The sequence below is a fragment of the Capricornis sumatraensis genome, chromosome 13 (assembly GCF_032405125.1).
Source record: "Capricornis sumatraensis isolate serow.1 chromosome 13, serow.2, whole genome shotgun sequence".
Classification (NCBI taxonomy): Eukaryota; Metazoa; Chordata; class Mammalia; order Artiodactyla; family Bovidae; genus Capricornis; species Capricornis sumatraensis.
The window spans coordinates 24187495-24259583 of NC_091081.1; the positions used below are offsets into that span (position 1 = coordinate 24187495).

The following is a 72089-nucleotide window of genomic DNA, read 5'->3' on the forward strand; positions in this document are numbered from 1 at the left end:
TTTTTTTCTTCAAAGCTCTAAACTGAATCATCACTAAATTAACACATCATTGAGAGGTTTAAGCAAACTGGAGCCTTATACCCTGGTTATGTAAGCATTAACAAGCCGACCACAGGGTCTCTTCGAGCCTTCTGTCTTTCTGGTAGGCATTTCAACTCTGTAGCTTTATGTTGCACCTCCCTCTGCTGCCCACACCCTCAGTAGCAACGGCAGAGCTAGACAATCGGTGGATAGGGAGAGAAGCAGTGAGTCTAATATGAGGAATCAGACTGGGAGGAAACTAGTGTGTTCCTCTTGGTAATCAGAGGATTTGATGTGCACATATCTTCATATATTTCCTATGGTTGCCATAGACACTGACCCGGGGCTGATATTCTCTTTTATCTTCAAATTCTCTCCCTAAGCACAGGCAGACTATTTAACAGTGACAATAGTAACCCTGTGTACTGAGCACTGGCCAGGTAAAGTTGAACGGCATCGATTCCAAAGGTAAAGTGGTCTGAAAGATACAACGAGGAGTTTAAGCCCCCTGTTTCTGGACTGTGGGAGAAATAGCAACCTCTTCCAGAGGTTGAAAAACAGACCTGGAGGAAATAGCAGGAGACGGAATTTAAGGCAAGAAGGTTGTTGAGAGTGTAAAAAAGGTAATTATGTACCGATTATGGTAACGAGACAAATGCTTAGACAAAAAAGCCCCAAGTTTTCCGTGGCTAGTTTTCTCAATCCAGGTTAACAGTCTAATGCAGACATTCTGTGATGGCTACAACTTTCCCTATGGAGTAGCTCAGAGACTTAAGCTCCTTCCATCCTGTGACTCTGCCAACCCCTACAGCTGCAGAATCTTTCCTATTTAAGCAGGAGTAAGAGAGCAGCGAAACCACAGATTCTTTTTAAAAGCCCATCTGGGAGGTGCCATAAAACGCTTCCTCATTCCATTGGTGAGCACTAGTCAAGTGGCCACCTCTGGGTGTAGGAAGGACTAGCGGAGGCCGTTCCTGCCAGCAGGGGCCTCCCAGTGACTTCTCTGCCCTAAAGTTGGGGAGCAGCTGTCCTCTTGTTTCTCCCACCGCTGCTGCAGGAGCCTCTTCATCTCTTCTTACAAATATGGGTGCTTCTCACAGTTCTGTTCCAGACCTCGTCTCTTCTCACTTTGCACATTCTTCCCCAGTGATATCATCATGGCTCTGACTGATTTTCAACTACTTGCTGCTAACTCCCAGATCTTCATCTCCAGCTATTTACTCACAGCTCAAAACCCTTCAGGACTCTCATAACCTTGAGATTAACATGCATTGTAACTACAGTTATCTGTTTACCCTTTTGCCTGCAGCTCCCTGCTTTTCCTGAAGAACTGGAGCCATGGATCAAAAATGATTTCTGAGCATCTAAAGTCATCACTATAATCAATTTCATTTTATTACCAGGGTTTTTTAAGCTGTGGGTCATGACCCATTATTGGGACTAGAATTAATTGGGGAAGTTACAACTAGTTTTTCAAGAATGAAACATGGAATAGAATGGAACAGAAATAACCAAAGGCTTCCCTCCTCACCCAAAAATAATAGTAAGTATTGCTTTAAGATTTTTTGTTTTGGGACTTCCCTGGTTGTCCAGTGGTTAAGACTCCATGCTTCCAATACTGTGGGTATGGCTTCAGTCTGGGAACTAAGGTTCTCACACACTGTGTAGTACAGCCAAAAAAAGAAAAAATTAATTAGGAAAAAACCTTTTGTTTCAGTGTTTGTGTATTGGGTCATAAAAAAATTTATATATTTGTTTACCATAAGTCATCGACATAATCAAATACCTACTGGATTAGACCACTGTTTCTTCCAGAGCATCCCCAATCAAACTGTAAGAAGAAGGATCAGGAATTAAGTTATCTGAGTTCAATCACAAGCTTCCACGCTTATTAGCTGTATTTTCTGGGACAATTTCTCTACTTTGAAATTTTCTTGTCTGTAAAATGAGTATAAAAACAATACCTCCTCATGGACCTATTGTGAAGATTAAATGAATTAATATAGTTATTGCTGGACATGGGTGAGTACTTTCCACCTATTAACTATTCTTAAACAATGAAACATCTAAATACTCTATTAAGATACCAAATTGTGGAAGTAAACAAGGATATCCATATACAGGCGTACTATCTACAGTGAGGAAACAGACAAATGTATTAGATTGTTTCACCTTTTTTATGAGGTGATGAGCATGGAAAATGAGAGTGTTGTTTGGAACCACAGACTGAAGGGAACAAGCCACTCCGGCCGGAGATGACTGGCCAGATGTGATGGTGGCTTCTGGACACGGACAAATGAGAATTTTAAGGCCTAAAGGGATCAGTATCTCTACATTTGATCCGTTCTCAACACAAGATGAGAAACTCTAGACTGTAAACCAAGATTCATCTTTCCCAAGGTCAGTTACCAGTTCTGGGTGGGCTTGTAATCAAGGTTGGCCAAGGAGACTGGCAAGAGGGACTTACACCCCAAGGTGCTTTCTATCATTTACTCAATGAGAAAAAGGAAGCCCATTACCCAAGTTGATGCCAGCCACAGGAAGGGGCATCTCTGTGATGACAGAAAAGGTGATCTAAAGAACCTAGTCTCTGCCAAAGTGGCTGAGGTGCTGAATCAACCAGCAGCTGTCCTATTCCAGGCTCTCTGTTAGGCGGATAATGAACGTTTTTACTGTTTAAGCCATTTTGAGTGATGATTTCAATTATACTCAGCCCAAGTATCTAACTGATTCAGTGTCTTCTATTTTATAGGTTTTTCAACACTATAATTTATAGAATGATACTGTACCATGAAATGCAAAGTATTACACACAACTTCAGCAATCAGTGTTATCAGCCACAGAGCACAATCACAAGTGTTAACATTCGGAGTGTCGAGTTCTTTTGAGATTTTCATTAGCCCTTCCGTGGCAAAAGTTGCTACTCACTAACAGATGGTTTAATTCACTGCACCTCATTTAGATTTTTCTGTTTTTTGGTGGACCTGATGCACTTTCAAAAGTCTGGATAATTTCAGAATTTAAACTGCTGGAAGCCGTGTGCCACCCTTCTCTGTAATTGCTTCTTTGGGTGTGGGAAACTCTGTCATGGCAATTCCATATCTGCTGTCGAAAGACTTAAGTTCATAGAACTTAATGCCTGTGAGGACATAAGGGCCTTTTGCCCTCTTGATGGCCCCTGACCATATTCTACTTCCTCTGACTATCTTGAAAGTGTCAAAAGCTTACAGCTACTGGAGAAGGCAATGGCACCCCACTCCAGCACTCTTGCCTGGAAAATCCCATGGATGGAGGAGCCTGGTAGGCTGCAGTCGTGGGGTTACAAAGAGTCAGACATGACTGAGCAGCTTCACTTCACTTCACTTCACTTCACTGCAGATAGTAAAAGGCCAGGGCAGGCACCTGGAGCATCTTCCTAAGCTGTCCATTGCTCTCCCAACTCTTCTTCAGGCTGCTGCCTGACACCATCCTCTAAATGAACTGGCAGAAATGGAAGATGCATCCAAGGAGTGAGCAGCCGGGGAACTCCTGAGAACCCCCTTAACTGCCACATGTCAAAGCCTTTCACAAGTGACAGAGGATGGGAGATGGGTTTCAGCTCCTGCACCTGCCGCTGCAGGTGAGTGTGTACCAGAGGGGAAGAGTGGTTGGAACAGTAATGAAGCAGTTTTTGAAGCAGAGTTCACACTGTCTCTACATTCGTAGGGAACTTTGGGTGACAAGTAGTAGCAAATACCCATCTTCAGCCCTGCAATTCCTCTCCTTGTCTCTGCCACTCGAAGCAGCCCATCTGGAAACAGTCCACCAAAGCACAAGCAGACTCACTAGAATGACGAGCTCCTTCTTACAAATTCCTCCTGTTGCATTTGTTGGTGTGTTTTTGTTTTTACTATTAGAAGGAGCTGAAGAGTTTTGGCTGCTGACCACTGGACTCTACTTACCCATTAATTATTAATCCATTATGCTCCACTCCTGACTCAGTGCTTTGAATTTAGCATCCACAGAGTAACTTCTCTTGGAGAAGAGTGACCAGGACAGGATGGGTTCTGGGATTCCCTCAGGAGCACTTCTGAATTCCCATCACTTCAAGGTCCAGAGGGTCTGATCCCCTACCAGTCCCAAAGGCTAGTTCCAAATCCCTATGTGTGATGCTTCTTTCAGGAAAAACTGTTACTTATGTTATAGCAAACCAATGGCTTTTGGCACAGTTAATAACAAGTTTCAGTCCCTACATATGAAGCCATCATTATATTTGAGTTTGGTGCCTTCATTTTAGGAAACTTAATGGGATTACTTATGCAAAGACAAAGCTTAAAACCATCCATTGTTTTCAGAGTAGTTTGAGGTCACCTAAAATCTGTGACAGATGCTAAACATAGGATTTAAGAATTGTAGAAAATAATAAACACTGTAGAATCACTCAGATCCTTCCCTCAAAACAGAACAAAACAAACAAACAAACAAACAAAAAAAGAGAGAGAGAGAGAGAGTTTTCATTAGAAGGAAAAAGGAAATCTAGGCTGGGTCTCTCTTATGGGATGATGTAATATGGAAGAACCAATTACCAGCAGTGCTTTTTTAGGCCACAGCATTTGTGGCTATTTGTACAGAGCAAATCATCTGTATAGAGTTAAAGGAAATAGACTGTATGCACAGTTGGGAGTAAGCTGTCCTAGGCATTACTTGTTGTTCAGTCATTAAGTCATGTCCAGCTCTTTGCAACCTCATGGACTGCAGCACACCAGGCTTACCTGTCCTTCACTGTCTCCCAGAGTTTGCTCAAACTCATGTCCATTGTGTCAATGATGCCATCCAACCATCTCATCTTGTCTCTCCCTTCCCCTCCTGCCCTCAATCTTTCCCAGCATCACGGAAAAGCATCATTTCCAGTGAGTCAGCTCTTCGCATCAGGTGGCCAAAGTATTGGAGCTTCAGTTTCAGTCCTTCCAATGAATATTCAGGCTTGATTTCCTGTAGGATTAACTGGTTTGATCTCCTTGCAGTCCAAGGGACTCTCGAGAGTCTTCGCCGGCACCACAGGTCAAAAGCATCAATTCTTCGGCACTCGATCATCTTTATGCTCCAACTCTCATATCATTACATGACTACTGGAAAAACCATAGCTTTGACTAAATAGACCGTTATCGGCAAACTAATAGGCTTTTTAATATGCTGTCTAGGTTGGTCGTAGCTTTCTTTCCAAGGAGCAAACATGTTTTAATTGCATGGCTGCAGTCACTGTCCGCAGTGATTTTGGAGCCCAAGAAAATAAAATTTGTCACTGCTTCCATGTTTTCCCCTTCTATTTGCCATGAAGTGATGGGGCTGGATGCCATGATGATCTTCAGTTTTTGAATGTTGAGTTTTAAGCCAGCTTTTCCACTCTCCTCTTTCAATCTCATCAAGAGACTCTTTGGTTCCTCTTCACTTTCTGCCATTAGAGTGGCATATCTGATGTTGTTTATATTTCTGCTGGAAATCTTGACTCCAGCTCGTAAGTCATCTAGTCTGGCACTTTGCATTATGTACTCTGCATATAAGTTAAATAAGCAGGGTGACAATATAAAGCCTTGACAAACTCCTTTCTCAATTTTGAACCAGTCTGTTGTTCCATGTCCGGTTCTAACTGTTGCTTCTTGACATATGTACAGATCTCTCAGGAGACAGGTAAGGTGGTCTGATATTCCCATCCCTTTAAAAATTTTCCACAGTTTGTTGTGATCCACACAGTCAAAAACTTTAGCATAGTCAATGAAGCAGAAGTAGATGTTTTTCTGGAATTCTCTTGCTTTCTCTATGATCCAGTCTATATTGGCAATTTGATCTCTGTTTCTTCTGCCTTGCCTAAATCCAACTTGTACATCTGGAAGTTCTCGATTCATGTACTCTCAAAGCCTAGCTTGAAGGATTTTGAGCATGACCTTGCTAGCAATTGTGAAGTGAGTGCAATTGTGTGGTAGTTTGAACATTATTTGGCATTGCCCTTCTTTGGGATTGGAATGAAAACTTAACTTTTCCAGTCCTGTGGGCACTGCTGAGTTTTCCAAATTTGCTGGTATATTGAGTGCAGCACTTTAACGGCATCATTTTTAGGATTTGAAATAGCTCAGCTGGAATTTCATCACCTCCACTAGCTTTGCTTGTAGTAATACTTCCTAAGGCCCACTTGATTTCACACTCCAGGATGTCTGACTCTAGGTGAGTGACCACACCATCATGGTTATCCAGGTCATTAAGCTCTTTTGTGTATATTCTTCTGTGTACTCTTGCCACCTCTTCTTAATCTCGTCTGTTTCTGTTAGGTCCTTGCCATTTCTCTCCTTTATTGTGCTCATCATTGCATGAAATGTTCCCTTGGTATCTCTGATTTCCTGGAAGAGATCTCTAGTCTTTCCCATTCTACTGTCTGCTCTATTTCTTTGCACTGTTCACATAAGGCTTCTTATCTCTCCTTGCCGTTCTCTGAAACTCTGCATTCAGTTGGGTATATCTTTCCCTTTCTCTCTTGCCCTTCACTTCTCTTCTTTTCTCAGCTATTTGTAAGGCCTCCTCAGACAACCACTTTGCCCTCTTCAATTTTTTTCTTAGGGATGGTTTTGGTCACTGCCTCCTGTACAATGTTACAAACCTTTATAGTTCTTCAGGCACTCTGTCTACCAGATCTAATCCCTTGAATCTATTCACTGGTATAGTGTTCTGGGTGCAGTATGTGGCTGATGCTAGAGCATCTTCTCAGTGGGCACTCAAGGACCTGTTACTGAAAGCTCGGCCTCTACACCGGTGACAGTCAAATCCTGGAGCCAGGAGTTTTCAGTGAAGCAGAAAAGGATGGTTTTATTGGTTTGGAATTAAAGGGAGACACATCAGGCTTCTTCTGCCTTGAAGCACTATATGTCTGAAAACCTAATGAGGGTTTTTATAACGGTGGGCCAAAGGTGGGCTCTCTGACAAGATTAGGGTGTGACCAGGGCTTGCCTGCCCTTAATCTGTACCAAGTAGTCTCCTAATCTTGATGAGCTTCTTTGCTCCATTTAACCTTGTCTCGGGTAGTTCCTTGGCTGCTCCTCCCTTGATCAGCAACTGTTTGAATCCACCTTTTGGAACTCAGGAAGGCCATCAGGCTGGGGTCTTGCCTATAAGAAGTGGGGCCAGAACAGCCTCCATGCCTGGGAACCCACAGAGCCCCACTCAGTTTCAGGACCTGTTATAGGAATAGTAGAAACAGCAGCAAAGGGGCTGCTTCACTGGCTATTAGACTTCTTCATTTCCTGTGGTAGCTTCAGCCCTTCTGGATGAAGCACCTTCAGTATTCTTAAATTCATCACAATTGGGATCCTAGAAAGATCAAAGCATAAGGGGACTAGGAGTCCCTTAAAAGCATCATTCTTATCCCACAGCCCATGAATTGAAACATGTTCCTATTGCAAGCAAGTGTAATAGGTATGTACATTTGAGTACATGATACTGCTTCTTTTCCACTTAGCAGATATAATTGGCGAACAACAAACTGCATATGTTTGAAGTACACAATCTGATGAATTTCAACCTGTGAAAATCATCATAATTAAAATGAAGACCCTACCCATCACTTCCAAAAGTCTCCTTTTGCCCTTTTATAATCCTCTTCTGCTCCTCCCCAATGCTTCTTTCATCTCCAGGCAACCACTGATCTGCTTTCTGTCATTATAGATCAGTTGCATTTTCTAGAATGTTATATACTTGGAATTATACACTATGCATTTATTTTTGTCTGGCTTCTTTCACTCATCGTAATGATTTTGCAATTCATTCATGGTGCTTTGTATATCAATAGTCCATTACTTTTTAAACACTGAATAGTATTCCTTTGCATAGATGCCCTACAATTTGTTTATCCATTTACTTGTTAATGGACACATTGTTTCAAGTTTTGGGCTATTGAAAATGAAGCTGTTATAAACATTCATGTACAAATCTTTGTATGAGCATATTCTTTCTTTTTGATAAATGTGTGCTTAGTTGCTCTTTGCAACCCCACAGACTTTACCTCAGCAGGCTCTTCGGTCCATGGGGTTTCTCCAAGCAAGAATACTGGAGTCGGTTGCCATGCGCTCCTCCAGGGGATCGTCCCAACCCAGGGATGGAACCCAGACCTTCCACATTGCAGGTGGATTCTTTACTGTCTGAGCCACCAGGGAAGCCTGGTCTTTGATAAATATTTAGGTGTGGAATAGCTGGATAATATGATAGATAATATAATAAGTTAAAAAGTTTAATTTTTAAAGAAACTGCCAAATTGTCTTCCAAAGTGACTGTATCACTTTATATTCTCACCACACCTTTGCAACATGGTATAGACAGTCTTCTTCATTTTAGCCATTCTAATGGGTGTGTAGTGGTAGCTCGTGATTTTGATGTAATTTCCTTAATGGTTAATGAGACTGAACATTTTATGTTTTGATATCTGTATATCTTTATAGGTGAAATGTCTGTTTAGATATTTTGCCCATTTGTAATACACATACACATATGATACTCTCTAATTAAAAATAGAAGTTTTGACTAAGTCACTGAGGCAGATTATTACTTCCTTCAGCTCCTCATCTTCACAACTACTAAATACCTTACAAATAGGATATTTTAAAAGTCTTAGTCCATTTGAAGAGTAGAACATAGAGACTAGAGTCTGACTCCAAAAGTTTCCACTGCCTTAGAAATCTTATAGCATGGAACTTCGACAGTCTTGGAGCAGAAGAGTGGAAGTAGTCAATTGTTAGAATGCCTATATCCTAGGCCCAGAGTATAAAAGTGGTATCCAAAGGGAACTGAAGACTAAGGAGATTACAAAGTCAACCACTGCTTCTAAGTGGTTCTGGGATTGAGGACAAGGTGGGGATCTTTTTTGGGGGGCGGGGTGCATTCTCTTCTTTGCTTACCAGGCTTACAGGAATGTACCACCTTTCACCTGGATATCTGTGTTGGATGTCAGCAAGAGTCACGAAAAAAGACTGGGCCACCAACAAACCCACTGGATGTTAAGAACAGAGCTCCCCCGAGAATTCCAATCTTAAGAGCATTTCCAGGGGCTGACAATTAAACAGACAGGGCACACAAAGTGGAAGGGATGTCACAGCTGGGGGGAGAAAAGGGCTTCGGCTGAGTAGGCATGGAGGTGCGGCCCAGTGTGGCAGACAGCATTTTTCGAAACTGGCTGCCAACACTTTCAATCCCTGGTGTCGCCTTTAGTGTGGCCCTGACATTCCACCCATCAAGCAGTGAGCTCTGTATCCCCTCTCCTTGAATTGGGGTACACTTTGGTAACCACTTCATCCAAGAAAGTGCTGTAGAAGTGAAGTTATATGACTTGTGAGGCAAAAATCACCAAAAATGTCATGTCCTTTGATTTTGTTATCCTGGCATGTTTATCATAGAACTCAGCCACTATGCTGTAAGAAATACTAAGCAACCCCATGGGGAGTTTCAAAGTATCTCCCCTCAACTACCTTACTATTTACAAGGGGAAAAATAAAAAACTATACAATGGAGAAACCTGTAGACACCGTCTTAACCTAGTGATCAAAGTTAACATGACCAATGAAGAGGAAAGTGGATATCATGTGTCTCCTAACACAATGTACTAAGAAGGATGCATCACTCCAGTGGCATTTCTGTAAAAAATTCAATCTAATAATGAGAAGTATCAGATAAACACAAGCAGAAAGGCATTCAACAAATTAGTTGGTTGTACGCCTCAAAAAATGCGAAAATCAAGAAACACAATCAAAGGCTGAAGAACTGTTACAGATTAGAGGGGACTCAAGAGACATCACAGCTAAACTCAACACACGATCTGGGATTAGCTCTTAAACTGGGTGGGGAGAGGGAAATAGTTATGAAGATATTATTGGGAAAGTTGTGGAAATGTTAACCTAGGCTCTGGGTTAGGTAATGGTATTATACAAATATTAAATCTGCTAATTCTTATAAGTCTACTCTGATTGTGTAAGGGAATGTCTTAGTTCTCAGGAGATCATACTGAAATGTTTTCAACCTACTTTTAAATGTTTCAGGAAAAAAAAAATGTATGTGAATAATTGGCAAACCTGGCAAGCAGTGTACAGAACTCTCGAGTCCTATCCTTGCAACTTATTCTGAAAGTTAAAAAGTATGTCAAAGTAAATAGCTCTCCCGAAGCCCCTAAAAGAAAAGGAGGTAAGTTTTCATGGGATAGGGCTGGCTTGGGCACCAGCAAGACTTGCTCCTAAAGATCCTCTGAATCTAGCGACACTCATGGGACGGTTGTGCTTTGGCTGATCTTCAGAAAATGGGAATACAGTACAGAGGGATGTCATGGATTCTAGACAGGGGCTTGGACCAGCAAGTGCTGCTTTGTAGCAGAGGGTGGTCAGGCCATGCAAACTCTTCTGTGACACCTTGTGGCAATAAAGAGCTACTGCAGATGTCACTGCTGTCTATTTTCCAGGAATAATCTTTGAATTTGGTCATCTCTCAGAGTTCTTGGACAATCTGGGAGGAAAAACATTAAGAGGGGACACTATGCTTCCTGTTAAATATGATATGTGAATTTTCAAACTACAAAGTGTAAGAATAAGAGATGTAACAGCATTTGTATCCTGAGCTTACAGAATGATGCCAAGCATTCTTCCTTAGCTTGATATGTTCCTGCACAATTGTGTCAAAAATGATGCACGTGCTACGAGAAGATGGTGAAAATACAATCAGATAAGTTTGCACAAAAGGAGAAAGTGCAACTGCCATACAGAGTTATATAACAGTCTTTTACAGAATATGTGTTCTTAAAAGCTATGAGTAACTTATAGTTTTATAATTGAAACCATATTTTCATTGCACAGAAGCATTTAAAAGAATATCATAGAATAATACTTTGAAATGTGAGAACAAGCAAACTTTTTAGTTCAATACAAATTTTCAGTCTTCTAAAATGTTCATCATTCCTTAAAGTGCAGTATTCTGCAAAGTTGGATGCTTAGATAGGCAGATGGAGAAAGAGAGTGAAGTAGCTCAGTTATGTCCGACTCTTTGGAGAACCCATGAACTGTAGTCTACCAGGCTCCTCCACCCATGGGATTTTCCAGGCAACAATACTGGAGTGGGTTGCCATTTCCTTCTCCAGGGGATCTTCCCAACCCAGGTATCAAACCCAGGTCTCCTGCACTGCAGGCAGACTTTTTACCATCTGAGCCACCAGGGCAGAGGCTAGTGACAAATCATGCAAGGTTGAGAGCAGAAATTTTATGTTTTAAAATAATGGGCCAGATGATAGGAAATAAATGTGTATATAGATATTAAAATAATTTTCTTCATGTATTATCAAGGCTGTTATGGTTATATAAGTGGTTATAAGTGACAGAGATCCAAATCAACTTACTTTAAGCAAAAAAAAAAAAAAAAAGAGAGAGAGAGAGAGAGAGAATTTATTCTACATTACTAGGGAGTCCAGAGGTAGTTGTAACTTTTAGGCATGGCTAGATACAGAGGTTCAAATCTTTCCTATCTGTTGATATCTATCCACCCATTGTCCATTCATGCATCTCTCTAGCTATCTACCTATCAATCATCTATCATTTTCTAATTCCCTCTGTATTTCTCTCAGTTGTTCTTTGTACAAACAGCCTTCTCCTTAAGGCCAGGGAAGACAGCCAAGAGTAGATAAAATAAGTCTCTCAATTTGCTTTATCAGCAATGTCTGGGGGAGTGCTCTGGTCCAACTGGGATCACAAGCACATGCCTGGGACAGGAGAAGGGAGGCAACGTGATTAACAACCCTTCCAGGATCGTGATCCAAGGTGGGGGGGTCGAAGGGCAGAGTAGGATGTTATAAGCTGCAGTTGTCCTATAAGAACCAGTAGAGAGAAGCAAAAAGGTGGTAGGCAGACAAAAACCAGAGCTACAGTTTCCCCCTCTGCTTCATAAAGGCATAGTTTTGTAATTTAATTGTAATGACTCTAATCATAGACAACTATATATCAAAAGATTTTTAAGGTAAATGTTGGACAAAAACATAAAAATCCATTATAGATTTGAAGAAAGCTCTGTTTTGTGAGTCAAGGCTTTTTTTAAAAAATCTGAATAGAGGTTTGCTTAAACATATTATTCATGAAACGGTTATTTATACAGAAATTTATTGTATTATTGAAAAAATAAAGACAAATTTAAAACTGTATGTATTATAAAGCAGTGTATAAACACTCAGCTTCTCTTTTGTTTTATAATGTATGTTCTTATGTGCTTACATGGATACATATGCACTTAAAAAGTAGAGGAGTATATATGACAGAATGTTAGCAAGGGACATCTCAACTGGAAAGAGATGGATGATAGGTGATTTTTTAAAAAATTCAGTCTATGTATATTTTTATCCTATAAAACTCAAATTCTATACAAAATTTTATACATAAACTGTTACTTGCAGGTAACCCATTAATTTCATAATGGTTGCAACAGGAAGGTGTCAGCCCCACTAGCTTACCTAGTTAACGTAGCTTAATGATTCGCAATAAGAAAACTTTGGCCAAAAGTCTCAGTGGATTGCAAAGACCTACGGGAAAATAGGGCTTCCCTTGTGGCTCAGTTGGTAAAGAATCCGCCTGCAATGCAGGAGACTTGGGTTCAATCCTTGGGTTGGGAAGATCCCCTGGAGAAGGGAAAGCCTACCCACTCCAGTATTCTGGCCTAAAGAATTCCATGAGCTGTATAGTCCATGCAGGAAAATAGATACCAAGCATTGGTAATGTTTCCCAATGCGTGGATTTTGGGTCACCTATATCAGAATTCTTTTTGAGGAGTTTGCTAAAATGCAGATTCCCTGGTCTTATTCCAGACTTTCTGATTCAGAAATGTAGGCACTGGGCCAAAGAACTGGCATTTCCAGCGATTTTTATGCACACTGGAGCATAAGAACACCTGTTTCAGAGATCATAATAAACAGGGTACAAGGGAAGGCACTGCACTGCCAAGAGGGGACCACTGCACATCCCAAGGCCTGTATGTTCTCACTGTTATCAACAGCACAGTTCTTTCGTCTAATACTTCAGCTAGGAACTATTAATCAGAAAATTGAAAAGCTGTCATCAAACCTTCTTTGATTTGAAAAATAGAATAATTTTACCACATATAAGGCTCAACATCTTCTTCGCAGTAAGATATATTCCAAATTTTTAGGAGTCAAAATTCATAAAATCTACAAAAATTCACATTATAGAAACCATTCTAGCTTCATATCTATGCTGTTAGCAAGGCAGTATTGAGAGTATAGATGGTACTGAAAGAAGCTGAAAAGGAAAGGAAAGAGGGAGGAAGAAGGAAAAGGGAAGGAAGGAAAAATTCATTAGAATTTTGCTAGGCACCAACTAAATACCAACGCAAGCACTTTTATAATCAGAAAACTCCATCAAGATTGTTTTCCAGGGACTTTCCTGGCAGTCCAGTGGTTAAGGCTCCATGTGTGCAGTGCAGGGTTTACAGGTTCCATCCCTTGCTGGGGAACGAAGAACCCACTGTTATGAGGCCAAAAAAAAAAAAAAAAAAAATTATTCTCTAGATGATTTGAAATATAATTTTATTATATCAAAGTTGAATTTTCAGATTAACTTTTAGGGGATCTACAATTTTAGGTGTTTTTTATTGTCTTAAAACTTTAGTAGAATGACAATTAAATGAAGAAATAAAAAGTGAACAATTAACCCTGTTTCAACTCTACATAGCCAATGAGTTTACACAGTAATGGAATGGAAAGCAGTGAATAATAAAGGAAATAATGGAAAAGATTTGTTTAACTAAATAAAATGAGGTAAGCTAAATTCTGATAAATGTTTATTATGAATATACTTAATAATTTTCCACTGGGAGTAGCAGAAATCTTTATTGGCTGCTATAAGTAGTTCTAAAGTTTAGGGATAACACAGAGACGCTGCTGGTTTGATTCTAGACAGCCATGATTAAATAGTATGTAGCCTATTAAATAGGATTATTTCTAAAGAAACAATGTAAATATCTTGACTTAAAAATACTTAATTGCTAAAAGGTGCTAACCATTATCTGAGCCTTCTGCAAGTCATTAGTAGTAATATTAAAGATCACTGATCATAGACCATAATAATAACTATAACAATAATAAATGAGTTTAAAGCAGTGCAAGAAGTACCAAAATGTGTCAAAGAAACATGAAGTAAGCAAATGCTATCTGGAAAAAAAAATAATGACAACAACCTTGCTTCATGCAGGGTTGCCACAAACTTTCAATTTGTAAAAAAAAACAAAAAAACAAAAAAAAAACAAACAGTATCTGCAAAGCACAGTAAAATGAGGTACACTTGTAGCTGGAAATACCATGTAGATATTAATCTTGAGTTAGATATTCATCTTAAAATATCTGTAGGTTCACAGTATAAGAGAAAATTTCTCACTGTTAACAACGTTTTGGTGTTATATGGTTATACATTGTGAAGCATTTGAGATTTTATCCCTTCTTTCAAGCTTACAAATTAACCTGTCACTGTTTCATGGACTCTAACTGAAGTCAAGAGACTGATCCTGGATCAGAGACAAAGTACTTTATTGCTCACAGAACAGCCAGCAGCATGAGCACCAACATTCTCGCGTCCTTCCTCTTGCTCCCAAGCCCCACAGGGGAGTATGTAATGGACCCAGATGACACCTGTACACAGAGCGGGTTGCCACAAAAGAGGAATTCAAGAGTCTAGGCTTCTTGAAGAACCAGTGGCAAGCCAGTCTCCCCAACCCTGAGAGCAGGTAGTTACAAGATAGTCACGTTATGGTGACCTTGACCTACTCAGCTGTCTGTGTGACCAGCTACAGAAACTGCTCAGTCTCGGGAGATGGAGAAGCCTCGCAATCTGGTGTGCTCAGCAAGGACATGCAAGGACACTCAGGGTCATGGAAGACCTGCCTCTTCCGCCAACCCACCCTACACGTTCTTGGCAGAACTGCCATTTTCATTTGGATACAGAATTCTGTTGACCACTCTGATTAATCTGACAAAGGTGTCATTCAGTTTTTCTCATAGAGCATTTAATTAAGGCACTGTCATCAACAGCCTAGTAGCAGAGTAAGGCCAGTCTGTAGTGCTGACCTCAATCATGCCCCCAGGTTCCTGAAATACCATAAACCATTGAAGTCTACCTTAGAAAGCCAGCAGTTTTCTCCTTACAGCTCTGATTTGACCTCTCTACTTTGGTCTGAGGCATTAATCCAGGTACATTTGGATTAATCCCTTAATTAATTAAGGGACAGTTCAGAATCTGCCATCTATGGCAATTCTATAACAACTCTGGCCAGTGAGTTAAGGCGGGCCTGACTACTTTCTAAGGCTCAGGCAGCATTGCTGATCACTTTAGCTAAACTCAGGGATACATTTCTAACCACCTTTTCCAAGTAATTGACTCCCATCATTGAGATTACCAATCACAGAGTGTACTAAATGAGTCAGTTATCGCTCTCGGAAGTCCTTCCAAGTAACTAAGGATGGCCCTGTTTCAGAGAGATCTCCATAATTATCTGAGTCTCTTATGACTACCCCTGGGTACACATTATTGTGATCTGGAAGTGGAAAAATTAATGTGTGGCTTCCATTCAAGAAGGACAGTTTTGGAGGTGAAAAAGGTGTCCCCTGAAAGGAAGTGTTGCTTACAATTGTTGGGGCTCTCCAGTGGAACCAACAGAAGTATAAAAACACAGATGGACAGTGCCCCCAGCATGGTGATGAAGTTCCCATAGCTGGAGGAAAGTTGTAACAATCCAGGCACTGCTCAGGCATCTGTCTTTATACCCACTTTTCATCCTGAAACCCGCTCCTCGATTGTGCCTCATTAGCAGGCAATACAGGAGAGGGCCATTTAATTCCCAGGAAATTAGTAGCAAACATATCAATCAGTTTAAAATACTGAGACATGACAGAGGAAGAATTAAGATACAAATATAGAGTAATTAGGTGATACTAGCAAGCAGATTTCCTTAGAAACAGTGTGGGTATAGAATTTTACTAGAAAATTTATGCAAGTAGATGGAGTACATCAAAGTAATACTATGTTTTGAGGGTTATAGGCAAAGTAATACTCAACAAGCTCACAGAGGTGATTCAAAAGGTTTCATGTAACTGAATAATTTAGTAGATAAGCTATAACTCAGAAACATATTTTTAAGGAATATGAGGGATTTTAAATTTTATTACACAAATATACAGTTCAAATAGCATTCAGTGTTTTGGTACTAATATTTAGATTTATGAGTTACAGTTTATACTATTGTGTAAAAATAGGCACCAAGCTTACAAGGAAATCAGAATTCAGCTTGAGGCTGTTTCAGTTTGTGACAACACCCTACTGTTAGTCACTATACTTTACCTTCTGTATTACCTTATGGAATTGCTACATAGAATTTAACACTAAGCAATCTAAATTTCCTTAGGGTAGAAACAAGCTTATATGAATAATTTTATAGCAACCAAAACTTAAACTATCTGCTGCAGTTAACAGCAGGGTTTAATTTTCGGTATAAGTTGAGGCAATTAGTTTCTAGACAGTCATGTTCCTAAATAATCCATTTAACAGATCATTCAATTGAATAACCTCAAAACACTGAACATCTTCAAGACTGAAAAAAAAAAAAAGTCCATGTAGACAAAGCAGGAAATAGAGGAAAAAACAGTTTGAGAATAAAGAAAATCCTCATTTATGCATGCTGTGAATTATCCCTGCACTCAGTTGTTTCTTTCTACTGATTATTGTCTAAAACTCCCTTTTTTCTAATGGTAAAAAGGTTTGAGAGAGATGAGTTGGAATATGGAAATAAACTTGTCAATAGGTTTCAATAACCTGATTCCAGGTTTAGCTTTAATGATCTAAAGTTCACTATGGATATTTAGGCACATACTTGTCATGGGCATAATTATTGGTATACCAAACTCCTTTTCCAATACCAGTTTCTAGGGGCAAAATAATTTACTCTGTTGATTTAAAAGTGTTAAATAATAGGGTGGAGCTCAAGAGGGCAGAATAGAAAGACATGGAGCTCACCTCCTCCCACAAATACATCAAAATTCTGTGGAATAATTCTCACAAAATACCTACTGGATGTGTGCCATGTGCTCAGTTGTGTCCAGTTCTTTGCGACTCTGTCCATGGAATTTTCCAGGCAGGAATACTGGAGTGGTTTGCCATCTCTTCCTCCAGGGCATCTTTCCTGGCCCAGAAAGCAAACCCATGTCTCCTGTGTCTCCTGCACTGCAAGTGAATTCTTTACCCACTGAGCTATTAGGGAAGTCTCTTGGACTGCAATGAGATCAAACCAGTCAATCCTAAAGGAAATCAACCCTGAATATTCATTGGAAGAACTGACACTGAAGCTGAAGCTCCAGTCCTTTGGCCACCTGATGCGAAGAGCTGACTCAATCTCTTTGGAAAAGACCCTGATTCAGGGAAAGATTGGAGGCCAAAGGAAGAGGGGGTGGCAGAGGATGAGACGGTTAGATAGCATCACGGACTAAATGGACATGAATTTGAGCAAACTCTAGAAGACAGGGAGAGACAGAGGAGCCTTGTGGATGACAGTCCATGGGGTCACAAAGACTCAGAGACTGAAGAACAACAATACCTCCTGAAGGATGGCAAATCTCATACAACCAAAATCATTGGGCTGAGAGCTCCAACCGAATGCAGGAAAGGTCATTACACAACCAGGAAGGATGAAAGGAAAAAAAAAAATCAGGATGGACCTGCACCCCTGGGAGAGAGCTATGAAAGATACAAGGTTCTCTCACCCTGAAACCCCTGTCACCAGACTGAAAAGGAGCCTCAGAGGCTTAGAGGAGAGCACTGCAGCTGGACTGTAGCAGGCAAAATGGACAGACACCAGCACAGAGGGTCCTGGCCACTTCCTACACTCCTCAGCTGGACAGCATAGCTGCTAGTGTACATGGGAGCTGGATGCTAAAACTCAGGCTTCAGTGGACAGATGCAGGAAAAAACTGGGGTTGGCTGTGTGGAGACAGACTGAAGGGGCTGAAGCGTGGTCCAAGCTGCAACTGGGGATGTAAGCAGGACCCAGTCCAGGTCTGCCATAGGAGCCCCATTAATTGGAAGAATTAATATTGTTAAAATGGCCATACTACCCAAAGCAATCTAAAGATTTAATGAGATCGCTATCAACTTGCTGATGACACTTTTCACAGAACTAGAAAAAATAATCCTAAAATTCATATGGAACCATTAAAAAAATAAATAAACAGAGTTGCCAAAGCAATCCTGAAGAAAAAGAATAAAGCTGGAGGCATAACCTTCCCAAACTTCAAACATACTACAAAGCTACAGTATCAAACAGTATAGTATTGGCACAAAAACAGACACATATATCAATGGAACAGAATAGAGAGCCCAAAATAAACCCACACACGGTCAAGTAATCTTCAACAAAGGAGGCAAGAATATACACAACAGAGAAAAGACTCTCTTCAGCAAGTGGTGTTGGGAAAGCTGGACAGCCACACATAAATTAATGAAGTTAGAACACTTCCTCAAACCACATACAAAAATAAACTCAAAATAGCTTAAAGACTTAAATATAAGACATAACACTATAATACTCCTAGAAGAGTTTATGAACTGTAGCAATATTTTCTTAGGTCAGTCTCCCAAGGTAATAGAAATAAGAGCAAAACTAAACAAATGGGCCCTAATTAAACTTATATGGTTTTGCACAGCAAAGGAAATGAAATGAAAAGACAACCCACAGACTGGGAGAAAATATTTGCAAAGGATGCAACCAACAAGGGCTTAATTTCCAAGATATACAAACAACTCATACAACTCAATAACAAAAAAACCAAACAACTCAATCAAAAAATAGGCAGAAGACCTAAATAAATAAATATTTCTCTGAAGACATACAGATGGCCAGTAGGTAAATGGAAAGATGCTCAACATTGCTAACTACTAGAGAATTGCAAATCAAAACTAAAATAAGGTATCACCTCACGCTGGTCAGAATGGCCATCATTAAAAAGTCTGAAATAACAAATGCTGGAGACAGTGTGGAGAAAACAGAATCCTCCCACACTGTTGGTGGGAATGTAAATTGGTGCAGCCACTATGGAAAACAGTATGGAATTCCTTAAAAAAACTAAAAATAGACTTGCCATATGATCCAGCAAGCCCACTCCTGGGCATATATCTGGAAAAACCATAATTTGAAAAGATACATGTACCCCAATGTTCATTGCAGCAATATTTACAATAGCCAAGACATGGAAGCAACCTAACCTAAATGCCCATCAACAGATGAATGGATAAAGAGATGTGCTACACACACACACACACAAACACACACACACCACACAATGGAGTATTTCTGAGACATAAGAAAGTGAAATAATGCTACTTGCAGCAACATGGATGAATGTAGAGATGATCATACTAAGTAAAATAAACTGAAAGAGGACAAATACTATATATCACTTATATATGAAATCTAAAATATGATACAAATGAACTTATTTACAAAACAGAAACAGACTCACAGACATAGAATACAAACTTATGGTTACTAAAGGGGAAAGAAGATGGGGCAGGGATAAACTAGGAGATTGGAATTAGCAGATAAAAATTACGATATATAAAATAGATGAACAACAAAGTCCTACTGTATAGTACAGGGAACTGTATTTAATGTCTTAAACAGCCTTATGATTATAGAGTGGAAGTGAGAAATAGATTCAAGGGAGTTAGATCTGATAGAGTGTCTGATGAACTATGGACAGAGGTTCGTGACATTGTACAGGAGACAGGGATCAAGACCATCCCCATGGAAAAGAAATGCAAAAAAAAGCAAAATGGCTGTCTGAGGAGGCCTTACAAATCGCTGTGAAAAGAAGAGAAGAGAAAAGCAAAGGAGAAAAGGAAAGATATAAGCATCTGAATGCAGAGTTCCAAATAGCAAGGAGAGATAAGAAAGCCTTCCTCAGCAATCAATGCAAAGAAACAGAGGAAAACAACAGAATGGGAAAGACTAAAGCTCTTTTCAAGAAAATTAGAGATACCAAGGGAACATTTCATGCAAAGATGGGCTCGATAAAGGACAGAAATGGTAGGGACCTAACAGAAGCAGAAGATATTAAGAAGAGTTGGCAAGAATACACAGAAGAACTGTACAAAAAAGATCTTCATGACCCAGATAATCATGATAGTGTGATCACTCACCTACAGCCAGACATCCTGGAATGTGAAGTCAAGTGGGCCTTAGAAAGCATCACTACGAACAAAGCTAGGGGAAGTGATGGAATTCCAGTGGAGCTATTTCAAATCCTAAAAGATGATGCTGTGAAAGTACTGCACTCAATATGTCAGCAAATTTGGAAAACTCAGCAGTGGCCACAGGACTGGAAAAGGTCAGTTTTCATTCCAATCCCAAAGAAAGGCAATGCCAAAGAATGCTCAAACTACCACACAATTGCACTCATCTCACATGCTAGTCAAGTAATGCTCAAAATTCTCCAAGCCACACTTCAGCAATATGTGAACCGTGAACTTCCAAATGTTCAAGCTGGTTTTAGAAAAGGCAGAGGAAGCAGAGATCAAGTTGCCAACATCTGCTGGATCATCGAAAAAGCAAGAGAGTTCCAGGAAAGCATCTATTTCTGCTTTATTGACTATGCCAAAGCCTTTGACTGTGTGGATCACAATAAACTGTGGACAATTCTGAGAGAGATGGGAATACCAGACCACCTGACCTGCCTCTTGAGAAACCTATATGCAGGTCAGGAAGCAACAGTTAGAACTGGACATGGAACAACAGACTGGTTTCAAATAGGAAAAGGAGTACGTCAAGGCTGTATACTGTCACCCTGTTTATTTAACTTATATGCAGAGTGCATCATGAGAAACACTGGGCTAGAAGAAGCACAAGCTAGAATCAAGACTGCCGGGAGAAATATCAGTAACCTCAGATATGCAGATGACACCACCCTTATGGCAGAAAGTGAAGAGGAACTAAAAAGTCTCTTGATGACAGTGAAAGAGGAGAGTGAAAAAGTTGGCTTAAAGCTCAACATTCAGGAAACGAAGATCACGGCATCTGGTCCCATAACTTTATGGGAAATAGATGGAGAAACAGTGGAAACAGCGTCAGACTTTATTTTTTGGGCTCCAAAATCACTGCAGATGGTGACTGCAGCCATGAAATTAAAAGTGGCTTAATCCTTGGAAGGAAAGTTATGACCAACCTAGATAGTATATTCAAAAGCAGAGACATTACTTTGCCAACAAAGATCCATCTAGTCAAGGCTATGCTTTTTCCAGTGGTCATGTATGGATGTGAGTGTTGAACTGTGAAGAAGGCTGAGCGCCAAAGAATTGATGCTTTTGAACTGTGATGTTGGAGAAGACTCTTGAGAGTCCCTTGGACTGCAAAGGGGTCCAACCAGTCCATCCTAAAGGAGTTCAGTCCTGGGTTTTCATTGGAAGGACTGATGCTGAGGCTGAAACTCCAGTACTTTGGCCACCTCATGAGAAGAGTTGACTCATTGGAAAAGACCCTGATGCTGGGAGGGATTACGGGCAGGAGGAGAAGGGGACAACAGAGGATGAGATGGCTGGATGGCATCACTGACTCAATGGACATGAGTTTGAGTGAACTCTGGGAGATGGTATTGGACAGGGAGGCCTGGCGTGCTACAATTCATGGGGTTACAAAGCATCGGATATGACTGAGCGACTGAACTGAACTGAACTGAAACAGCCTAAATGAAAAGGAAAATAAAAAAGTATGCGTATATAAGCTTTAAAAGTATATATATATGTATATACACTTTGCTGTACATCAGAAACTAACACATTGTAAATCAACTATACTTCAATTAAAAATTAAAAATAATAAAATTATTAAAAAATAGTTAAAATAACAAGTTCCTAGACCAATCAAAATATGTAAATATATGTCCAGGCTCTTTTCACGTGTTCAAAGGTAGGTTCCATGGATGCCAATAATAGTAATTATTACTAGTATTATAACAATAATCATAATACTCGCTTGTATTCACATAGTTCCTCATTGTTTCAAAACTATTCTGGGGACTTACCTAGTGGTCCAGTGATTAAGAATCTGTCTTGCAGTGCAGGGGACACAGGTTCAATCGCTGGTCGGGAAACTAAGATCCCACATGCCACGGAGCAACTAAGCCCAAGCACCACTACTACTGAGCCCTGTGTGTCACAACTAAGACCCAAGGCAGCCAAATAAATATTTTTTAAAAAATCTATTCTATATTAATTTTCTTATTTGAGGCACTCTATATTCATATGAAGAATTACTCTCCAAGTAATACTGCCCCATTTTACAGATGAAGCAATTCAGACAATTGAATGATTTACGCATACAGATATACTTACCTGCAAGACAAACATTGTCTTCTCATGACACTGTTCTAATGAGAAGTTCAGAGAAGTTGCAGACAACTGCAATATGGTGAGTGTTGAGCTAAAAGTGTACAAGTCACAACTACCAAGTAAGGGGCAGAAAAAACAGGAGGAGGGGTTCGGAGGTTCGGGAAGAAGTAAAGTCAAGGAAGTCTTCCAGAAGCAAACAAAGTCTCATTTCAGTTTCCACTCTCCTGGCTCTGAGAATGTTAGTTTCTACTAAATTAACTTATTTTGTTCTCAGAATATACCAAGTTGATTTGGGGCTTGATAGCATAAAAGCTGTAAAATAGTATCATGTAATTTTTAACCTCTAAAGTCAAAGTTTCTCACTCTGATTCTTGTACCAACTGTGTCCCTTACCTGGGTGCTTGCTAAAAGCATGGATTTAGGTAGCGGGAGATGAAGGCTACCTTGGATTTATTTTTGCTAAATCTCGTGGGGGTGAGGTCCAGGAAAATTGCTGCTCTAAGTATGAACTACCTGGAGATTTTGAAGTCAACTATTTACTAGCAAAATAAAAAGGATAATTTTGTTACTGGCTCCCAAAGACTCCTGCTTCAATAAGGACTTTTTGTTTGTTTTTTGATAGGGATGGGAGAGAATGTGTATTTGGGGAAATGCATAAATGGTAAATGGGCTTCCCAGAGGGCTCAATGGTAAAGAATACACCTGCCAATGTAGGAGACCGGAGTTCCAACCCTGGATCAGGAAGATTCCCCTTGAAGAGGAAATGGCAACCTGCTCCTCGGGGGTGGGGGTGGGGGGGCCACAGTCCACGGGATCGCAGAGTCAGACAGGGCTGAGTGACTGAGTCTGCACTTATAAACAATAAATGGTATACGGGAATAAGCGCATCCCCCACCCCCACCCCAATCACCTACAAGGTGGGTGGCTGAAAAGGCTCCCTGTTTGATGACTTATTGAACACAGGGGCAAAGGTATTTATAACGTCCCAAAGTTCTGAAAGTCCTTTCTCTGAACTTTATGCTGCCAATTTCTCCAGTGCCCGGCCAGCAGAAGCAGTCATAATGGAGTAGCCAGGATGTGTGGACTTTAGAGAAAGGCTGAAATCAAACCCCAGACCATCAACCTTGGAGAGGACCAAGTGCGTTATAAAGTCCATTTATAAAGAAGAACTAGAAACAATACTTAACGTCCCAGCTTAATCCCAGTTGTTGGGAGTCTCAATCGAGTTAACACATATAAATGAAATACATCATAAATTACTTAGAACCCTAACACATACATGCATGCCATAACTGCCTATTTAAAGTCAGGCAGTACTCTCTGCTCTTTAATGTCTGCAATAGGTCCCCTTAATAGGGGGGACCTCTTCCGAGGTCAACACCTCCTCTCAGCGATTATCAGTAGAAAATGAAAAAAATAAATGAAATGCACGACGACCCAGTACAGGGATCGTGGGTTGCAGCTCGGCGGGTTCAAGAAGGTCGAAGGGGTGGGATAGTGGTCTCTCTGCACCCGGCTCAGAACACGTGGTCCGCCCCGGCGGGAGCTTCGCGACAGAGGGGGAGGGGAGCAGCGTGGGACTTCGCGGAGGGGGTCCAGGCGGCCCGGGCTACGGTTGGGGAGGCGCCGACTGCGCAGGCTCAGGGTAGGCGCAACCACTGCGCAAAGATGCGAAGGGGGGAAGCGTTCACCCGGCTCCATGCTCCCTTTACCTACCTAATCTAAAAGCGAAAGCCGGCTCTTTGAAAAAAAAAATCCTTTTACGACTGTATAGGGTAGCCGTCCTGTGCAAGTTGCTCATCATAAGAAAGCCTCTTTTCCCAAATTGAAGAAGCCTCTTGCCCCCTCCTCCCCCGTGGAGTCGCAGTGGACCCGCCCCACCTCCCCTCGGCCTCCGGAGGTAGTTTGGCGCCCCCCTCCCCCTCCCCAGTGTCGCGAGTTGGCGCCGCTGCCACCCCCTGGTCCGCTCTCTCGGCCCTTCGGCCGGGCGGTACCCAGCCCTCCCGGCACCCCCCTCCTCTCCTCCCTCCGGCCTGCCCTTCCCCGCGGGACTGCCACCCTCCACCTTCGCCCCAGCCTTCTCTCCCCGCCGGAGCCGCGGAGGCAGCAATAGCAGCAGCAGCAAGAGGAGGAGCCGGAGGCGGCGGTGGCCGGGGAGCCCATGGCGTACAGTCAAGGAGGCGGCAAGAAGAAAGTCTGCTACTACTATGATGGTGAGACGCCGGGCAGGCGGGAGGGTGGGCGGCCCAGGGCTGTGGCGCCAGGCCCGGAGCCGCATCGGCTCTGCGGCCGCCGTCGCCAGTTGTCGCGCCGGGTGCTGAGGGGTCAGGAGGAGGGACCGACTTTTGGCAGCATCTTAACCCATTCCCGACCCGACGCCGTCCGGCAGCCTCCTCGGGGAGCTAAACGGACGCCCCACTTTCCCTCCGGCCCCTCTCGTTCCGGCAGTGCGGTCCGCCGCCGGCCTGCCTTGGCTTGGTGCTGGTGCAAAGGGGACGGCCCTTCCTCGCGCCTGTCCCGCCCGGCGCTCGTGGGAGGGAGGTTTTGGGGGTCCCCTGCTCCGGCCGCCTGCACCCGATTTCTCTTCGCGGGCCCAAACAGCTACCCCGGCCCAGACTGCACACAAAGCCCCACGGCCCCGAGAGCTCCGCCCCTCCAGCCCCCATCCCTCCCCTCCCCGCCTCTTCCCTCCTCTGTGTCCCCGGCTGGCCCGAGCGTCTCCTCCTTTTCTCTGCCGCCGGCCTCACCCTGGACCCCTCGACCGGGTTGGGTGCTGGAGAGTAGCCCCTGAGGGTGGGGGCCCACGTCCACCTGGAGGCTCGTTCGCACCCCTGTTTTGCGTGGGCTCCATCCCTTTCCTTTGTTTGCCGGGTTCTCTGAGCGCCACTTTCTCAGCACTTAAATGAAAGGGCTTCACTTTCTCAATAAATAATGAGGGTTTTCGAGTTTGAGGTAGTCAGTCTTCACGGGAAATGCGACGGTGGTGGGGCAACGTGTTGTCGCTGTTGCTGCTTGTGTTGTACATCAGCCTCAATGGGTCCTGGCTTGCCTCTCTGAGAGGCGGTTACCACCCACTTCTTTGTTGCTCTTTGTTCGATCAGGAAATACACCCTGCTTTGGAGGTGTAGGACCGATAGGTTTGGCATCTGGCTTGCGAAAGCTGTTTCTAGGTGGTGGGAGTCCTGGTGTTGGAAAACTTTGAGGAGTACGGCAGAAAGTACTAATCAGATAAGCTTGAGCTCATGGAACAGTAAATTATAAAAATCAAATTATTTCGTTTTAGAGGTCCTGACTTCATTGGCAGTTTGAGCAGTAAGTCTTTTTGAATCCCGTTTCCTGTGCTAGTCTAAATTAAACTAAAAGAAGTGGTTACCTTTTTTATAGTTTGCACGAAGACATTAACTTGGTAAATGGTTCCTAGTTAGGTTACTCTCCAGAGAAGAAATTCTAAAATTTAACAAAGAAGCTAGGTTCAGGGACCTGAAAGTCCATCTGATTTGTGTGAAGCAATAAAAATTTTGGAAGCTGTTTCCTACATTCAATGTATCATAAATCGTAAAATCATAGACTGATAGAAGGATCTTAGAGGACTAGGTCAGAATAAATCTAGACTTTAATTTTAAAATGGCCATATCATATCTCTTCAGTTAGCAAGCATGAATCATTTTCATGCCTGTTTATATAAAATAACCACCTGTGTAATTTGTGGAAAAATCTAAAATCTTACAGAAGAAATCTAAGTGTTAAATATTAACAGCCATGTTTTTAAAATATTTTTTGAGAAGACTGCATGTATATGTGATACAAATTGATTTGAAATTATGCCATCATGAAGGGGTGGAGATGGGAGTAGATTTTAATTTTAATGTAAATTACTGAAGTTCCCTTTAGAGTTAATTTTTAAGAGTTCATGCATATTTTGGGTCACTGGCCTTGACTTGGGTTCCATGATCAAATTGAAAAAGTAAATAACCATGTGTGTAAGTTAATTTTAAAAATTATATTGTTTCTAAGGTTTAGAGATGTGTTAGCAGGGCTTGGGGTAGAGAAGAAGGGTTTTAAAAGGTTAGGGTAACTGGTACTAAGGCTCTGCCTGCAGCTGTTAGTTGCTGTTCAGAGTGATAGACTCTGATGAAGTGAGCTGCTTGAAACTTCTTGTCACCAGGCTTGAACTGCAGAACCAGAAGGTACACTTAAGTAGCAGTTTTATCAACAGCTATTCTTTTCCTGGGCCCATTTACAGTGAGCCTTCATTGAGGGGATGGGAGCAAGTATTGATCCCAAGGGCAGGATGCAGACTTGATAGAAAGAGTAATCTTTGTGATTTAGTCAGTACTTTATAGTGGACCATTCAGCTGCTTCATCTGATGGCCAACAGCAGGTGTATAATTGAATGTTTAGATGTCTCTGGTTAGGTTATCTGTCTTTTGTCTATGGCTCTTCCTTGACCAATTTTTAGAATGGAATATGTAATTGCTTACATTGGGAATATGCTTTGGGTTCTTTTTGTGAGGGTGGGCTAATAAAATATTTTGCACAGGTTATTAAAATGAATAGGTATCATTATGCTGATTCTTTGTAGGTGATAGTATGTTAAGCTGTGGATAGTTAATTCCAAAAGCTTAGATTTTCATCACCAGGAAAACCCTATTTTGTCAGCTTATAAGGATAGTGATAGTAGTTTTTTTTTTTTCAATTGTGAGGAAAGAGCTTGTGCATCAGAGAACTGACTCTAAGATAGACAAACATCCAGTATTCCTTGCCGGGGGATGTCCTGTGGACAGAGGAGCCTGGCAGGCTATAGTCCACGGGGTCCCTCAAACACCACATGGCAGCTAAGCAACAACATCAGTGTCGAAAATAATAGTGTCAGTGTCAATAATCTATGAAACTAGAATAGCTGTTTTTAATTTGTTGTAAAGCAAGTAGAAGGAAGAAAGATCAAGAGGGAAGCAGTAGGTATAGCGAATTCTGCAACCATAGGGATCCTCCTACCTTTAGGCTTACTGGGACCAGTAGGCCTACTCTTGGTGACAGAGAGAGTGTCTAGCAAATGAAAGGGACTTCTAAAGACGTATGTTCTTTTCTCTGTTCACATTACAGACTCAGTATCATACCGTTTAGGTCACTGGAATGAGAGTTTCAAGGCATTGATGGATGAAATATCCTTAGACCTTTGAAGAAAAGTAAGAGAAGTTTTGGGACTTCCCCACTGGCTCATGGGTAAAAAAGCTACATGCAGTGCAGGAGATGCAGGTTTGATCCCTGGGCGGGGAAGATCCCCTGGAGAATGGAAAAGCAACCCACTCTAATATTCTTGCCTGGAGAGCCCCATGGACGGGGGAGGCTGGCAAGCTACAGTCCATAGGGTTGCCAAGAGTCGGACATGACGGAAGCAATTGCACGCACAAGAGAAATTTTTACTTTTGCAGCTTCTGACTCATGACTCGTTTCCTAAATCTTGATCATCTAGTATATACTGCAAGATTGTTGATAATCTATTAAACGATATAGTTATATCCCTTCTGGCTTTAAAATACTGTGATTTCTAGGTATTCCCTGGTAGTCAAGTGGTCATGGTTTTGAGCTTCCCCTGCAAGGGGCATGGTTTCAATCCCTGGTCAGGGAACTAAGATTCCACGTGCCACATGGCAAAAGAGAAAAAAATGATGTGATTTCTGTACTTAAATATAATTAGCAAACCAAGCTGTGTTAGGCTCTGATACATGTACATGTATCTGTATGTACTGATACATACATCAGTAATACTTTATCAAGAAATGTTAACTGTAGTTTGTTTTAAATTTGCTTGAGGCCGTTACCTTTAGTGTCTATTTTATTATATATACAATATATTAATAATAAGGTTGTATATCACAGTTTATATGATTATATGCATTGCTCTGTGTTGTATTTTTCTGATAGGGTTCTCTGATAGGGTTCATCATAAGATTTGGAGAAAAGTGGTTCAGAGAAAATCACTCAGCACTGTACAAAGATAGACTATAAAAGTTACCAATATCAAGTCTCCCAGTATAGACTGAGTCTACTGTAGCACATTATAAGAATTCTGCTTGGCAGTCAACTATTGGCAGATTTCCTTAGATTTTATTTATAACAGTGATGCCAGAGCCTTTTGCTGCTGCTGCTTAGTTGCTTAGCCGTGTCCGACACTGTGCAACCCTATGGACTGCAGCCTGCCAGACTCTGTCCATGGGATTCTCTAGGCAGGAGTATTGGAGTGGGTTGCCATGTCCTCCTCCAAGGGATCTTCCTGACCCAGGGATCAAACCTGGGTCTCCTGCATTACAGGCAGATTCTTCACTGCTGAGCCACTGGGGAAGCCCAAGCCTTTTGCTAGGTAGTCTTTAATATATCTGCATGGGTTCTTAGATATAGTATAAACATTATTATCCATGAAATAGGTAATCTTTTCTTTGGAGGCAAATCTGGATACTGAATTATAGCAGTAGTTCATAAATACCAGTGGTTTTATTCCACATCATTTATTTAAACATGGCAAAACATAAGACTGAGATTTTCATATACTTGAATTCTCTTCCCCAAGATTTTTTTTTTTTACCATTTTCTTCCTTCAGATTTCACCTTAACAGAGAAGCTTTTCCCTTTTACCTTAATCCCTGTTACTGTTTTTCTGTCTATCAATTACACCTAATTTTTGTCTTTCTTCCTACTGTAGTATAAACTTCATGAGGATAAAATCTGTTTTGCTGATGTCTGTACTTCTACCATTTCATACTGTTCATGGGGTTCTCAAGGCAAGAATACTGAGTTCAGTTCAGTTCAGTCGCTCAGTTGTGTCCGACTCTCTGCGACCCCATGAATTGCAGCACGCCAGGCCTCCCTGTCCATCACCAACTCCCAGAGTTCACTCATACCACATCCATCGAGTCATTGATGCCATCCAGCCATCTCATCCTCTGTCGTCCCCCTCACCTGCCCCCAATCCTTCCCAGCATCAGAGTCTTTTCCAATGAGTCAACTCTTCGTGTGAGGTGGCCAAAGTACTGGAATTTCAGCTTTAGCGTCAGTCCTTCCAAAGAAAGTGGTTTGCCATTCCCTTCTCCAGTGGACCGCATTCTGTCAGACCTCTCCACCATGACCCGCCCGTCTTGGGTGGCCCCACACGGCATGGTTTAGTTTCATTGAGTTAGACAAGGCTGTGGTCCTAGTGTGATTAGTTTGGCTAGTTTTCTGTGATTATGGTTTCAGTGTGTCTGCCCTCTGATGCCCTCTTGCAACACGTACTGTCTAACTTGAGTTTCTCTTACCTTGTTTGTGGGTTATCTCTTCACGGCTGCTCCAGCAAAGCGCAGCCACTGCTCCTTACCTTGGATGAGGGGTATCTCCTCACGGCCGCCTCTCCTGACCTTGAACGTAGAGTAGCTCCTCTCGGCCCTCCTGCTCCCACACAGCCACCGCTCCTTGGACATGGGGTTGCTCCTCTCAGCCGCCACCCCTGACCTCAGGCGTGGGGTTGCTCCTCCCGGCCTCTACCCTTGGCCTCCGGCGTGGGGTGGCTCCTTATGGCAGAAAGTGAACAGGAACTAAAAAGCCTCTTGATGAAAGTGAGAGAGGAGAGTGAAAAAGTTGGCTTAAAGCTCAACATTCAGAAAACGAAGATCATGGCATCTGGTCCCATTACTTCATAGGAATTAGATGGGGAAACAGTGGAAAGTGTCAGACTTTATTTTGGGGGGCGCGAAAATCACTGCAGATGGTGATTGCAGCCATGAAATTAAAAGACGCTTACTCCTTGGAAGGAAAGTTATGACCAACCTAGACAGCATATTCAAAAGCAGAGAACAAAGGTCCTTACCTTGAGAACAAAGGTCCGTCTAGTCAAGCCTATGGTTTTTCCAGTAGTCATGTATGGATGTGAGAGTTAGACTGTGAAGAAAGCTGAGCGCCGAAGAATTGATGCTTTTGAAATGTGGTGTTGGAGAAGACTCTTGAGAGTCCCTTGGACTGCAAGGAGATCCAACCAGTCCATCCTAAAGGAGATCAGTCCTGGGTGTTCTTTGGAAGGAATGATGCTAAAGCTGAAATTCCAGTACTTTGGCCACCTCATGTGAAGAGTTGACTCATTGGAAAAGACCCTGATGCTGGGAGGTATTGGGGGCAGGAGGAGAAGGGGATGACAGAGGATGAGATGGCTGGATGGTATCACTGACTTGATGGACGTAAGTCTGAGTGAACTCCGGGAACTGGTGATGGACAGGGATCGCAAAGAGTCAGACACGACTGAGCAACTGAACTGAACTGGACTGATACTTCTACCAGCCTTAATAAAGATACAGGGTTTCTTGCATTATTGATGAATAAATGATAAATACTTATACTTATACTTATAATAATAAGTATAAATGATAATACTTATACTTTTACAGCTGGATTCCACTCAAGTTACAGACAGGCAGGATGAGTGGCATTTTATTTATTTTCTCCATGAAAATAGATTTGTGTATCTGACTCAGCTCACCATCTATCCTTTTCTACATAGTCTAGTTTTAATGTCCAAGGAGAGAGCAACACCTGGTACCTAAAAGATTTTTCTTTTTTTCTTTGGTGACACAAGTTTTGAGCTATTGACACTGCTACCATAAAGAAAGAAAAAGGGTTTCTCTGATACCAAAAAAAAGTATTAGTAATTAACAAAAACTTAACAAAAACTTTAAATGCTTGTGTTGACACATCCTTAAAGGAAACTATTGCGATTGGGGAGAAAGGTTATCTCTTTGGAAATGATAATAGCATTGAAAGGTGGATGAGATCAGATTTAAAGTTCAAGTGTTGGGGTGGTGTCAATTTTGAGTTCAGAAATATTAAGTGGAGTTAAAGTCCTTAATCTGTGTTGTGTAGACAAAAGATTGAAATCCTAAGAAGAAAATAAAAGACTATGTTAGAAATAAATACTGGAGAGAGTGTGGAAAAAAGGGAACCCTTCTACACTGTTGATTGAAATGTAAATTGATACAGCCACTATGGAGAACAGTATCGAGGCTTTCCTTAAAAATCTAAAAGTGGAAGTACCTTATGATCCAGCAATCCCACTCCTAGGCATATATCTGAAGAAGATTCCCTAGAGGAGGAAGTGGCACCCCACTCCAGTATTCTTGCGGGAGAATCCCATGGACAGAGGAGCTGGGCAGGCTACAGTCGATAGAGTCACAAAAAGTCAGACATGATTGAGCAGAGAGGCATATATCTGGAGAAACCTGACTTGAAAAGATACATGTTCCCCAGTGTTTATTGCAGTACTGTTTACAGTCATCACGACATGGAAGGACCCTAACTGTCCACTAACAAAAGAGTGGCTAAAGAAAATGCAACACACACACACACTAATGATGGAATGTTACTCAGTCGTAAAAAGAATGAAATAATGCCATTTGCAGCAACATGGATGGACTTAGAGACATCATGCCAAGTGAAAGGTAAGTCAGAGAAAGACAAATATCATGATACCATTTGTGTGTGGAACCTAAAAAGATAATATAAATGAATTTACGTACAAAACAGATTCAGACTTAGGAAACAAATTTATGGCTACCAGAGGGGAAGGGTGGGAAGGAGGGATAAATTGGGAGTTTGTGATTAACATATACAAACTATTGTATATAAAAGAGATAATCTGTATAATACTGTATGGCACAGGGAACTCTACTTAACGTCCTGTAGTCACCTATATGGGAAAAGAGTGTGAAAAAGAATAGATATATGTGTAAGTATGCTTGAATCACTTTTCCGTACACTTGAAACTAACATGACATTGTAAATCAACTGTACTCCAATATAAAAAATATTTTTAATTAAAAATGTTTTTAAGAAGGAAAGGTTTATGTTAGATAGTAAGTGAGGGGACCTTGGTAGGGTAAATTTAGACAAGGCAAGCCCCTGAAGGCATAGAATGGGGCAGCCTCCTTAAAAGAGTTTTCTTTCAGAAGACACTGCAGGCTTCAAAGGCTGCATAGTTAGAAGAGACCTGGTGTGCTTAACAGAGAGGAAGCTAAGGCGAAGACATGGGAAACTATAGGTTCAGGCCAGGCAGTAGAGGGCCAGACCACCCAAGACTGTGTGGTTAGAGATTTGGACTTTATTCAGGAAGCAGAAAGCCACTGAAGTTTTCTTAAGTGTCTGGAAAGTAGAGAAAGGATGAGAAAGTGATAGAATGTAAGACTGAAAGTAAGAATTGAGTATATATTGGTCCACATACAAAGTAATGAATGCAACTGATAGACATGGATATATTTAAAGAGAGATTTTAGGAGTAAAACTGATAGAATTTGTTGATTGCGTTGGAAATGGAGTTGGGACTTTGTGATCACTAAATAAAAGATGCCTCCTAAATTTCTGAATTTTGAGCAATTAGGTGCCTTATTCCTGACAGAAGAGGATTTAGAGCAGCACTGTTGATTCACTTACTTACTCAAGCACCCTCCTGGCACACAGTAGGCTCTTGATGTGTGAGATGAATGAATGAACTGGAAAGACTTGATAAATAAAGGTTGGTGGAAGAATGGCTGTGGGGTGGTATGAAATCCAGGAAAGTGGTATCATGGAAACCAAGACTGAGTATTTCAAGAAGTAGCCAGTGTGTTAAAGTCACTAGTGGTCTATCTAGTCTGTGGAAGACAAAAATAATACAGTAGCTCTCTGTTTTTTCTTGAATCATTTTTTAATCAACTTTTCTTTAGGCATAAAGGTTAATTTCATAGTCCTGAAATCCAAAATTATCTGAAAAGTGAAAACAAAATTTTACAACTCATTTGGAATCAAAGCTTAACTTGAATTAATATTTACCATCTTTTTTATCATCCACTTATTTTGAATATTTACACATTTTTGCTGCAGAAATATTAATGTTTGCTTACAGAATGCGGCCCAGACTTAAGGTTGCCACATAATATGTGGCAGATACATCATATTACATTTATAAAATCAAATAGATCTAGTCTCCAGAACTTTAAAGAAAAGAGATTGTAGACCTTAGTAGCCACTTCTATTCTGGGAGCTTCTTGGAGAGTGAGCAGTTTTGAAAATTTTGCAGGTAATGCCTAAATCTTTTAACTTCACATTGACAAAGTTTGTTGTATTCAAGGAACCACTTCAAAGCTAATTTTTCTGAATACTTATTTCACTGGTAAAGCATTTTTTAGTATTATGATGAAAATCAGGGTAACATTTTAAATGCCCAGATTACATTGTGTCCTTGCTCAGTTGTGTCTGACTCTTTGCAACTGCATGGTCTGTAACCTGCCAGGCTCCTCTTTCCATGGAATTTTTCAGACAAAAATATTGGAGTCGGTTGCCATTTCCTAGCTTAGGAGATCGCCCCGACTCAGGGGTTGGACCCATGTCTCCTGCACTGGTACTGCACCACCTGGGGAGCCCCCAAATTACATTACTGACCATTTACATGAGGTGAATGAAATCCATAGGTTTTTGCAACTAAGGAAAGCTATTTTATCTGTATGGAAAAGTGGATGTCTGCAAAGCAGTCATGTAGAGAATTTTGTGATAGAGGGTCAAGCAGTTCTTCTAGTACTCCATTACGTTTTGGAAGAATTCTTCATAAACCAAATAGCAGTTGTCTGTAGCTTGGCTGCCTTTGTGGACGTGTGTCATTTATGTAGTATGCACATTCTTGGTAGAACTGGGCCCCCAAAGTATAGCCAAGAAACTTGTTGAAAGCTGTGTATATTCATATAAAATTTGAGGCCCCTGTTGGTAGATAGGTAGTTTTTTAATGTTCATTTTCTTTAAATGTTTGTATTCCATTTTGTGTCCTTTTCTTGTCAGGCTTCCCCCTACCGTTTCTCTTCCCAGTAGCTATACTTAAGAAGATGGGCGGAGTTGCTCTGCCTGAGTTTGAACCTAGCTCTTCTACTTGCTAGCTGTGTGGCTTTCACAATATCACATGACTCGTTTACATCTCTCCATCTTCACTTTAATAAAATAGGAACAGTAATCATATTAATAATACCTACATCATAGGGTTGCCGAAAAGATGAACAGATAATACATGTGAAGTGCTTAGAACGGTGCCTTCTCGGGTGCTCTGAATAAATGCTGATCACTGCTAACATCTTTTTTTTCAAGCCCTCTTGCTGAGAAATTACAGCTATACTTTCCTTTTGTAGATTATTGTTGTCTTTCTCATTATTAATTCAGTTCAGTCCAGTCGCTCTGTCGTGTCCAACTCTTTGCAACCCCATGGACTGCAGCATGTCAGGCCTCCCTGTTCATCACCAACTCCCGGAGTTTACTCAAACTCATGTCCATTGAGTCGGTGATGCCATCTAACCATCTCATCCTCTGTGGTCCCCTTCTCCTGCCTTCAATCTTTCCCAGCATCAGGGTCTTTTCAAATGAGTCAGTTCTTTGCATCAGGTGGCCCAAGTATTGGAGTTTCATCTTCAACATCAGTCCTTCCAATGAATATTCAGGACTGATTTCCTATAGGATGGACTGGTTGGATCTCCTTGCAGTCCAAGGGGCTCTCAAGAGTTTTTTTCAACACCACAGTTCAAAAGCATCAGTTCTTTGGCGCTCAGGTTTCTTTATAGTCCAGCTCTCACATCCATACAGGACTATTAGAAAAACCATAACTTTGACTCAACAGACCTTTGTTGGCAAAGTAATGTCTCTGCTTTTTAATATGCTGTCTAGATTGGTCATAACTTTTCTTCCAAGGAGCAAGCATCTTTTAATTATTAGATTAGTGATAGCTTTTTATTGAATTCTCAGTATGCACATAACTAGAGTATTTGATCTTAAGATACGGATATTAGAGACATTTCATCTTGATAATTTTTACACAGAGGAAATGGAAGTTATGTGAAGACTGTGTGCTCCGTTGCTCGATTGTGTCCAACTCTTTGCGATCCCATGGACTGTAGCCCACTAGGCTATGTCCATGGGATTTTCCAGGCAAGAATACTGGAGTGGGTTGCCATTTCCCACTCCAGGGGATCTTCCTGACCCAGGGATCGAACTTGCATCTCCTGCATTGACAGGTGGATTCTTTACCGCTGTAACACCTGGGAAGCTAGAGAGTCTTTATTCTTATTCTTGTTATCTCCTTTAGTAGGGATGATAACTTAGAAATACCTTCCTTGTGTTAACTTAGGCCCGTGATACTTTGTAAATCTAGTGGGCTTTCCATATGTAAGAATTCGCTGAGACCAGGATGCTTTCAAGGAACTTTATGTGTATTGTCATGATATAAAGCAGAGCTTTACAGCTAGGAAATTAACTGTTAGTTTCCTGTACTCTCATAGCCTCTGAACTGTGATAAATGCAGAACCGTATCCCCATAGCTCTGCTTTGCTACTTGTCTGTATTGTCTTAGATTTATTGTTGGCACAGATTAAGAAAGGTTGACCATGTATATATACGAATTGTTTTCAGAGGAAAGCTTGTTTTGAAGATGAAGAGTTAAGTAAATTAAAGGTGCAGCACCAACAAAATCAGTTAGTACTAGTATTAGAAACTAGTATGTTACAGTGTTGTAAAAGTGAATGTTCATCCTGAACTACTATTAAAATACATGGAAGGGAGAAGCAGAAGTTCTTAATTCAGTGTAATTAAACAAACCATGAGTTCAAACCATTGCAATCAGATTGGCTCAAATTTTAGACTTGGTTATTTAAAAACTAGAATTAGTACTGAAAGTAATTTCTAATAAACATTGTTGTAAAAATTGCCCATTGCATTAGAAAAATGGTGTATATTTAAGTGGCATCCTTAACACTTTTTATTATAGAAACACTGGCTCTTTACGTACCTTAAAGTATTTTATTGGAATTTGGTAGGCAAAAATCTGGGATTTTGGTGTTATTTAAAGTAAACCTTATATGTAAATTGTTAAGACCTGGAATATGACATATCATAAAAGATAGGAATTATAATTTTTTAATCATGAAGAAAGAGGCAAAATATTCTCATTATCCTGAAAAATGTAGTAAGTATGTCATAAGAAAACTTTATTTAGGATCCCAGTTTCAGTTACCAAAATTCCTTATTGACCAATATGGATGTATGAAACATTTCAGCCTCCGTAATACCAACTATACAGGGTTTGAGGATGCCAGTGAATCATCTAAGAAGCAATAAGTCATACTCATGAAACTCCCTACGTACCTTACGCATCTGAATTTGCCATTGAATACTAAAAGCAGGTGTCACTTTAAGGAATAGTAACTCCTTTTTGTAATTTGAGTAAAGAATATTTTATTTATGCTAATCCCAAACTTCTAGTAAACTAAAAATCAGAAAAGCTTGCTGGCCTTAATATTTGAACAAACATAATGTATTGATGGAGTCCCGACTGTGTAAAAGCATGCATAGTATCTTGGTTTTCTAATAGTTTGAGAGTTGCAAAATTTAATATTATTTAATATTTTAAATAAAGCTTATTTTATTTAGGTGACATCTTTAATAGTGAACAGTAAGTGGTTCATTAAGATTCTCTTGTCTGTATTGTTCATTTTGTCTTTCCTTTTTTAGGTGATATTGGAAATTATTATTACGGACAGGGTCATCCCATGAAACCTCATAGGATCCGCATGACCCATAACTTGCTGCTAAATTATGGCTTATATAGAAAAATGGAAATATATGTGAGTATACCTTTTGCTAAATATTGTTTTCTTTGTTTTTTACCATTGCTTTGAAACTTTGTTTTCAAAGTTGGAGGGCAGTTAGCAGATGAAAAGGACTGGAAGGAAACAGAAAGTCCTCTTTCTTTGTTTCAGTTTTCAGAGAGAACTTGAGAATGTGGGAGCTGTGGCCTCCTTTTTCCCTTTTTCCTTCAACCCATTTTAAAAAAACAGTCTCCCTCCCCCAGGTTTTCCCATAACTAGAGGCCAACTCAATTTAGCATACTAAATATTTTTGTTAAAATAATTATTGACCTGTCTATGCTGCTGAAGAGTTGATCTGGGATTATTACAACAGAATTAGGAAGAAAATTAATTGTACAAATATTTGTTGGCATATGAAACACTGTATTAGTAAGCATGCAAAGTGTCTGTTGTGCAGAAAAGATAAGAATTTAGACAGACAGATATAAGATGTGACAGTTCCTGTCTGCTGGGGAGAATAGGACAGCTTGGAGCAGTGAGCAGTGTTGGGCAATATATGTAAGCTTCTTTCTTTGAGATTATAAACATTTAGAGAAGAGTTGAATAGGACTTGCATTCAGGAAGCCTTGTGGAAGAAGGGTGTCATAAATGAAGTGAACTTCCTGGGAACAAAGATGATTAGGATAGTCAAAGGAAAAGGAAGAGAGGTCATGAACTAATAGAAAATGAGTCTCATTTTACCTGGATGAGTCTCAACCTTCCTGAAAATTAATGGTCAGTGATGAAATTACTGGCAATGAAGCAGAAGGTTTATGGTAGAGAATGTTAGAAAGTAGAGTCTTTAGAAGGATGTTAGAAAGTAGAGTCTTTAGAAGGATTGAGCCGTTTCCACTAAAAAAAAGGAGTGATTAATTCACAGTTGGTGTTAGACCTGTGTAATCCTTTTAAAAGGAATATTGTTTTTAAAATTGATTACTGCTTTCTGAAACACATATGTATAAATTTGGATTTGCTTTGAAATGTATCTCTTTTAATTCTGGCAGACCTAGTTCTTTTGAGAGTAGTGGTAGGGGACATTGTATACTTTGTGTTTGGTAACCTTGATCTAACCAGTTGTAATTCCACAATTCTGACATTTATTTTTCTTCACAGAGGCCCCATAAAGCCACTGCTGAAGAAATGACAAAATACCACAGTGATGAGTACATCAAATTTCTACGTTCAATAAGACCAGATAACATGTCTGAGTATAGTAAGCAGATGCAGAGATGTACGTTTCTTTGTTAAAAGTATATATTAGTAGTGATAAGTATAAATAAGTACTTTCAGAACTTGCAATTAGAGTTACCTAAATCTAGATATTTTCCTGATCTAATTATTTTTATTATTTATTTATTTTTAAAAGTCCCTGTGACAATACTAAAGCTGCTTTAAAAAAAAAAAAAGAAACAGCCTACCTGAAGCTTATTGGTCTGCCGAACTGCCAAAGAGTTATTTGGATGTTCTTTGCTCTTTGGTTTGGTTCCATGTTAACTCTGAGATAGTGGATGTTGGTAGGGAAACCTCATTCCCCTGCTTTTAAAAATATGACTGTACTTTGGCAGTAGTTTGGTGTGTATGTTTCTTGTCTTCTATTTGTGTGCTTTAATCCAGACTATTCCAGAAAGTTCCAAAAAAGCAAAACTTGAATTTACCTCTTGTGGGCAGCTGTTTACGTTGCATTTACAACTATCTGCTGGTGCTACTTAAGTTACTTCAGTCGTGTCCGACTCTGTACAACCCCATAGACAGCAGCCCACCAGGCTCCCCCGTCCCTGGGATTCTCCAGGCAAGAACACTGGAGTGGGTTGCCATTTCCTTCTCCAATGCATGAAAGTGAAGTTGCTCAGTCGTGTCCGACTCCTAGTGACCCCATGGACTACAGCCCACCAGGCTTCTCCGTCCATGGGATTTTCCAGGCAAGAGTACTGGAGTGGGTTGTTATTGCCTTCTCCGTTAAAACTATCTACCTTCAACTTAATACAACTTATTTCAACTTAATACAGCTATTATTGTATTAAATATTGTGAGTAATCAGAGATGATTTAAATATATGGGAGGATGTTCCATTGGTTGTCTGAAAATACTCTATGAGGGATTTGAGCATCCCCAGAATTTGCTATCATCCGGGTCCTAAAAACAATACCTTGTTGATACCAAGGGACAGTTGTACGTATATCTTTATTTCCCTTTGTTGTATCAATGAAGCTTTTGACTCTCTTCTACCAGTGTTATCTTTTGTAGATATTTTATTATTAGAGATTGAATGCAGGAAGATAGAGTGCAAGATGTCTTTCTAAAATGACTAGAACAATGTTTTTTAAAGCTTGATACTGGCGTTCATTCCGATGTTTTTATTGATGGACTTCATTAATGATTTTGTTAAAAGAAAACTATTATTTGTTCAGTAATACTAAATTAAGTGTAGTTGCTAGACATCTTATAAATTCATAGAATGTGATGTACATTTTGTTTATCTCATTTGATTCAATAAGATGTTGTATTACAAATATTAATAGATATTATTTGCCCCTGTTTTTTCAATGGGGATTTAGGCTTAGGTTAAGTCATAGTTAGCCCTAAGGTAAATGAACTAACAGGATTGGTTTTAAATTTACATAATACTGAATTGTATTAAGATAATGATCATATCTGAATAGCAGGAAGCTAAAATGTATATGTTAAAATAAATAAAGGATGTGCAAACCTATACAGAGTAATGCCCCTTTTTCTTGAAGAGGATATAAATTGAGGGGTGAGGAGAACTGAGAATGGGTTGTACAGTCTATGTCCATTTCATCCTCTAAGTACCAAGAAGCTAAATATGTTGTGATGTGCTGTATATCTATATGCACGTGTTGTCTCCTTGTGCCTTAAGTACCTCTTTCATCTGTATCTTGGCTGTCAGGAGCTTAAGGGAATTCTTACCATCTTTTAAGATTAACACTAACCATGGATGTGGGCAACCCACTGTTACATTTTTTTGGTGATCAGTACATTTCAAAGTTATGGATGTTCTGTATACTTAAAGGAGTTTTAAAGAATGTAAATCATAAAGCAATTGAGCTTAAATTTAAACTTTTTAGGATTTTGATTAATTTACTGTTCTATATTTAAGGAGAAATGCCTAGGAAATTTAACCTCATATTTTAATTAAATGACCCCAAATACCTTTTCTATTTTGATAGCTATTGATTTGTTTAAAAAGCAGATATTTTCCACAGATAATCATGTTAAGAATTGGTGGTGGTATTGCAGACATAATATTTTAACTGCCTTGGATAAAATTGCAAACTTTACTACTATGATACGTATGTTTTATGATTGCATCAAACAAATGTTATTTTTAGGATATAGTTTTTGTAAGAAAAGGCTTTCATTGATTCACAGAATGGATTGAAATTAATGAAATCCGTCTTCCACAGTTAATGTCGGAGAGGACTGTCCAGTGTTTGATGGACTTTTTGAGTTTTGTCAGCTTTCAACTGGTGGCTCAGTTGGTAAGTGTCTTGATTTCATCAAATTTAAAAGTTGATTTAAACTTGTGTGTATTTTTTGAGATATTTGTTTGTCTACAGTTACAGTTGTTTTCAATGGCGTGCACCCCCCCCCAGTTTTGTGATCATAATGTCGCAAACTTTTTATTTGCAGCTTTTTACTTCAGTCGCATGTTCACTTAGAGATTTCTTTTTCCTCCCTTTCTTCTAGCTACCATTGTCACTACCGCTTTCCAGCTATGTGCTCTTATTTAACCAGATCACAGCTACAGGAAAATAGTTACCTAAAGAGAAGCTGTTAGTGCCCATGGCAGTGATCCTCTTATGATTTTATACTCATTTGTTTATGCATAACATCCTCTTTCCTCTAGGGCTTTTGTCTAGTTATAGTAACTTTTAATTTTGAACATTTAAAAATTTCTCCTATCTTTAATTGTTAGCTGGTGCTGTGAAGTTAAACCGACAACAAACTGATATGGCTGTTAACTGGGCTGGAGGATTACATCATGCTAAGAAATCAGAAGCATCAGGATTCTGTTATGTTAATGATATTGTGCTTGCCATCCTTGAATTACTAAAGTAAGTTCATTGTGTTTGACATTTTTCCTGTAAAAAGTGCTTTAATTCATAATAAAAACCTGTGCCTTTTTTTAAAACATGAACAATGGTTTGAAAATAGTGAAAAAATCATGTACAGATTCATTCCAAACCATTGTAAAAATGTAGGAAATTTGGCTAGTTCTTGGATTATTAAGAATGAGAAGTGCATATTGATGTCTGAGAGTTTATTAAGTACCTTCCTAAAAGTATTAGAAGTAGCTTGACAGTTTAGATTGAAGATGTAGTTCTAACTGTTGAAAAAAAATGACGTGACCCTAGAAGTTTGTGTTTTAACATTTTGTAAGTTTTAACTTTCAAGAAAAAAATTTTGAAACCTGTGTTGAAATTTGTTTACCTATTAAATGTGACAGTTCACTGCCTAGCTCCCTTATAGAGTGAGGTTTTGTTCTCTACTAATGGATATAATTATCTCTAAATTGCTAAAGGAATCAGTTTTAAAGTTTTTCTTGACTGTCAGTTGGAGAGAAAGATCTATAGAGGTATTTGTAATTTTGGAGAGTTACAAAGTTAGACTTTTTTTTTTAACTCTCATTAGATAACACATCTTAGCTGATTCTACTTCAGATTGTAACAAATTGGTATTTTTCTCAAATTGAAAATGTTCTTGCCTGATGTTATTCCATGCATACTATTTATAAAGGCTGATTTTTCAGTCACTTAAAGTTTGGTATTGACTCAATAAACAACTGAGCTGTGTTACTTGACTAATAGAGAGCCAAGGAAAAACCACTTGAAATCATTTGCCTTGTTTTAACTCACTGTTGGTGTTGGTTCCTGTGTCATCATCTCAGAGCAGTAGTTCTTGCCCACATGCTAGTAGTCAACAAGCTTAGTTTAGTTTCTCTGGACACATTTCTTCAACTGGTACAAACTTGATTTAACTAACAGCAAACAGCTTTTGAGCCATTCAGACACTTTGTTCACGCTATGTGAAAGTGACTCAGTCGTGTCCTACTCTTTGCAACCCCGTGGACTATACAGTCCATGGAATTCTCTAGGCCAGAATACCAGAGTGGGTAGCTATACCCATCTCCAGGGGATCTTCCCAACCCAGGGATCGAACCCAGGTCTCCCACATTGCAGGCAGATTCTTTACAAATTGGGCTATGAGGGAATCCCGTTCACGCTATTTTTATTTTATTATTTTAAAGAAAGTCTATGATGAGACATTATTTTCTAAGTTTCTGAGTGTTGCTTTCCTGTGAGTTAAGGATGTTCTTGTGAGGGCTTAGTCTTGTTTTGTCAGCCTGTATGTATTACATTCTTTTAACATGGCTGTGGTAGTATTGTGAAATGAATGATAGTATTATGCCATCTAATTCCATAAAAATCATCACTTGCTTGTGCCTTGAAAGGATGATATACGACATCCACTTTCTTCATTGCTTGTTTTGATGTGAGTTATCACTAATATAAGGTGTCCGGGATGATGGTGTGGGTGACTCTTAAAATGCGTTCGGATTCTGCTGTGCTTGGCCGTTCTCCAGGCAGCACTGCGGTTTCTGTCACAGCCATCCAGTTGAAATGGAAAAGAAGCCATAGAGAATAGTGAGCAAACAAGCATGGCCATATTTCATTAACACTTTACTTACAGACACTGAAATTTAAATGTCTTTTAATTGTTCACATAGCATGAAATTAATGTTTTGATCATATTTTCAGTCATTTAAAAATGTAAAAAAAAATATGTTCCAAAGACTGTACAGAAGCCATTGTCCACATTTGAACTGTGTCACACCCTATTTTATAATACTAAAGATTTACTAGAGAGATGCGAGATGCTTTACAGTAGCAATTTTAACTAAGGTGTAATCTTCATTTATAAATACATAGAAACATACACTATGTTTTCAAAGCAGAATAAGAGAGATTTCAGAAAGTAAATACATTTTCTTACCTAGATGTAAAGGGTATAAAGAGAAGATTTGTAAGATCTGAGGTTCAATCTCTAACTTGAATAAGGATGGTCTCTTTGAATGGTCTCTTAGGCTAGAAGTAAAGAAAAGAAAGGAGATTAAACATTTTGGAATGCAGGAGCTGAAAAACAGATTTCCTGAATCCATGGTAGTTCTTCCTGTCTTAAAACCTTTTTGAAAACTTTGTTTTCAGGTATCATCAGAGAGTCTTATATATTGATATTGATATCCATCATGGTGATGGTGTTGAGGAGGCTTTTTATACAACAGATCGTGTAATGACTGTATCATTCCATAAGTATGGGGAATACTTTCCTGGAACAGGAGACTTAAGGGTAAGATTGAATTCTGTCTGAATAAATGTTATGAGATGAACCTTAGAGGAGGTTAGTAATCTTACACCTGAACTAATATTTTTCTGGATCATTAATTTGAAGCTTATATGAAGGATTAGGTCATTTTTATGTGCTGTAACGTTGTAATTCGCTTTTTTGCTGACTATAAGCAAAAATTCAATAATTTTAAGGGCGTTCTTTTGCTGAGCTTTTTATTTGGTTGAATAAATACTTTTGAACATCCACAAAGCATGAAGCAGTTTTTTTAATGTTAAGTTTGAATCTTCAAAACCTACTTGATTGTAGCCTATATTGCTATTGAATATAAAGATTGGTGGGATAAAATAATTGACTTGAGTCTTTTTAAGGTTTTTGTATTGCCCTCTTTTTGTGATTCATCATCAATTACTCAGACTTCGATGTCTTTTTTTCTTTAGGCTTTCCTCTCTGCTCCCTCATTCCTATCCCCCAACTCCCTCGCAGTTTAGAGAGAAAAAGAATATTATAGCTTATCCTGCCTGCCTATTTATATATTAAGCACATTTATTTCTATTATATTTCTGTTATCGTCTTTCATTTAGTGCTTTGAAGTTCCCCCCACCTTTTTTTTTTTCCTTTTTGCTTCACTAGAGGTTTTGTTTTTTGAACCAAACTACATGCACATTGAAGTTTATTCAAAAATTTATACAGCTGCTTTTAATTTAGCTGTATTATATGGGAGATTTCTTTTAGCATGCCATTCAACATTAGTCCTAAACTATTATGTTAAGGTAAGTTTTAAGTCTGTGGTATATCATTATGTTAGAGTTTCACAACCAAAAGTTTGAAGTGGGCTTAAAGTAGTCTTCAAATATATGATTTAATTGTTTGATCACAAGGTTGTATTCTTTTAGTAAGAGTGCAGATGGTGAAACTTTTCTTTACCCATAAGTGTGTAGGAGGTCATTTGTTTCACTTATTTCAGTTTCAGTTATGTGGCTTTTAAAATAGTTTATGTTTTCAGTTCTTTCTTGCCATGCTAGCTCATCCAGTGCCTTTCCCCACTTGGTCTTATCTTACAGACCGGTGATTCCCAGTGACCCTAAACTGGCAGAGTCAGTTATACCTGAGACCTTAAAAGCACATATTCTCAGACTCCAGAAGCTCTGAATGATTCTACTCTGCACACTAAAATTCAAGAACCACTGCTCTAAACCAGCAGAATTTGTCTGTAACCATTGCACTATGATTGAAATTAAGCAAAAACTTTCCCAGCTTTAAGCTTAAAGAAATAGTGTCTTGCAGTATAATTTTAACTCATCTCAGAAATGGCAGTGGAAGCCTCTCTTTAATTTCTGACAGTGTACTTAGAATTGTTTGAAGTTGGAAGATACTGGAATATGTGTGTTTTAAAGATTGAAAATGACTTGCAACATCTCTTTTCCTCTCAAGATTTTATACTCCTATGAAATGTCACATTTCTTTTCCCTTTAGATATTAAAAGATATCCCCAAGTTTAGGAAACTAAAATCAGTTTCCTACATTGTATGTGTTGTTGTATTTGGACTTTCATGAAGCTCAAGTATTATATAATTTAGTAAACGTTACCTTTTCTACCTGAGAATTTATTCTAAATCAGAAAAGAAGTCTACTGTGAGTTTAGATTGTTGTTAAAACTATGCTTGCATTATTATTAGATCAGTAGTCTACATGGAAGAAAAAAAACAAAGGTGTGATAAACTAGCACTTACGGAGGGTATAAAACTTGGTCCAGTAAGGGCGCAGTTCTGAACTGTGAGTGAGAAGTGCTTTTAATTCACTTTTAACTCGAGTGAGAAGTGCTGACCAACTTTCTGTATTCTGAAATCTTAATGTCAGTGTATATTCCAACTATGTTTTTTTACTACAGAAGTCTCAGGATTTACAGCATTTTAGTTTGTCCATATGTGTTTAGTTTATATTTAGTTATATAAAAATTTAGATTCTTTAAGAGAAATTGTGGGAGTGGGTGTGTAATTTCATGCTTTTTCATCGAAAGTTGGATCATAGTAACTCTAATATTGAAGGGTAAACTATGCTTCTTAAAAAATGGATTCAAGCTGAGATTTTTCCATGAGAAAAAAGGGAATAACATGTATTTGTTTTAGTAATCCTAAAAATTCATAAATATTGAGACATTATTCAGTTGACCTTTGAAAAACAAGGGGATGTGGGATGCTGACTCTCCTGTAATTGAAAATCTGCATATGATGGGGAGGGAGGTGGGAGGGGGGTTCATGTTTGGGAACACATGTAAGAATTAAAGATTTTAAAATTAAAAAAATAAATAAATAAATGAGAAAAAAAAAAGAAAATCTGCATATGACTGACTCCCCAAAAGCATGAATACTAATAGCCTTCATGATAACATAAATGGCCAATTAACATATTTTGTATATGTATATCTACATATATTTTATGCATTCATGACATACCTTTTTCTTAATTTTCAAAATATTTCTATACTGCAGTTCATGTACAAGTTTTTTCATGTTGTTTCAAATCTCCAGAAAAATTTTCTAATACATTTATTGGAAAAAAAATCTGCATAAAAGTGGACCCACCATTCAAACCCTTGTTTTGTAAAACAGGTCAATTGTAATTTAAAACACATGAAAAATGTCTCTACCATCTCTTCTAAAAATATACAGTTGACTCTTGAACAACACAGGTTTTGAACTTCTGAGGGACTTTTTTCACTAAGCAATTACTTCAGTGCTATACAACTTGCAGTTAATTGAATCCATAGATGCAGAATTGTGAGTATGGAGGACAGATTGTAATGTTAAACTCAGGTTTTCAACTATGCTGTTGTTTATACCCCAGTGTTGTTCAAAGATCACCTGTTTATAGTGTGTGTGTGTACATCTATACACATATACATAAGCATAGATTTACACATGCATAAATTATAATTAATAAAATAAGTATATATGTTTTGTGTGTGTGTAGCTGGAACTCAGTTTCTCTCCTTTGCCTCTTGTGGGAGGTATTAATGCCTTGAGTGATACTTTTTTAACAAGTAGAAATAAAATTTATTTCAAACCCAGTTAAATAAGACAGATTTCAGTGTTTTAGTCTGTAGCTGTTAAAACTTCAAGAAAGTCTTATAAGTACTCATCAACTCATACCAGATTGTGAGCCACAAGAAGGGTTTTGCATTAGAGACAATGCAGGACTGTCCTGCAGGGTTCTTTGGCTCAGAGTTTGTGTTTCCTACAGTTTGACTGGTAAATTTGTCTTGTGTATTTTGTTTATGACAAATTTCTTGAGTTAATGTAATATTTAATTTCAAACTGCCCTTAACTGTGTTAAATTTCTTTCCTCCCCAAAATAATCATTACAGATTAACTAGAATTGGTTCTTTTCAGCTTTATAAATATCTATAATTTTGAAATACATACTTATTCTGTATTATTTCCTCTCTCAGCCTATAAGATGAATTCAGAATTGGGTTTGTTACCTACTCTTTTAATCTTTTAAAAATATTTTAATTAAATATGTCAAACTTTTCATTATGATGTATTCTCTAAGATCTACTTACACTATGTATTTTAGGATATTGGCGCAGGAAAAGGCAAATACTATGCTGTCAATTTTCCAATGAGAGATGGTATAGATGATGAATCATATGGCCAGATATTTAAGCCTGTAAGTATTACTATTTTTTAAAATGAAGAGGAATTCTAAAATGTTTTTTTAGAGATATTAACATTTGTTACCTTATCCATAGATTATTTCAAAGGTGATGGAGATGTATCAGCCTAGTGCTGTGGTGCTACAGTGTGGTGCAGACTCACTATCTGGTGATAGACTCGGTTGCTTCAATTTGACAGTTAAAGGTAAGCAATTTGAAGAGTGATACTCCAGAAAAAAAATTTTCTTCTTCCTAAGAACTTCCTGTAAAAACTTGTTTTTTACCTGCTACTTAACACGGAACCACATATGTCTTATATTTTTTATGGGTTTTTGGCATATGTATGTATGTATTTCGAATTGATTTATATAATTACAGTTAATCTAGTTTCAGTAAATTAGGTCTTTTTTTTTTTTACTTTATTTTTATTTTGTCAAATTTTTATATACATTTTTACATGAGCAGTTTTGTAAGACTTGTTGCTGTCCCAACCAAGGCAGTGATTTTCTTCTTTTCTTTAAACTTGTATTTGTTTATTTATTTATTCTGGTTTTATTAAGATGTAGTTGACATGCAGCCGTGTGTAAGCTTGAGGTGCACATTATAATTTGACTTCAACAGCATGATTTCAGCATCCTGAAATGATTAATTAACACAGAAGGTTTAGTGAACACTCATCACCTCCTGTAGTAAAAACATTAAAGAAATAGATTGAAAATGTATATATTTTTCTTTGTGATGAGAACTCTTAGGATTACTGTCTTTAATAGCTTTCATTTATAACATACAGCAGTGTTAATTATCTGCATCATGTTGTACCTTTTATCCCTAATACTAGATCTTTTAATTAGAAGTTTGTATCTTTTTATTATCTTCATCTAATCCCCTCCCCACCTCTGGTAATCACAAATCTGATCTATTTTTCTGTCAGTTTGTTTGTTGATTGTTTTTGAAGTATAATTGACCTGCACCATTATAGTAGTTATTTTCTGGTCCACAGCATTGTAATTTGATAATCTGTACATTTCCAAATGATAACCACAATAAGTCTAGTTGTCATCAGTCATCATGCAAAGATATTATTTTGCTATTGACTGTATTCCCAACACTATATTTCATACCTGTTTCTCATTTATATAGTACCTTTTAATCTCCTTCATCTGTTTCTTTGCCCTCTTGAAACTATCTTATTTGTTTTCTGTAACTATTTCTGTTTAGTTATATTTGTTTTTTTGTTTTTTAGATTCCACATATAATACTTAGCATAATTTTCAACATTTTTGGTTGATTCTTTTGGTGCTTACCTTTCTTAAGACAGTATGCAAGCTTTTTAAATTTTTTTTGGCCATGCCGTGCAGCTTGTGGGATCTTAGTTCCCCAACCAGGGATTGAACTCAGGCCCTCAGCAGTGCAAGCCCAAGAGTTTTAACCACTGGACACCCCGGGAATCCTGCAAGATGTATTATTATTTTTAACTTAATTTTAACTTTGTATATTCACTTTCCATTGTGAAAGAAAAGGGAGTCACCACTTTGTCCCTAACACATGCATTTACCCTTCCAGTATCCCATTTTTGCAGTTTAAATCTAGACCAGAATTTTAGCTGCCGTAGTCATTGTTTATGGCATCATCAAAAACATTAAAGCAGGGTTCAGCTTGCTCAGTTTTCCTTTTGCATAACTTGTTTTTCTGTGCAATTTTGTCATTTCCTTAGTTTTCTCCTTACTCATTAATAAATGAAGGTGGATCAGGTTTTCTATCAGTTTTACCTTCTTGAAGAACAGCCTTGTGACTTGTTCGTGTTTGGGTGAATTTCCTCTGTAGATCTGTTAGAATGTTGAGCTCTGCTTTGCTTTTAAGTGTTACAATCAACGTGATAGAGGTCCAGACCAAAGTAAAGATCACCATGAGCTGCTAGGGTGTAAGAATAAATCTGAAAATTTATAAGTTCTTAAAATTTATGGTATGTAGGTTAGTAGTGATTAATCATGGATATTGTACAGGATTTTGGAGTTGTTTTCCTTGTGAACTTTTAGGTAACAAGTTCATGTTCTGCTTGAATTTTCTCATAAAAGGTGAAGAAGCTCAGGTAGAACTTTTTCCAGTACTGCTTACTATTGACTTAAACAGAAATTAGTAACAAAATTTAGATTTTAAAGACTATTTTATTTAATACTAGGATAGTTCCTGTGCCAGGCAGCATTAGAATTATTACATAATCAATCTATTCTGCTTATATTAGGTTGAACGATTTGAAATTATGTTTCCTCAAAAATCGGTATGGTCTTCTTAAAATCTATCTAATGTACTCAAAATGTGCATTAATTTGTCAATTTTCTTGTCTTAACTTTCTGAAAGTTCTTACTGCCTTTGTATGTAAAAGTAATAGCTTTCATAACTATAAGCTACAGCATTTACTCTTACTGTAAATCTACATTATATTTCAGCTGACTGATAGAATATAAGTTGTATAAAGCATGTAAAGGTATTTGCAATCCCAAAACTTAAACTTGATTCCAAGCTTTTTCCAGTGCCAGCTTCCATTCAGATTTCTCAGGTCTGCGGAAGTCAGTTTACATCTTGTCTGTCTCCTTTCTATCTTCATTTATATTGTTATTCATTTATAGCGTTACCATTGTATGTTCTCCATTCTTCATTTTTATGTTTTAGCCTTTAAAAAAACTCTCTTTATAATCATTTTTGTCAGATTTTGAGATGAAAGAAAAGGAAATGTCCTTTTTTAGCCAGCTTTCTTAGAAGTCTTTAAGTTAATTTTTTTTTGTTTCATCTTTAAAAATACCCAAATGGCTTTCCCCTATTATAAGAAGCATGCATTTTTGTAATTGCTGTAATAAAAATTGGATTGTGAATCATATAATGACCATTGAAGAATACTTAATGAAAATGCCCACAGTTACAGTTACATGAAGAAAACATTAGGCTTTTAAAAATTAGAAAGAATTGGAAGGGAATATTAAAAAAAACTATCTTTGGATGATGAGGCTTCACTGGTAGCTCTGTGGTAAAGAACCTGCCTGTCAATGCAGGAGACTCATGGGTTCGATCCTTAAACTGGGGAGATTCCCTGGAGTAGGAAAGGGCAACCCACTCCAGTATTCTTGCCTTGGAAATCCCATGGACAGGGGAGCCTGGTGAGCTACAGTCCATGAAATTGCAAAGAGTAGGACATGACTTAGCAACTGAATACAACAGCGGCATCTTCAGATGATAGAAATTTAGGTAGTTTTTTCCTTTGTACTTATTTTGATTTTTCCAAATATTCAACATGTATCAGTTTCTTCTGTAATTGAAGGATTTTGTTCTTGCTTTAAAGGTTGACTTATATTCCTGAATGATGATAATATAAGAAGTTACTAGTGACTCGTAACTGATTATTGAATTATGACATCCAAAGGAAATATTTGTTTTTATGTTAGGTTTACTTTATTTTTAAATTTCTATACAAAGAAATTTGTTAAAGTTGTTTTTAATAGTAATAATTTAAATAAGTTAAGAAAAGTGTCCATAGTACCACTATCTAAAATAACCTATGGAAAAGGTCAGTTTTCATTCCAATCCCAAAGAAAGGCAATGCCAGAGAATGCTCAAACTACTGCACAATTGCACTCATCTCACATGCTAGTAAAGTAATGCTCAAAATTCTCCAAGCCACGCTTCAGCAATACGTGAACCATGAACTCGGTGGTGTTCAAGCTGGTTTTAGAAAAGGCAGAGGAACCAGAGATCAAATTGCCAACATCTGCTGGATCATGGAAAAAGCAAGAGAGTTCCAGAAAAACATCTATTTCTGCTTTATTGACTATGCCAAAGCCTTTGACTGTGTGGATCACAATAAACTGTGGAAAATTCTGAAAGAGATAGGAATACCAGACCACCTAACCTGCCTCTTGAGAAATCTGTATGCAGGTCAGGAAGCAACAGTTAGAACTGGACATGGAACAACAGACTGGTTCCAAATAGGAAAAGGAGTATGTCAAGGCTGTATATTGTCACCCTGCTTATTTAACTTATATGCAGAGTACATCATGAGAAACGCTGGACTGGAAGAAACACAAGCTGAAATCAAGATTGCCCAGAGAAATATCAATAACCTCAGATATGCAGATGACACCACCCTTATGGCAGAAAGTGAAGAGGAACTAAAAAGCCTCTTGATAAAAGAGGAGAGTGAAAAAGTTGGCTTAAAGCTCAGCATTCAGAAAATGAAGATCATGGCATCTGGTCCCATCACTTCATGGGAAATAGATGGGGAAACAGTAGAAACAGTGTCAGACTTTATTTTTTTGGGCTCCAAAATCACTGCAGATGGTGACTGCAGCCATGAAATTAAAAGACGCTTACTCCTTGGAAGAAAAGTTATGACCAACCTAGATAGTATATTCAAAAGCAGAGACATTACTTTGCCAACAAAGGTCCGTCTAGTCAAGGCTATGGTTTTTCCAGTGGTCATGTATGGATGTGAGAGTTGGACTGTGAAGAAGGCTGAACGTTGAAGAATTGATGCTTTTGAAGTGTGGTGTTGGAGAAGACTCTTGCGAGTCCCTTGGACTGCAAGGAGATCCAACCAGTCCATTCTGAAGGAGATCAGCCCTGGGATTTCTTTGGAGGGAATGATGCTAAAGCTGAAACTCCAGTAACTTTGGCCACCTCATGCGAAGAGTTGACTCATTGGAAAAGACTGATGCTGGGAGGGATTGGGGGCAGGAGGAGAAGGGGATGACAGAGGATGAGATGGCTGGATGGCATCACGGATTCGATGAACGTGAGTCTGAGTGAACTCCGGGAGATGGTGATGGACCGGGAGGCCTGGCGTGCTGCAATTCATGGGGTCTCAAAGAGTCGGACATGACTGAGCAACTGAACTGAACTGAACTGAACGCTGTATAGTCTTACGTAATTTTTTTGTTCATGTCTATGGAGGAAAGTGGTGACAAAACATCAGTTTAGATTAGGTTGTACTTAATGTTTCATTGTAACCTCACTTATTTTTCCCCCCACGTAACCTTATAAGAGCATAGGATCTTCATATCACATTAATAAAAATGTGTTATATTTATATGTTAATATAGTTGTAGATTTGACTTTTCCATCAAGGACTCTTGTTAACATAGCCAGTTATGTCTACTTAATGAGTTTTGTATATTGTGTAAAAGGTGTTCGATGAAAGTTTAGACTAGAAATTTTCTTAAAATTTTTATGTATTATTTGTTTTTTAAATATTAGAAAAGCTGTTTTGGTTGAGTAAAATTTTGTTTGTTATCTTTTTAAATTTTTCTTTCCCAGCTGTTACAGTGTGTAAATATATTGTTACCCAAATCTTCTTTGTCTTAGGTCATGCTAAATGTGTAGAAGTTGTAAAAACTTTCAATTTACCATTACTGATGCTTGGGGGAGGTGGATACACAATCCGCAACGTTGCTCGGTGTTGGACATATGAGACTGCAGTTGCCCTTGATTGTGAGATTCCCAACGGTAAGTGTTCTTATATGATGTCTTTATTGAATGAGCTGTCTGTTTGTAAAAAAAGACGGTTAGGTCATTAGAGTTGATTCCAAAACTGTGTAAATAGGAGAGCAGTCACTAAATTCATTTTGTATTCACTTTTAAATATTTTCTCTGGAAATATTTTACAACTTGAGTCTGGATTTTGTGTATGGATTGAGCTTTTAATATGTAACTTTATTTCATTATTTTTAATAGAATTGCCATATAATGATTATTTTGAGTATTTTGGACCGGACTTCAAACTGCATATTAGTCCTTCAAACATGACAAACCAGAACACTCCAGAATATATGGAAAAGATAAAGTAAGGCATCATCAAATTGATTTGATTAACATTATTAATGTAACTTTTGAAGCTTTTAGAAGGTCATGTGCAGTAGGTCAGTTTATACATAAGGTATTCCCTTTTGTCAAAAGTATTTGAAACCTTAAGACTGTTGGTTTCTTTAATTTTATAAAATAATGGAAAATGTATAATAGATTCATAGCTCAAAAATACTTCCATTTTCTGTTAGTTAAAATGGACTTTTTTGTTGAAAAGGGCACTATAAGTTGTATATTTTCTTGCTTTACACAAAAGTGAAATTTATTTTCATTGAAACATTTGATAAACCTTTCTCTAAGAAATAGAGAGTCTGGAGAGACATTGTTAGTACACAGGTCTGGGTTTGTGCCCTCTCTTACCACACACTAACTCCATGAAGTTTGGCAGGTTAATTTGCCTTTGTGCTTATATTTCCTCATCCTTGAAATGGGGGATGAAATTTAGTATCTACCTTGTAAATTTTGAGGATTAAACAGGTTACTAATAGATAAAGTATCAGTACCCAGTAAATGTTACAATTTTAATTCTTAGGTTAAACTAGGTAAAAGATGCAATTTATTTTGCTTAAAGTTTCCTCTTACATTGGAAAGGAACTTGAAAGAAAATATTTTTTTCTAATAACTATGCATGTTGTAATTTAGACAGCGTTTATTTGAAAATTTACGCATGTTGCCTCATGCACCTGGCGTCCAGATGCAAGCTATTCCAGAAGATGCAGTTCATGAAGATAGTGGAGATGAAGATGGAGAAGATCCAGACAAGAGAATTTCTAGTAAGATAGTCCTTTGATGTGTATTCTGTTACATTTTTCAGGTTTATTAAAAGCACACTACAGACTGAAGGTTTTGGTTGCCCAAGAACTACACCTGTTTTCATGAGCACACTATTATTACTGTCTTTATTTTCATCATTTTTTTAATCCTGTGTAGATTTAACTTCCTTTGTCTCAGAGCCTGATTTGAGTGTCAGCAATTTCAGTTTCTACAAATTAACCACTTAGGTGTAGAGTAAGTTGAATAACATTAAGCACCTTCTGTTTGATTCTACAATCTAATTCCACTTAATATGATTTGTAGGCTTTTAGCCTAATAGTATGCTATTATGGTATAGACATTCTAACATAATTGACATAAATGATATTTCTTATTTTCTCTTCTTCCCCTCTCAGCTCTGAAATGTTACTTTTTATTTAAAGATATCACTTCTACTTCCTATCAGGAAAGCAATATTTTTTTCCTTCAAAGTTTTTTTTTTTTTTTTCAATGAGAACCTCTAATATTCTTCATATTCTTTTGAATTATTTCTTCCTAGATTAAAGCTAAAGTTTCAATGTTTGGCAAGCCACGCATTGTTATAATCTTAAAATCTGTTATCCTTACTTTTAAATATAACTGGCTAGTTCTTCTATAGAGCAGTACACTTAACAGTTGTAAAACCTGTTGTAAAGCCTTTGTCTAAATTTTATTAAAAATCTTTTAATGTGTCAGTTCGAGCATCAGACAAACGAATAGCTTGTGATGAAGAGTTCTCAGATTCTGAGGACGAAGGAGAAGGCGGTCGTAGAAATGTGACTGATCATAAGAAAGGAGCAAAAAAAGCTAGAATCGAAGAAGACAAGAAGGAAACAGAGGACAAAAAAACAGGTCAGATTTATTTTTTTATAGATGTTTTAATTGTAAGTTTTTGAAAGTGAGCAACCAGGCAATTTTTATAAGATCCTGAAATACTTACACAAGTATCAGAAATAGGTGAGTGTGCTAAATAAATAGGTGACTTTTTTCCCCCCACGTAAGTAAACTTTTAATTAAAGCTCTCTAAATGTTATTAGTCACATTTGCTTTTACAATACAGGAAACTATCTCTTTTTGGCAACAGAGGCTTAAAATATTGAACATTGCACTGTGATCTAGACTGAGTAAGAGAGAGAAGAAAGTGGTTGTAGACCCACGTGTAGCCCATGAGCAGAGCCGAAATTCTAAGCTAATTTGTAACTACCTGTAAGTTTATTTGATGAGAATAAAGCATAAAAGAAGACTCACATTATATAACCTTAGACCAGTTTCCCCATTTTGAAAAGGCTCAGAGAACAGACTTTGTTATTATTTGAAAGAAACATAAAAGCTGTGGAAAGATGGGAAGGGATTTGAGAGCTGGGTTACAAGGAGGTAATACTTTCTGATGTCTTAACTTTAAAAATGTGTCTTGTCTGTTGAGACAAATCTGTCAATTTGTCTGTTGAGAAAATAGATGATTTAGGGCATTGAATTTGCTTTCAGAGTGTGTTATCTTTTATCTGAGTTGCCAGAGCCCTTACACATACCTCATTCATTTTATTTAACACCTCACATTATAACACCTCATTAGGAACTTTACTTATCTCCCTGCTCGTGGCTAGAGAATGCAGTATCTTAAATACCTGGATTCTTGTACTTGGTGCATTTCCTGCTGGATACCTGCTACCTATATGCAGGTAACAGTGAGGAGCACAGGTTTTAGTTGACCTGTTAATTTTTACCCTGTAGCATGTGGAAAAAAGATTCAGAGGTACTGGGCAAACATCCTTTTTCTATCCTATTGAAGTTATGTGAGTAAGCTGGCTCTCATGTTCTTTTTTCACTAGAGAGTGTTCAGAGTCTGTAGCATGTCTGCACATCTAGTTCTGTTTTGTTTGTGGATTGACTCCACTATAGGCTACTGTTCTCTGTCTATCATTTTATAATTTTAACTTCACAATGTATTACAATGATGGCTCCAGTCTGCTCTTGTGTACTGATTGACATCCAGAAATTCTAGCTATAATTGAGGTAAGAAGGACTTAACTTTAGCTGTAGGATTTTTCTAGTATTTTTCTTTTCTCTGTCAATTTGTCTTTTCTGTATTTTTTGTTTGTTTGTTTGTCTTCCTTTCTGGCACTTATTCTTGCTTTTTAACTGTTTATCTTTCTATGCTTTTTCTTCCAAATGGGAAAGTGGGTGTACTAGAGTGCTTATCTCTCATTGCTGTTTTAGCTGAAAATGAGAGTGCCTTTTGATCTGGCTTTAATGGCCTGGTGGTGGATTAATCTCACAGTATTTAGTTCCTAAATACTTCCGTTGCTGATAATAATTGATACTTAAATTTCCTAGTTTAATAATGAAATTCTTCTTATAGTGTCTTACATTTGTTAAAATCTTGCAACATACAGATGAAAGAAATACTACCATAGAAAACAATTTTAAAAGTCTATAGTTCAGAACCTAAAGTTAGGAATATTTCTTTGCTCTTCATCCCTCCCCAAACCCCACTTGGCACTTTTGTTTACATATCTAAAATTAAGCCAGAAGCCAAAACAAATGTCATAATAAACATATTACTTTATGTTTGTATTATAATCAGTGCCTCACAACTTTGGTTCATTGGTTTATCTAAAGAAAAAATTTAGCACATTTTGGCTAATTTGTTTCAATGATCTTGAATGGATAGTGTTACTCTTAATATTTTGTTAATTTTTATTAAAATGGTAAAGTTCTGATACTTACATAGTGAAAGTTCAGAAACTAATGGCTATGTATATGTATGGCTGAGTCCCTTCACAGTTCACCTGAAACTCACAACGTTCTTAATCAGCTATACCCCGGTACAAAATAAAAAGTTTAAAAAAGAAAAGAGGGTACTAGAAAAGAAGGGTACTAGCCTAACCATTATTTAAAAAAAAAAAAGACTTGGTTATATAAGCAATAGAATTTAGCTTCTGGTTTGTCTCTGACCTCATCACATTCTGTCCCCTTGTTGCAAAACTCCAGCCAAATTGGTCTTGCAGTTTTTCCTTCCAACCTAATTCCTTTTTACCTCAAAGTCCTTTTGAGCTTTCCCTCTGTTCAAGGTACTTCTTCCCTTTTCCCACTCAAAAGCGACTTGTTCTTCAGAATGCCTCTCAGAGGCCACTTGCCATAGCCTTTCCTGATCTGTCATGGTGTTATGCACGTGTCTGTTGGCTGGACTTCTCATAGTGCACACCCTGCCTAGAATGCTGTGATCCCATAGGGCAAAGCTCCTAAAGGGCAAGACTATGATGTTGCAGTGATACTGAACCTCTGTCATTTCGTACATCTTCATGAACAATAATATTGTATATGGCAGTTTTTTATATTTTAAGTAAGATATATTTTAAAATAAAATATGTAAATTTTATATTTCAAAATAGGTGTTAATCTCTTCCCAATTTTTGTTTTTAGATGTTAAGGAGGAAGATAAATCCAAGGATAATAGTGGTGAAAAAACAGATACCAAAGGGTAAGCTGTATTCTTTTTCCAGTAATTTTTATATGCTATAAAAATAATGAGTATGTTTACTGGGATTGGGGTGGGTATACATATATTCTTTGAGAAGTACTAAAATGAACCTGGAATATCATCAGTAGATTGTTATTAGATGCTCTGAATTTTAGTATGGTAGGTAAGATAGTATATATGTATCTTAACCATTAGCTTATATTTCATTTACTTGCTCGTTTTTCATTTATGTAGCATGCCTTAAAAAATTACAAAAGCTAATAATAATCAGTGTTAACTGAATGTATTAAAATAGATCAGTGTATATTCTTGAACATAATTTATCTAAGCCTTGTTTTGCTGTTAACTTTTATATAGACACTCATCTTTCATGGTGCTCTTATTTCTATATACATGATTTTTTTGGTGTTATAAGACAGGTAAATTTAAGACTCACTGGGCTAGTATAACATACTTTTTAAAAGACCATAAGTGACCTTTGTATTGTCAGAAAGCATGTAGATGCTTGGCCACACATAATTTTGTGTTAGCCTTCATAGAATGACTTGGAATAGGTTGTAAAACCACTCAAAAGATCAAGGCAGTCAGTGCTCCAAAAACTCAAGGCACTACCAGCTTACATGTTTCTTGGTGGGAACCATAGGACTGATCTATCGGTCATTGCATTTAAACTGAGATTGTGCAACTTTTAATATTTCATATTGCGTCTTTTAACAGAGCCAAATCAGAGCAGCTCAGCAATCCTTGAATTTGAGTCTCACCACTTTCAGAAACCATAAAAATGTGAGAAAATATTGGGAAGAAAAATGTTTTTTTCTTTTTGAAGACTTCTGGCTTCATTTTATACTACTTTGGCATGGACTGTATTTATTTTCAAAATGGCTTTGTTTTTGTTTTTCTTGGCAAGTTTTATTGTGAGTTTTCTAATTATGAAGCAAAATTTGTTTTCTCCACCATGCTTTACGTGATAGTATTTAAAATTGATGTGTTATTATGTCAAAAAACTGATCTATTAAAGAAGTAATTGGCCTTTCTGAGCTGATTTTTCCATCTTTTGTAATTATCTTTATTAAAAAATTGTACTTTGATTGTCTTTTGTCTGTTTATTACAACATGGAATCTAATTTCATAGGCTAGTAACGTGACCGTTTCTGTAGAAAAATAGAATACCCTAAAGGTGAAAGATACTGATTACAACTTCAAAGATATCCATAAACTGTTTGTTTAGGAAAATACTGTGTTACAGTAATTATTATTTCTTACTCTAATAGGAGTTCTACCATCTTGTCCTCTGTAGGTTAACCAGCCAATATTGGTGAAGGTTAATATCTCATAATCATAATTTATCTTAGATTAATGATACAAGCTATGCAGTTGAGATATAGAAATTAGCTTTGAGCTGAGCCAAAGATTCTCAAAAACTGGTAATCGATTCTGAGTTGAAAGAAGAAATCTATAGTCAGAAAAGGAAACTATAGCTTCCATACTGAGCTCTGTGGGACTCTTTTGCCAACCCCTACTATATACCAAGTAGACAAAGAATTGTATGGTGTGTTTGAATAGAACTTTCCTGTGTTTATGTCAAGGCTAAAATAAAACCTGCTGCTTAGACAAAACCTGGTTCTTGTACTGCATATTCATGGTACCCAGGTCCCACTATTACACCCAGGCTTCCAAACGAAAGAAATAAACACTTAAAAGTCATTTATCATTAATTTATTGAATGTCTACCCACTTTAAGGTTTTTAGCATACAACTGAACATAATGGGAAAATGCCTGCTCCCACAGCTTACACTTTAATGGTAGGAAGCAGACAACGGGGTAATTTCTGCTACTAAGATATGCAAAGGAGAAAGCAAAACATTTTAGAAACTTGCAAAATCAATGAAATCTTTTTGCTGGGCCAAATTGACTATTTTGAGGTAAAAATTTGGACAGTAGATCAGTCAAAAATATTTCTCTAAAAGCTCCTGTTGAATACTTCAGCATTTACAAAAGCACCTGCACTTTAGTAATGAGCAGCCATTCTCATCTGTATTTAACAGATATTTCACTTTTGCCATGTTGGTTCCAACTCTTTTTTTCTTTAAATAAATTTACACAGAAGTTGAAGCCTTCTTTATCCACTTTGTCATTTGATTCCCTTACGACTCTTCAGAAGTAACCATCCCTTATGCCTGTTTTCACTCTTGCTGCATATGTCAGCATTCAGACCCTTGTGGTGTTAGGAATTACGGAATTCAGTCCTTCTTTCATGAAATAGTTACATACATTTAGTGTTTGTGAAACACACAGTGGTATTGCACATGTACACTTGCGTAACTTGCTTCTTTACATTTTGATTAACCCTGTTGAACAAGTACAACTCATTTTAATTCCTCTGTATTAAGGTTCCATGAAAAGGACATACCAAAAATTTGTTTCAGTAGTGTAGTGAACCTCCTTGGTTACACTTAGGTTTTGTTTTACTGTTTACAAATAGAAGTGTCTATATAAAACTAAAGCCTCAAGAGAATAATATGAAACATGAAAGTTCAGCAAGGTGACTTGGTACTTTAATACACAGAAAACAGCAACTGGTAATATACAAAAACAGCCAGATTTGCCAGAAAAAGTAAGGTCCTATTTACAAGAGCAGTAACAAAAATTCTTATAAATAAAAAATATAAAGAAGCTATGGTTCTGGCATATAGTGAAAAAGATCATAAGATGTCAAGATAAATACCCTAATACATTTGGAACAATATTGAATAATAATTCAGATTGATGAAGGAAGAGATTATTCCTTGAGTGGTATTGGGATAATGGGCAATTGAATAAAAAGAAGTATGCTTTCTATGAGAAGAGTCAGATTAGCTGGATGTTGAATTTTATAAAAAGCATTTTCTGCATCTTTTGAGGTAATTTTTATTCAGTTTTTGTAATGTGTAATTTTTAATTAAAAATGTAAACATAATTTCTGGTCGAAGGGATGGAAATTTTACACATCCTTACAGCTTTCATTTCCTTTTTTTCAAGCTGTCTTTTGTGATGACTTACCATTTCATGCAGTTCAGTGTTTCTGGGACAATAGTGACTATCTTAGTTTCATTTCTTCCCTGGAGAAGGAAGGTTTACCTTGTGGCTACAAGTCCTAACAGAGTCTTCTGGGAGAATCATATGGTCCTGATAGGAGTAGTCACTATCATTTCAGTTTTAAAAATGGCACTTTAAAACAGACCTCAACTTGGGGAGTGGAGAAGCTCTTTACTTGAGGAAGATACTGCTGTTTCCTCAATTTTTCTCATTTCCTTATGGCATGGATGAAAGCTTCCAAATTCCACTAGTACTATAAGATAGTATAATAACCAATGCTACTAGCATTCTGTCAATAGGAGATTCTTTGAGGTTCTTAAGAGTGGAGTAATTGACTTTCATCTTCTGATATGGCTTCAGTAAAAATTACTACTGAAGCTTCTCTGATACTGGGATTTATAACATTTCTTATTGTTTTGTGATATAAATGACATGGATTTTCAAGGTTTTATGAGAAAACTTCAATTTGTATGCTATCACAATAATTTTTGATAGTTTAAGATCCTTTCTTCACAATCTTGTGCGAGTTACTAACTTCTCCGTGTCTTAATTGCTTCTTAATTTAAAATGAGGAAAATACTAGTAGTCCTCACTCATTAAGGTTGTTGGAGATTGAGTTGATGCAGTTAATGCTGTTTACTACTGTTATGTCAGGTAAACAGAGATTGACGGGACCAGAATTGTGAGGGAAGTCTTAAATATTCAAGTGTTATTTAGACATCAAATGAATTGCTTCTGAGCCTTGTGTTTGAGTTTGATGTCTAGTATCAAAATACTAGGCCATGGTGGATAGGGAAACAATCTTTTGAAAACTAGTTTCAGCAAGGAATCTATTAACATTTGGTTAATTTAGGGGGATCTTAGTGTCTCTGCAATTCACTGGACAGTAATCTGTCAAGCAAAATTGTGAATGGATTATGGAAAAAAGTGAAGCTATAAAATTGTTATTGTCTGTTTACATGAGTAGCAATGTTAATGTGAAGAAATAATCCTCAGAAGGGTTACAATATAAAGAAGCTACTCAACAGTTGCTGCATTTCCTCCAATTTGCCACAAGATGGCAGATATTCCATTGTTTAAATTTTTTTTTTTTTTTCTATTTTTTTGTGCATTTTCTCCTGTAGTTGCTTGATGGTCCATTGAACAAGCTGAGTAACATCATTAAGAAGTTCTTTTGAATGCAGTGTTGGACTCCATACCATTTGAATTAAGCTGCAGCGTAGTTTACTGATTGGGATTTTTCTTTAGGTAGAACAATTATAATACTAATTCCTGAGCTTTACATCCATAAGACAGTAGAGTGTATCTGATAGTAAATGTTATTTGTGACTTTTCTAGTCAAAAGTAGAATGGAAAGGAATATTAGAGCCAGAGTAGTTTTCTGTTTTGGTTGGGAATGGAATCATTTAAAATACACAATAGAAAAAGAGGGATGAAATTTGATTCTAAAAAATGTAGTTCAGTATAGTGAAGTTCATATGCAGGGACACTGGGCTGCATATGAAGTAGTTCCACAAGATTTGTTACTAAACTAAGTACCTAACCTCTTTGATCTTTGAAATTATGAAACTTTGAAGTGTTATGATTAGGATATTAGTAAATCCTGGTGGAATAAATTATAAAGGAGAACTGAACTTGACTAAGTTGTTATTTGCTCTTAATGTTTACTCCAAATGTTGATAAAATATGTACATATACATTTATTTGTAAAATAACATGAATAGTAAAATTCTGGATTGGTGAACTTTTTTTCCAGGCCCATCTTGTAAATGATGGTATGTGTTTGAGAGTGAGTTCAACAAAGTAATGATTGAAATCTAAGACTAATCTCAAGTTATGAATTTTGGTTCTATTGGTAAATCAGAAGCTTCTGGCTTTTCTTCTGTATTCTTTAACTTAGTTATCTTTTTTGTTTCTTCAGAAATCAACATTTCGAGGGTGACCTTCCTATACAGTAATTGCCTGTTAGGCAGGAAAAGTTTTTCAGTAAACAAATACCAACAAAAGGTCACTGCATTCTGGCAACTAGTAAACTGAATGTTTGACTTAAGAGACAAGTGTTTCTCTTTTTGCCTTTTTTAATTGCATTTTTGCTGTGTCCCTAGGTGAGAAACACTTCAAAAATCTCCTTATTCTGTAGTCTAGCCGGAAAGTTCAAACGTGGGTCACCTTTGATTGAATTCGAGGTGGGACTGAGATGTTAAGGGCACCCTAGTGTGCTCCTTTGGTAGATAACAGCCTTCCAGGTACAAGAAAAGAAGACCTACATCTCATCAGCCTTTCAGAAGTGGTCTGAAACGGGCTGAATTCTAATTTCCGTAGGATCCACCTGATGTGGACATACAGTATCTTCCAGGAAAAAATTTTTCTCTACAATCTGAAGTTCAAACTATTACTAGCTATCCTCTTCCCCATTAATCAATTGCAAATCTCTGGTGAATTTTAAAAAGTATATTATTTTTAGGCATATTTAGCTGTATAATGTTTACATGTACTAGGCTTAGGTGCGATTTCAGCGCTATTCCTTTTAGATGGCGAGTGCGTTTTGGAAATCTCAACATCTGAGATATCTTGAAGTAAATAGTAAAGCATTGGGGTTTCTTAATGAATCAATGACATTGTCTTTCTAGAGTTAACATTGTAAGTTCATTTTATCTCAGATCTATTTCTAAATATGATGGGCAATAAATCTGAACTTCCAGATATGCACCACAGATCCTAAAAGTTATTTCATGGTGAACAGCCTCATCTCTAGCCTTTTTTGTGCTTCTTACTTGGCCTGTTCAAAGCGCCATCACCACTTAGAGCAGCAGCAGGTAAAGAGCAGTGCACTACAAATCACAAATGTGGAGTAGGCCCCAGCTTTACATTATTTATTGAAATATTTAGTATGTATTGTTTTGGCCTTGTCATGTAAATTGCTATGCCTCGGTTTACTAATCTGTGAAACTGGTCAGGTGACAGTTGACAAATACCTTGCTTTTCCATCATGTCTCTTCTTTTACTTGGGGTTGATATTACAAATTGATCTTTGTTTTCTGGCCTTAAAATCCTTCTCAACCCAGATAGCCATTACAGTTAATCAGTTCAGTTCAGTCGCTCAGTCGTGTCTGACTCTTTGCGACCCCAAGAATCGCAGCACGCCAGGCCTTCGTGTCCATCACCAACTCCTGGAGTTCACTCAGACTCGGTGTCCATTGGGTCGGTGATGCCATCCAGCCGTCTCATCCTCTGTTGTCCCCTTCTCCTCCTGCCCCCAATCCCTCCTAGCATCAGAGTCTTTTCCAATGAGTCAGCTCTCCTCATGAGGTGGCCAAAGTACTGGAGTTTCAGCTTTAGCATCATTCCTTCCAAAGAAATCCCAGGGCTGATCTCCTTCAGAATGGACTGCTTGGATCTGCTTGCAGTCCAAGGGACTCTCAAGAGTCTTCTCCAACACCACAGTTCAAAAGCATCAATTCTTCAATGCTCAGCCTTCTTCACAGTCCAACTTTCACATCCATACATGACTACTGGAAAAACCATAGCCTTGACTAGACGGACCTTAGTCGGCAAAGTCATATCTCTGCTTTTCAATGTGCTATCTAGGTTGCTCATAACTTTTCTTCCAAGGAGTAAGCGTCTTTTAATTTCATGGCTGCAATCACCATCTGCAGTGATTTTGGAGCCCAAGAAAATAAAGTCTGACTGTTTCCACTGTTTCCCCATCTATTTCCCATGAAGTGATGAGACCAGATACCATGATCTTTGTTTTCTGAATGCTGAGCTTTAAGCCAACTTTTTCACTCTCCTCTTTCACTTTCATCAAGAGGCTTTTTAGTTCGACTTCATTTTCTGCCATAAGGGTGGTGTCATCTGCATATCTGAGGTTATTGATATTTCTCCTGGCAATCTTGATTCCAGCTTGTGTTTCTTCCAGTCCAGCGTTTCTCATGATGTACTCTGCATATAAGTTAAATAAGCAGGGTGACAACATACAGCCTTGACATACTCCTTTTCCTATTAGAGATGGCATTAAGTATGAAATGCTTTTGCCATCTCTGGCTGAAAGATCTTTCAAGTCCAAAATTAACAGTATGTCTTTCTGTTTTTTTAAATAATAGGTATGCAATGTATTTACTGGTTATTGAATATAATATATTACTATCAATTCTTTTTTAACAGCAGTCTTTCCCTCATACCTAAACATTTACCCATAAAGGTTAATTTTTAAAATTTTATATCAGTTCATTATACCAAAAATTGCTATTGGAAAAATATAAAAGTCACAAAAACAGGGGCTTCCCTGGTGGCTCAGTGGTAGAGAATCCGCCTACCAATGCAGGAGACGTGGGTTTGATCCCTGGCCTGGGAAGATCCCATGTGCTGCGGAGCACAGGCCTGTGAGCCACAACTATTGAGCCTATGATCTAGAGCCCAGGAGGTGCAGCTGCTGAACCCATGTGCCAGTTACTGAAACCTGTGCACCCTAGAACCTGTGCTCCATAACAAAGCCACCTCAGTGAGAAGCCTGTGCTCCATAGCTAGAGAGCAGCCCCCTCCTGCCTCAACTAGAGGAAAGCCTGCGCGGCAATCAAGACCCAGCACAGACAAACTAACTTTTTTTTAAGTCACGTACAATTTATGCCCCTCTCAAAAAAGTTACAGAGACCAAAGATTGCCTGTGCCAGAGCCTAATCATGAGAGAAAAGCACAATGTAATTTGAACATGAAAAGTCTTATTAATCATTAATTATAACAAGATTGGACTAATGAAGGATTCTTCAGTGAAAACTGAGGAGACTGTTAAAGGAAAAAAAAAAAGGTATAAAAGAACAGATAAAAGGAGAGGCCATTGGCCCTGAGAGTATCCCAAGATGAGCCCACCCCCTGACCCAAGACTGAGACCCAGATTCTGGAGAGGACACATCTGTGGCTCTCTGGCTGGCGGAGAAGTCACTGGGGATTGCATGGGTGGAACTTGCTGGGAATCCACCCTCCAACAGTTGCTAGAAAGGCTCCTTCTAAGGTGGTAGGGAGATGCTGCTGCCCATTGTGTGATGGGTCCAAGTGCCAGAGAACTGATTGGTGATGCAGGAGCCAGGTGCCAGAGGAGCCATTCACACTGCAAGAACCCGCAGACAGGAGCACACTGGAACCAGAGAGGCTCCTCCTCCTCCAGCGCCTTTTATTGACAGCTTGGTACTGTGACAGCTGGCAAAGTAGAAGTATAAAAATCAACTCTAGTATTGTGGTGCAGGCAATAAAGGATCTGTTTGAAACTGAGAGGAAATAGACTCATAACTGGCCTGATCTTCCCGAAGGACCCTGACAGGAGCTATTCTTTGTAATGGAGTAGTAACAAAACTTGTTTTAGAACCCTTGCTGAAGCCAGGTGACATTGGAGTAGCTGTAACTACTTAATGCTTAGTAAAGCTGTATAACGGAGAGGGTAATGGCACCCCACTCTAGTACTCTTGCCTGGAAAATCCCATGGATGGAGGAGCCTGGTAGGCTGCAGTCCATGGGGTCGTGAAGAGTTAGACACGACTGAGCGACTTCACTTTCACTTTTCACTTTCATGCACTGGAGAAGGAAATGGCAACCCACTCCAGTGTTCTTGCCTGGAGAATCCCAGGGACGGAGGAGCCTGGTGGGCTGCCGTCTATGGGGTCGCACAGAGTCGGACACGACTGAAGCGACTTAGCAGCAGCAGCAGCAGCAGCAGCAAAGCTGTATAAGGTAGTATAAAGATGGCTACTTACTATTTTTGTGGCCTTGGACAAGTTTCCCAAGCTCTGAGCCTCAGTTTTCTCATTTATAAAATGGAAATAATATTAATTTCAGATAGATATAAAGGTTACATAGGAAATTGTCTCTGGTCCTTCTTAAAACCACTAATATATTTTTTTGTTTCTCAGATTCTCAATCATGTCCCACTCTGCAACCCCATGGACTGTAGCCTGCCTGGCTCCTCTGTCCTTGGGATTCAGCAAGTAAGAATACTGGAGTGAGGTGCCATTTCCTCCTCCAAGGGATCTTCTTGACTTAGAAATTGAACCTGCATCTCTGTATCTCCTGCATTGGCAGGTAGATTCTTTACCACTAGCACCACCTGGAAAGCCCAATAATATATAAAAAGGAGCAAAAACTAACTCCAAAAGGAGAATGGAAGTGGATACCACAGCAAAAAAAGAAAAATGATCATTTTGAAAAGTTACGGAAAGTGGTGACTGGAACCAACTCCTACAAGAATAAAAGTCAGGAAGCAGTGAACTCCAGAAGGGCTTAGAATGGGAAGCCTCACTGAAAGCTGCAGCGCTGAATGAGAATGAAAATGGGAAGACCGCGATGTCTTCAAGAGACCAGCTTGATCTCCCTAGCCTGAGAAGCCCAGCAGGCACCCCTGTCCTCCACCCCAACAGAAGAGGTTTGCCCTCTACAAAAGCTGGACCAGATTGGCTCTGGGCTCAGAAATGGAAGACCTGAGGTGACACCCTGAGAAAATAAAAGCCTGAATGCTGAACTGTGAGACCCATTGGACTGCAAGAAGATCCAACCAGTCCATTCTGAAGGAGATCAGCCCTGGGATTTCTTTGGAAGGAATGATGCTAAAGCTGAAACTCCAGTACTTTGGCCACCTCATGCGAAGAGTTGACTCATTGGAAAAGACTCTGATGCTGGGAGGGATTGGGGGCAGGAAGAGAAGGGGACGACAGAGGATGAGATGGCTGGATGGCATCACTGACTCGATGACGTGAGTCTGAGTGAACTCTGCGAGTTGGTGATGGACAGGGAGGCCTGGCGTGCTGCGATTCATGGGGTCACGAAGAGTCAGACACGACTGAGCGACTGAACTGAACTGAACTGATAGATCTCCTCATGCTTATAATTCTTGGAGAGCATTGAGCTTGTTAGATTCTTATCTGTAGATTCATATATACACAACAAATTTGAAAAGGCCAACAAAACTGACAGTTTTAACTCAGCTGACTAAGAGAAAGAGAATGCATAAATAACTAAAATCAGCAATGTAAGTGCAGACATTGCTAGCAAACTTACAGAAATAAAGAGGATTATAAGAGAATACTATGAAGAATCATATGCCAACAATTTAGTAAACTAGAAGGTATGGAGAAATTCCTAGAAATACACAAATTATCAAATCTGACGTAGAAAATCTCAATAGATATAGCAAGTAAAAGGGGATTGAATCAGTTCAATAACAACAACAACCCAACCTCCCTACCTTTAAAGAAAAGTCCAGAACCAGATGACTTCACTGGCAAATCCCACCAAATATTTAAAGAAGGATTAATGCCAATACTTCTCAAACTCTTCCAAAAAGTAGAAGAGGAAGGAGCACACTATCTCATCCTTTGACCCCAATCTTTCCCTGATACCAAAGCCGGATGGAGATATAAGAAAAACTACAGACAAATATATTTATATGTGTGTGTGTGTGTGTGTGTGTGTGTGTGTGTGTGTTATATATTAGTCTGTATTGTGTGTGTGTATATAAGTATATATATATAGTGAAATATTATAGGAATGCAGTACTAGTACAATGTGGATGAACCCTGAAAACATTACACTGAGTGAAAGCCTGATACACAGGATCACAGATCATATGATTCCATTTATATGAAATATCAAGAATAGGTAAATTGTTAGATAGTGCAAATTAGTGGTTACTAGGGTAGAGGGGTGGAGTAGGCAATGGCACCCCACTCCAGTACTCTTGCCTGGAAAATCCCATGGATGGAGGAGCCTGGTAGGCTGCAGTCCATGGGGCTGCTAAAAGTTGGGCACAACTGAGCGACTTCACTTTCACTTTTCACTTTCATGCATTGAAGAAGGAAATGGCAACTCACTCCAGTATTCTTGCCTGGAGAATCCCAGGGACAGAGGAGCCTAGTGGGCTGCCGTCTATGGGGTCACAGAGTCGGACACGACTGAAGGGACTTAGCAGCAGCAGCAGGGTAGAGGGGGAATTTGGAAGTAAGTGCTTAATGGGTATGAGATTTCCTTTGGATGTGATGAAAATGTTCTAGAACTAGATAGAAGTGATGGTGGTACAACATTGCAAATGCACTAAATGCCGCTAAATTTTTTGCTTTAAATCGCTCAATCGTATGTTATGTGAATTTTGCCTCAAAAAAAAAAATGTACATGTTTCTGTGAGGCTCTCTTCTGAATATTTCTTGTAGCATTCACAGTACTGGCCCTAAATCTAATCTAATCTACCTTCCAGTCTCATGAAAGAAGCAGCATTAGATAAGCCAACAAGTGTGGTTATGATTGTGGTCAGTGCTATATACAACAGAAAAAGGTGTGGCATAAAAAGAATATGAGGAAATAGATTGGAAAGTGAGGGACAGAGGCTGTCAGGAACGTCTATCTAAGAAAGTAACTTTTCAGTTGGGAGCTAAAGAATGATTAGGAGGGACTTACCTGGTGGTGAAGAATCTGCCTCCGAAGGCAGGGGAAGCAGGCTCAATCCCTAGTCCGGGAGCTAAGATGCCACATGCTGCAGGGCAATTAAGCCCTTGAACTAGGGAAGCCTGCATGCTGCAAAGAAGACCCAGAGCAGCCCCCACCGCCACCCCCCCCCCCAAAAAAGGAAGGAAGAAACAGCTTTGTAAATCAACTATACTTCAGTATAGAATGAAAATTAAATTGAATTTAAAAATAAGTCAAGAATAAATAGAAAGTGTCCTAGTGAGGAGTTAGGTATTACAGACTCCAGACAGAGAAGGCAGCGTGCCTAGTGTCCTGCAGCAGAGAAGAGCTCATACATGTGAAAAGTGGAAAGAGTGGCCCAGCCCGGGCCCTGTAAGTGCCCTGAGTGACCTCAGTCAGTCCCCTGAGGAGCACAAGAGTTGCTCAGCGCTGTGTGGACACACTTCAGTCTGCTCAGATTCTGACAATCCACTTCAAGGCTCCTGGAGGTGTGGGTAATTTTCGTGACTCTGCCCTGCCTAATAAATTTTTCAAATCAATTTTTTTTTTTTTCAGAAAGAGAAGGTAAAGAAAAGGAAGAAGGGGAGCAAAAGATCAAAATTGGAGTCTTGTCTCTGTCACTATTAGTACTTAATTTGAGTTATTTACTGTCGTTATTCCATAATTAATCAATTCATTGGCTAATTAGTTATCTTGTGGGGGGAAAAAGATGTCCTGTGGTCAGTAAATTAGAGAAATGTGTCGATTGGCTGGACACTTTCTATCTTTGAATATATTCCTCTTTCCATTTCCTATATTCTATCCATTGGCCTTTGTTTTTCCTTCATAATAGCTTTCACTTGCGTCTGTTTAAAAATCATACATTAACATTATATACTAGGCATTTTAAAAACTATAATTTAGTCCTCACAAGAATTATGTATGTTATTTCACATTCATTTTCTAAGCAGAGGATCTAAGGTTTAGCGAGGTTGGGTATCTTGCTTGGGGTCACAGAGCTCATACATGATTGAGCTCTGATTCAAAGCCAGTCCTTCTTAACTCTGAAGGCTGTGGTTTCCCCAGGAGCACAGGCTATTTTCTTTCCATTCTCCTGCTGTAACTTCCTCATTTTCCCTATGAACAACAGCAACAGCCTCCTGGTTTGCCTTCCCTCCATCTTCTTTCTGCTTCAACCCACACTATCCCACACTCTACCCTCCCACCAGGTTAATTTCTCTTAAACACATATACCCCCAAAATCAAGGTCCCAAAAAACTTTTGATTGAATCTGGCAGAGGCGAGAGCTGAGGTTCCATTGGCTTCATAGAACTTTAGCTGAAGGGAAAATTTTTCTGCACCCATTAAAGTTTTCAGAGGAAAAAAAGATGATACATTATTAGAAGAAAATGAGACAGTTAAAACCTTCCAGAATAGTTGAAAACAAGCCCTCGAGTCAGGTGGGATCTGGAGAGGCACAGGACGTGCTAAAGGGACAAGCCAGTGGTCTGGGTATCGGCCTCCTCTCTCCTCTGTTCCTCTCCCCACCAAGAGGAGCTGGGTCCCTCTGCATTGCACAGGAGACCTGGTCTGGGAAACCTACCAGCAATCCAGGATGGAAACTGCAAAAGGAAACTGATGTTTTGATTAGGCAAATATTTGAAATTATTTCATTCCAAAGAAAAATATCCCAATTAAAGTGCCAAGCATTGAGTATTCACAAACAGAAAACAGATGCAACATGTGTTCAGTTTGAAACCGGCTTGGGAATAACTCTCCCGAAACTGAATGTGGACATATTTACACAATATAATTCATAACAGAGCTCTGGAAGGGTTTCTAAGAGGAGACAAAGGAGTGCTATACACACATTTAGCTATCCCTGGAGTATGGGCATGTACCAAATGTAATAAATGTATGTCCGCTAGTTAGCTCTGCAATTTCCACATGCTTTTTAAGTGACTGCATTACTGATTACATAAGACACTAAAATCTTTTTAGAAATATATATAATGGTAATGTTTTTAGAACCAAATTATAAGAATAATTAACCATTGGAAAATATTTTTTTCCCTACGTCTCAAGTTCAATGCTGTCCTAAGAAAAAACTTCTTCCTGATTTGGAAAATGAACTTGGAGCCAAGATTTACTTTCTCTTAGGAAGGAAACGTCAATAAAGATTTTTCATCTTTTGATCCTCTTAGGAAAATGAGGTTTATCACTCTTCAGAAAACAAAATTCTTGATGTTTTCTTGCATTCCTTTTACACAAACATAGAAGTGTTTTTGAAGTGCAAAAACAGAATCATAGTTTTCTTAAATGGCTAACTTTTAGCCAACCTTCCATCCAAGTGAATCAAAAAGTTTTAAATCCATAAAATACTCCCACATGTTTCTAACTAGAAAGATGATGGTGGATACCAAATTGTAACCTTTTACAGTCAATATTGTCTCAGTATTTTTGCATGTATTTTTTTGTTTTGTTATTTTTGTTTGTTTCAAATGACAGTTCTCACATTTTGAATGTGTGGTTTTAGCAACAGTTTGCACATTCAAAATAAATTTATATAGACTCTATTCAATAAATGTATATTGAGTACTCCCAGTGTAAGAAAAATTATATGTGCTGTTAGCTTTCCATTTGGATTAGACTTTTATATTGGTTCATTTATGTGTTAATTTTATTGACTAATTCTTAATGTTTTAATTAAAAAAATTTAATGTGTATATTTTGCATCCAATGAAATTTTAAATTATCAATCCTATTAAAAAGGTAGAAGAAGATTAAATGTAAGTAAAATTAGAAATATATAGCATATAGTAAACATATGGTGTTAGGGCTTCCATAGTGGCTCAGACGGTAAAGAGCCAGCCTGCAATGCAGGAGACCTGGGTTCGATCCCTGGGTTGGCAAGATCCCCTGGAAGAGAGCATGGCAACCCACTCTAGTATTGTTCCCTGGAGAATCCTCATGGACAGAGGAGCCTGGCGGGCTACAATCCATGGGGTAGCAGAGAGTCGGACATGACTGAGCGACTAAGCACATATGATGAAAGACCCCCAGTATAAGCTTGTGTGGACATCTAAGATAGCAACGTTATTGGCCCCAGTCACTACTCCCCCACTTTCTCTCCTCCATGTCCACACTTTGCTAGATCTCTTTTCCATTCTCTCCCACAGCAGGCATGCCTCTAATTGACTTAATTAGATTGAGTTCATTCTCTACCCTGGGCTTAGTCATTTGAATTGCTTTGGTTAATAGAACGAAGCAGTCAGTAGTTTGCTAGCTTCAAGACTAGGCCTCAAAAGATTTTTCCGCTTTATCTCTTGTGTTCCTCCCATCCCTGGGTGTGACATGCCCA

General features: G+C 38.5%; 1 protein-coding gene across 1 annotated transcript; it reads left to right on the forward strand.

Annotated features, from left to right (window-relative positions):
• Positions 1 to 24384: 24384 nt before the first annotated feature.
• On the forward strand, positions 24385 to 58246 carry HDAC2 (histone deacetylase 2). Its single transcript, XM_068984932.1, has 14 exons — positions 24385 to 24649; positions 36969 to 37081; positions 38198 to 38315; positions 40510 to 40584; positions 41022 to 41160; positions 43312 to 43453; positions 47030 to 47122; positions 47205 to 47313; positions 52461 to 52601; positions 52830 to 52938; positions 53601 to 53731; positions 54447 to 54602; positions 57174 to 57231; positions 57949 to 58246. Exons 1-14 carry the CDS (start codon positions 24598 to 24600, stop codon positions 57977 to 57979), a joined length of 1467 nt encoding a protein of 488 aa, XP_068841033.1. The 5' UTR covers positions 24385 to 24597; the 3' UTR covers positions 57980 to 58246.
• Positions 58247 to 72089: the final 13843 nt, after the last annotated feature.

Excerpts from the sequence above, each read along its gene's own strand:
- HDAC2 (XM_068984932.1), top strand. The coding sequence starts at position 24,598 with ATGGCGTACAGTCAAGGAGGCGGCAAGAAGAAAGTCTGCTACTACTAT. Across the intron at positions 47,314-52,460 it reads CTTCAATTTGACAGTTAAAG|GTCATGCTAAATGTGTAGAA; the intron begins GTAAGCAATTTG and ends TCTTTGTCTTAG. Across the intron at positions 52,939-53,600 it reads GAATATATGGAAAAGATAAA|ACAGCGTTTATTTGAAAATT; the intron begins GTAAGGCATCAT and ends GTTGTAATTTAG.